Source organism: Musa acuminata, chromosome BXJ2-10 (assembly GCF_036884655.1).
Source record: "Musa acuminata AAA Group cultivar baxijiao chromosome BXJ2-10, Cavendish_Baxijiao_AAA, whole genome shotgun sequence".
NCBI classification, from domain to species: domain Eukaryota; kingdom Viridiplantae; phylum Streptophyta; class Magnoliopsida; order Zingiberales; family Musaceae; genus Musa; species Musa acuminata.
In genome coordinates, this window is record NC_088347.1 from 24011654 (window position 1) to 24072601 (window position 60948).

Genomic DNA, 60948 nt, shown 5'->3' on the forward strand with positions numbered 1-60948 from the left:
CCCTATCGCCTCAATCCATCCTTAGAGCAAATTTGAGTGTTTCTCTCATTGCCATATGCTTGGCTTGTCTCGTCAGCGGTGACGAATCCTCAACCATATGCTCTTGTACCCTCGACCTCTTCGCTCGATATTCACCAGATTGGTTCATATTCTAAGCACATCTTTATCATCTATATTTGACGCTCTAATTATTATTTTCTCAGGAAATAATAGTTCTTCTCAACATAGAAGACTTGTATTCATCAATTGTGCGACTCTAATCTCCTTCAAACTATTCAAGGGTGGCAATTGTACATCTTAGAGAGCACGATTCTCCTATCATCTTTTTGGATATGATATATTAGGTTACATCGATGACTTTCTCAGTTGTTCACCAGAAAAAATCTAAATGCCTAGAGAAACTAGCCCAATAATAAATTATGATCATAAGTTATGGTTACGATAGGATCGTCTTATTCTATAAGCAATTCAAGCCTCAATCACTAGCTTCATAGCACCACTAATATCTTTGTACAATACTATAGTAGAAGCATTATCAAAGTTACAAATCACCCTCTTCAATCGCTCTTGCACGCGCATGCTAACTCTCGTATCGATTGTGAGAAAAACAACACAAGAGAGAAGTATTATTATTGCTTATATACAAAATATAAAAATTATTATAGATGACTTAGCTTTTATAAGTCATCCTCTAAATGATGAAGTTACTATTTATATTCTCAATGGCCTAAGAGACGAATATAAGAAACTGACATCAATAATTCATGTATGAGACTCACCTATGTCATTTAAAGAACTGTATAACAAATTGATTGATCATTAATAATATTTAAAAAGAGGAAAGAGGATGACATGACCAACTATCATAGCTCAATTCAATCAAAAATCTAAAAAAAAAAACAATCAAAGCAATAATGACATTAACAAAGAATCGAACAAGATGTCTTCTGGATACATGATAATACGTAGAGCCATCATCTTCTATTACACTATCAATTCTTCAATCATGGTGATAACTTTAACCCAAATAGCTAAGTAAATAACTTGTACTAAAACTATTAGCGGCTTTGGCACCTTAACAATCACAATATCGTCAAATAAGAGCCGTGGATTCCATCACGAAAGGCACACCAAGTAATGATAAGATATCAAAGTGGATTCGAGAACATTTCATTATTTATTGAAAGCAACACCGAACAACAAGGATAACAACGATGATGACAATCATGGCAAGAACCATAATAGTAATCGTTGCTTATTTATTACATCATTCCATAGATAGGAACACGAGCCAGTGCATACACTTAGTTAGGCAATGAGCAGTGAATCCCAATAGCGTCAATGGCTGTACCAGCTCGCCCAAAGAAGCCCAGAATCCTACTCCCCTCCTCTAAAGTAAGGGCGAAAGAAGAGCCAGTCTTGTTACCGACACTTATGGATGCACCCTTGTTAGTATCAAGAGTAAGCAACATCACAATTGCATGTCGCTGATAATTGGATAATGCATGAAAGTATCCGGAGATAGAAGTGAAGTACTCGTCCTCCTCAAGGATGATCTGCAAAAAAGGATCAAGGATTTAACGAGAAACAAACAATGGGAAAAAGAAAACTAATATTGCAATGTATTTTCAAGAGAAATTGGTTTGACTACCAAACGTGTTGCTAGAAAACATTCATCTGGTCGAACCAGTTTATATGGTTGGACAAAGACACGAAGTTGATAAGTGTGTATTTATATACACATAGATGTATAGATGATATACCTCCTTGGAAGCGCCGGTGGTGGTTCCACGTTTGTAGGTGTGGGAATTACCGTTAAGAATGTAGGTAATCTCCAACCCCACAATGTTATCTCCGTAATAGATTCGAAGTTTGGTAATGTGGTCGGCTTGTCCCATATCCCACACATTCCCTCCGTTGCCACCCCATGGCCCCACCTTCACCATTCTCCCCTGCGTGCATCAGAATAAACACCACATGTCATCCATCCATCTATGTTGTAGTATACGAGCAAGAGTAGTTGAAGAAGTCAGAAAAGGGATGGAATTTTGAAGACTAACAACGCCACTCACCATATTAGCAGCAACTGAGAATAATGAATGGACGCGCACACTCCCTTGGCGGCAGAAGATGCTATTGCAGGACTTGGTGCTGGGAAGGGCATCGGATGAGGGTATTTATAGCCCACCATTCTAGTTTGGATAAGTATGAGCTGATGTATACATCAAGGAAGAATTGCACCCCCCACCACCACCGTCCTAAAATCTCACGGAAACGTGAAACATGCATATTCCGTGCTCTTCCTTTTTTTTATTGCTTGCATGCAGTGTAATTAATTGTTTGCTAGGAACGAGATGCGAGGACTTCCGACGGAGTCGGTGAGTAAATATGATAATCTTGAACACGGTGGCCGGATGGTTGAGCCCAACAGCACCACTATCTCCTTCCATTGCCTCAGACGACGAGCTCCATCTGCATCTTGTCCTTGTGGATAACCTCCAATTATAAGGAAACATGGGTTTGGTGGTCGGCCGCCTCGTCTCCTTCCTTCAGATGAGAAAGGACGGGCTCCATTGTCCACGGCCTGCCTGCTTAGTGCTTAGAGCCTCTAACTTCTTCGTCTCGTCTCGTACTTGTCATGACAGACGCATGCCCATTATTGTCACCAAGGTGAGGTGTGGTTAGGAAAATTATCTATCAAGAATAATCAAATAAATTTGATTATTTCTTATTGACACCTCTAATATTGTTTTGAACATACAAATGCTAATCGATAAAGAATTGTTTTTAAATATAATTTTCAGTTACCTAAGGAATATGAATCATATTATTAAATGGCGAGGAGCCTGATCTCCTGACTTGATAATATGTTGGTTCACTCTAATGTGAACTTTATCATTTATTTCTATCATCATCACTAAAGTTTAAGATTTTTTCGAAGAAAAATAATTATAGACTCTAAAATAAAAATCAATCCTAGCAGAAGCAAGTATTGAAATAAAGAATTAGATATCATATCCAGGTAAAGAGAGTTACGCGCTCATGCATATAAAATCTAGTATATTTTGAAGATGTTAGATGACGAATCGAGTAAATATTTTGACTCTTTATAGCAAATATACCAAATCAAATCTCATCCTCGCCACTTACATTTGCAAAGAAAAAGAAAAAACATTGTGACAATGGCTGTATGAATGAGAAAGTATTGTTACAAGAGTTATGGGTTTTGTATTTGAATACAAGTTACATTAGCTTGTAGTGGCCCTAGAGAACTCAAAATGAGATCCTTTATGCTCACACGATTCGTTCCCCAACTTTTCTTTTCCATAAAATCATGACATGCATTTTGGCTAAGGACAGGGTTCGTAAACTTGAGAGATCTATTCAACATATAAGTTATATATAAATTGAATGGACAAAATCTTGTCAAGGATGGTTCAAACTAAATTGTGATGGTTCGTTTAATGGAATAGATGGCGGTTTAGGATATGTTTTGCATGATTTGCTCACCATATTATCTTTATTGGTGGTAGGTAAATATAATAAAAAGGCATTACGTCATATGAAGCGTAGTGGTGATCCAGGAGGGTAGGGTTTGAAAGCGGCTTCACGAAATGATGATATTTGGCGTATCGTCATAAAATCGAATTTTGAATTCATCGTACAAATTCAATGCAACTTCATCGTACCATGGATACTTCACAGTCCGGTCACTGACATTAAATATTTGTTACATAATTTCGAGGACTACAAGTTTATACATGTAATCAGGTGGCTATTCGGTTGGCCAATCACTCTGGAGTAATAAAATCTTCCTCATTTTAAAAGAAGGGAGTGACCCATGGAATATTTTGTGCTCGTTGATTGGATATCCGAGAATAAATAAGTATTAGACATTCTGAAAAATTATTATTATTTTTTATTTGGACAAAAAAAAGACTTACATTACCCAAATCAAATCATCAGGCATATCACAAGAACGGCTTCCACGATGATATATTGTTCATATTTACGCGAAATGACATAGGAATGCAACCACCGATTGGATTCAACTATCATCATGTCGTCAATTAGCGTACAATAACCTGTGGACCCGTAACATATTTCTTGTTTTATTCAAAGAAACACAACGACGACGACGACGACAATTTCTGCCACTTATTTATCGCCCCAACCAAGCAGATACATTGCAGCAGCCTAAGACACAGACACCATGGCGTGACGTGTGTTTAATTTGGTATAGTGCAGTAAACTCCGATTGCCTCGATGGCATCGATGGTAGAACCTTCACGTCCGAAGAAGCCTAGAATCTTACCCTCATCCTCTAGATTTAGGGAGAAATGACTGCCAATCGAATTGCCGGCGCTCACAGAATTGCCCTTGTTGGTCTCAAGGGTAAGTTGTGTTATGAAAACGTCTGTCGTCCACATCGTCTTGAAATGTCCAGAGATGAAAGTGAAGTATTCGTCCTCCTCTAGAGTAATCTATACAAGCAATCAAAGATGTAGTTAGACATAAACCACCAAAAAATAGTTAGGGAATTCGCTAGTATCCTAGGAATAATTAATTGTAACCTTTGATCAATAAATACTAAATGCATGTTTTCAGCTTTGACAGTACCTCTTTGTACTGGGGTGCATCACCTCCGACGTGGATGGTCTTCTTCTTGCCGTCGACGGTGAAGGTGAAGTCAAACGCGAATACGGCATCGTTGTAATGAATTTTGACGTTGCTAATGTGATCCGCCTGTCTCATATTCCAGGTTTTGCCGCCGTTGCCACCCCATGGTCCTTGCTGGAGCACGCCCGCCTGCAACCGCACCGGCCGCCAGCAACGAAACCACCACCAAATTAGTACCATATATAGCAACAAAAGATATATATACAGGCAGGCATGCAAGCATGGCCTGCCCCAAATTAACACACAAGAAAATCTATGAAGATTGCAAGAAATGGAATCAAGCATCGCACCATTATCCGACTTGTATGAACTACTTCTGCGGAAGATATTAGTATGTAATGCAGGTATGAATGCGCTTGAAGAAGAAGAGCAACGAGTGGGGGTACTTATAGCCCTGCAGCCCTGAGTTTGGATAAGTATGAGGAGGCAGTGGCCCTTTTGCTTCGATGCCTGCCAACAGATCTCGCGCGTAGGTAAGCAAACAAACGTGAGTTTGGTGCGCGAGAACTGATGGATACACACGTTAATGCGTCATCCCTCCCGCAGTACATCAAGACGTATAATCCAAAATGAGATCCTTCCTTCTCCCATGCATGAAACGTGAAACATGTTGTGTAGCAAAGATTACGTCTTCTCCTATATGAAACGTGAAACATGCGGAAACAAGTTACGAGGACTGCGAAGAGAGCCGGTGCATCGTACAGAAAACCTTATCTCTTTCCATTGCCTGAGAGGGCGACCTCGAACCTCCACATGCTGCGCATCTCGAGCCTCAAACCTCGACTTCTCCTTGCCGTTTTGCATATGGACATGGCACTTCCGAAAACAATTGAGACTCCGCGTCCCACAGATCGAGATGAGCAGATTATGTCATGCGAGGTAGGATTCGGTAACATGGTTGGATATACTAATTTTACATTAGATGAGATATGCATGCATATCCGACCAACTTACTTTCTCACAGTACAGTTTGGATGGGAATTCAACTGCGAAACTTAATCTTCCAAGCTGACCATGTGGCGTCCTTACAAAGCGGCGATTAAATATAGACCGAGCAATTTTCTATTTTTTCTGAGACTCGTGATATAATAATTTAATGGTTGATATTGAAGGTGTATCCTATCAAAACATAGATGAACCACTAAAGATATGTATAATTTATTAAAAAATAGATATTAATGTGTTATGTAACCAATAGCGAGCTGGGAAAAGCTTGTGAACGCTACATGGGAGGAGCACAAATTCTTCATCTCATTAACGACTCTTTTCCAACATATTCATTTGAAACATCACATTATCATCATCCTATTCCTATCCCGAAGAATTATCATATATGATGGGGAAGAAGTAAACTTATATCTGATAGAAGATATGAGAGAGGTACACGTGGAATAACATCCTTGCTTCCTTATATCCTCAATCGATCTATGATTTGAGGATAAATCATGAATTTGCGTAACTGATCTGATTACGTGATTTGAGCATTTGATCGACGGAAATCTCTTCCTCAATCACCTCAATGAATAAAATTCATCCCTTTCACAATATATTACTCTATTCTACGTGGTATCAAAGTACCTGTTGTCTCGAGCAAAACATTGACCTTCCTCATCGTCCGACGACTGTAATCCCTCTTCTCTACTGTTTTGCCACTACCAATTTTTTCTTCTGCTCGGCGATCCATCTCCTAAGCCTGATCTCTCACAATCTGTCGATTTCACTATTCTGTTTGACAATTCTTCTCAGACCGCAAAACTTGCTCGGTGACTTATTATATTTACTGTCATTGCTGCGACTTCAGTCGCCGAAGGCCACGCTCCCCTTGAACGATCCAACGTCTCCCCTCTATCACTTCCATTCGACCCGTCGCCAGCGACCCTATACTCTTCCTCAGATCTATTGCTGCTCCTCATCATAACTCCTCACTACCGCTGTGTTGGAGATGGAGGAGCAAGGAGAAACAGAATACTACGAGTAAAAAGAATCCTTTCGACTCAAGAAAACTGATGTAGTATTAAAAACAGGAGAATTGATAAGACACTTACATTTCTCTGCTTGCTATCTCAATCTCTCAATCTATATCTCAATGCCTTGTTACATGAACTACGGTCCTATTTATAGGACCTAATGACAACCACCCTAACTACTAGATCACGAGGTGGTTAATGAAACCACCATATAACTACTAGATCATGATTCAAGTGGTTATTGAAATCATCATGTAACCACTAGATCATGATAATAATCTAGATAGATAACTAGAATCAAATCTCAACACTCCCCCTTGATTCATAGATGCATGGAAGTGATTTGGTGAGGATATCCGCAACTTGTTCATCCGTTCCACAATACTTCATTGTGATGGCTCCACTTGCTTGAAGTACTCTTTAAAGCTCCTGCACAATCACTATCAGTGAAACCAAATAATTTGCATTTAAATTTTGTTTTGAACATCCATTTTAACCCAATCACTTTCTTTCTCCCAAGTTTCATTCTTCTCAGTTGACTTGATTTCCTCCTTCATTGCTTTTCTCCATTCCTCTTTTTTAACTGCTTCCTCAAAAGTTGTCGGACCTGAAATAAACAAAGCAAATATTGAGTTATAAATTTCTGTCAGTGATCTGAAATTTCTTGGAGGGGTTTCATCTGAGGAATCTGAATTTGAACTGCTATTGGGTGGCTGACGATGAATTTGTTGGAGCAGGATCTGTCACTTGATTCTGCGAAGTGTCTAGTTCTGCTGGAATCTGCATTTGTGTTTCACCTTTATTGGTCTCCCAATTCCAACTTGCCCTTTCATCAAACATAATATTTCTGTTAATAATAACTTTGCCACTAACAGGGTTATATAATCGATATGCTTTAGATTGTAAAGAATAACCAATTAAAATGTATTTCTCTGATTTTTCATCAAGCTTGTGATGATTTTGTGAATTCACCAAAGCATAAGCAATACAACCAAGAATAACACTTGGTTTCATACCATACCAAGCCTCAAAAGGAGTTCGATTCATAACAGCCTTTGTTGGTGAAATATTCAACAAATAAACTGCTGTTGCAACTGCTTCTACCCAAAACTGATTTGGAAGATGTTTTCCTTTAAGCAAACTTCTTGCCATTTCAACGACAGTCCGATTCTTTCGCTCAGCTACACCATTTTGCTCCGGTGTATATGGTGCTGTCAATTCTCTGTGGATACCATTTTCTTCACAAAAAGAACTAAACTCATTAGATAAAAATTCACCACCTCTATCTGTCTGAAGTGTCTTTATATATCTACCACTTTGTCTTTCTACAAGTGCCTTATGTTAGGATCGAGAGCACTAAGAGGGGGGGGTGAATTAGTGCAGCAGAAATCTTACAGCAATTTAAAACCGAAAGGTGCGTTCGTTCGATAAAATCTATTATGATGCAAAAGCCGATTCACAGTTTGTATTTAATCGCAGTTTGCGACTAAGCGCAGATTGCGTCCAAGTTCAGTTTACGTCTAAACTCAGTTTTACGTCTAAACACAGTTTTACGTCTAAACGCAGTTTTACGTCTAAACGCAGTTTTGCGTCTGAACGCAGTTTTACGTCTGAACTCAGTTTTACGTCTAAACGTAGTTTTACGTCTAAACACAGTTTTACGTCTAAACGCAGTTTTGCGTCTGAACGCAGTATTACGTCTAAACGCAGTTTTACGTCTAAACGCAGTTTTTCGTCTAAACGCAGTTTTACGTCTGAACGCAGTTTTACGTCTAAACACAGTTTTGCGTCTGAACGTAGTTTTACGTCTGAACGCAGTTTTACGTCTGAACGCAGTTTTACGTCTAAACGCAGTTTTGCGTCTAAACGTAGTTTTACGTCTAAATGCAGATACTGAACTTTGAAAAGCGTTTTATGAATGCGCAGAAAGCAGTTTGCAGTTATAAATGGAATCAATACGTTAACGTAAACTGCAATGTAAAGATCGTACGAAAACATCGATTTACGTCTTAGTGCAGATTCGGAAAGATCTGAACTTAGAGAATCGTTCGTAAAAGCGCAGAGGGCAATAGCTATGTAGGAGGTTTGCAGTAATGGTAAAGTGCTCAAAATAAACGCAAACCAGAGATTTAGAGTGGTTCGGTCAGCCTTGACCTACTCCACTTTTGGCTTCCTCCACTGATAAGGTTGCCGACGTCAACTGGAGGCCTTCCTTCAATAGGCGAAGGCCAACTGCCCTTTTATAGTTTCTCTCCTTTTGACAGGCTCAGGAGACAACCCTTACAGATCTTTTCTCTCCTCTCTTTACAACTCAAGACTTGAAGAACAGAAGAGAAGAGAACTTTTGGACTTTACACAAGTTTGAGCTCTTAGAATCACTGAAATGATCAAGAATTCGGTGTGGATCTGTATCTTTTCTGTGCTGAATGGGTGGGGTATTTATAGGCCCCAACCCAGTTCAATTTTGGAGCTCAAAACGATCAAATCCCGGAATTCCGGGATCAGGCGGTTGCACCTCTTGACTGGAGAGGTGGCACCGCCTGGTAGAGCTCGAAGACTGAGCTCAGGCGATTGCACCTCTCTGCCAGAGCTCGAAGATTAAGCTCGGTGGTTGCACCGCCTGGCAGAGCTCGAAGTCTGAGCTCGGTGGTTGCACCACCTGGCAAAGCTCGAAACTGAGCTCAGGCTGATGCACCTCTTTGCCAGAGCTCGAAGACTGAGCTCGGTGGTTGCACCGCCTGGCAGAGCTCGGTGGTTGCACCGCTTGGCAGAGCTCGAAGTCTGAGCTCGGTGGTTGTTCCGCCTGGCAGAGCTCGAAACTTGAGCTCTGGCGGTGCTACCTCTTGACAGAGGAGGTTGCACCGCCCAATCTCGCTTGGAGACTGAGCCCTGGGCGGTTGCACCTCTTGGCTGGGGCGGTTACACCGCCCAGTCTCGCTGGGAGACTTAGCCTGGGCGGTGCTACCTCCAACCCTGGCGGTGGCACCTCTTTCACTATTCCAGCTCACTTGGTTTGGCTCCAAACTTGGTCCAAACCAGTCCGAACTTGGGCCTAATTGGCCCCTACTTGGGTTATAGGATTAACACCTAATCCTAACCCTAATTAACGTGCTAACTATGAATTTAAAGACATTTTCTAAGCTATTACAAAGTCCGCAAGTCAAGACTTCTTCTGGCGAGCTTCCGGCAAACTTCCGGCGGTCTTCCGATGAACTCTCGGAAACCATTCTGCGGACTCCCGGCAAGCTCCTAGACTTCACGATTTGATCTTAGCAAGTTCCAACGAGCTTCGTCGGCAAGCTCCGATCTTTCTCGGCGAGCTCCGTGAACTTCCAACGAACCTTCCGGTGAGCTTCCGAAAAACCCTTCAGCAAGCTCCCAACTCATTCTCGGCTATTTCCGGTAGCATTCCCGACGAACCTTCGGACTTCCGTCGAACTCTCGAACTCGCAACAAATCCTTCGCGCTTGACTCCGACACTTTGTTTCGCTTTATGTCTTCATTGTTATCATAGTTAATCCTGCACAACAAAACAAAACTTCGATCGAGACAATTAATCCTAAGCAATTAACCAAGTTGTCCGACATGTCATTGGTCCCTCGACGCTTCGTCCGATTCTTTGGCGCATCGTCCTCTTCTGCAGCCTATTGCCCAATCGGCCAGTCGACTCCGCAACTCCGATATCCTTGGCACAATACCCGCTCTTCTTGGCCCGATGCCCGAGTCCACGGCCCGAAGCCTTCTGTCGATACGTTGACCGATCCACCGGCCCGACGTCCAATCTTCTGACATGTTCCTTCGGCACAACATGATTTTCCTGCTTTAATTGTCTCATCCTGCGTCACTCAAAACGCAGATTAAATCATAAATATATATCAAGTAGTTTCATCATCAAAATACGAGATTCAACAATGTCCCCCTTTTTGATGATGACAACCACTTGATGACGGAGTTAAACTTAACTCCCGGAGTTTAAACAAACTCCCCCTATCAATATGCCATATTGATAGAACCTTGAATTCAAACTGAATTCAAGTCTTTGCAATATTCATCATGAATGCTTGCAACACGTCAACATGAACATATGCATAAACTTATGCATCACATGTCATGTCATCAACATACTTCTCCCCCTTTGTCATCAACAAAAAGGAGAAGTATCACAATTAATCGTTTGTGTGTGATATTGGTTCAACTCATTGCATGAAAATCATAATATCAAGTTTTATTATCATGCAATCTTGGAGCTAGAAGATTTAGCAAGTGTTACATCATGCTTAGAACATTCATGCTATTAAGTTTTAGATATGCAAGTTTTATAGCATATAAGATAGCACTTTTTGGTAATGTTCAAGATAGCAAGTTCTACATCATGCAAGCTAGCAAATTAGAGATGTTCAAGAAGGCAACTCTTGCTTCTTGAAAATTTTGTTCACTTTGCTAGATGCGCAAGTTAGCATTTTTGCCTCTTGAGATAGGCAAGATAGCACATTTGCTTCTTTTAAGATAGCAACTTTTTGCTTCTCTTTAGACCAACAAGCTAGCAATTTTTACGATATACAAGTTTCACAATATATAAGCTAGCAAAAATTTCGAAAGCAAATGCAAGATAGCTTTCTTGTGTAAGCTCATGATTCTTGCTTCCTATTGCAATGTGTAAATTGCAAGTTTTGCTTCTTGAGATATTCAAGATAGTGATGTTCAAGAAGACAATTTTTCTTCTTGAAATAAGCAAGTTAGCAATCTTTGCTACTTAAGATAGGCAAGCTAGCAATCAAGTTTTTGCATCTTCTTGACTTGTACAAGCTAGCTATCTCCCCCTTTGTCATTGTAAAAAAGAAAGAGAGAATACAGTTTTGTAGTTCTCTTTTCCTTTTAGAACGATTTCAAAATCATGACAAATGATGAATAATCAAGTTATGAATGTCAAGACAATTTTTCATCATGAATATTTTATCATTGCATGCATCATTATCATAAGTTGACGTATTACATGCATGATATCATATCACCATTCATAATTACATTAATGTTTCATATCATGATGGTATCAATTTTGTCAAATTATATCCTACCATGCATGATCAAAACTTCTCCCCATTTTATCATTGAAAACAAGAAGAAAGTAGGGGGAAGAGCATAAAAGTGTTAAATATTTCAATCATTTCAAGGCATTTACATCATAGATCAAGTCATGATTCGTGATTCATCATAAAGCAAGTTAGTTTTCAATCATCACATAAGGCATTCAAGGAATTTTTGAAACATAGTAGAATGATTAATTTAAGCATACAATGTTTCAATCCAATTGCAAGATCAAGATTATGATTTAGATAAAACTTATTCAAATTAAATCATTAACTTGAAGTTCATAATCAAGTCATTAAAATTAATTTCGAGATTCATAAAATATCATGAAATCATTAATCTCGATCAAATGGGAAAAGCATTTTTTAAGAGATTCTTTTTCATCTAAGCATGCCTTAGTCTTTATATGCCAAATTAAGATAAGCATAAGGCAAAGAAATCTTGTATTATGAGATATATGGTATCAAGGCTCATGATTCATTTGAAAAGATATAGTACAAAGAGCAACTTGAAACATTCTTATCAAAGATCACATTTTAAAATATTCCAAGTTTCAAGATATCAATATGACACTTCATTGAAATGCATTTCATTTGAAGAAACCCTTTTTGATAAATGTAGGGAGCATAATGAACGATCTTGATTTATAAAGAGCTTCATGTTATAATTATCAAGATCATTATTATGATTATTCTCTTTAGCAAAGAATCACAAAAGCACTTTATTTTTGCATAAGAAATCTCATTGTATTATGATTTATAAATTCTTTTTCTGCACATGAATCATAGGAGATATGAATGTGAAACAAATCTTTGCAAGCAAAAACACTATCATTCATATTTCAAGATGGAATTTATAAGCAGGAATCATTTCATCAAATCTATTTTAGAAAAATATTTTTTATAAGTGTATGAGAAAATCTGATTGTTAGGATATCAATTGTTAAGTGAATCCGAAAATGAAATTAACATTTTCATATATTCAGACATGATTTTTGCTATAGATCTTGAAATTAAATCAAGAAGATCAAACAAGCTCATGATCATGGATAACTTAAAATCTCATGCATAAAATTGTTAATAACCATTTAATATTACATCTTTATGCATTACTTTAAATCAAACGTGATTTCATTCAACAATGTTAATCAAACATGATACACATTATTACTTCTTAACCATGATCAAAATCATTTTATTTGTTTATCATGCAATATTATCATTTTTTAAATTATCAGCATGATCATAATTTTTGTATTTTTATTTTTAAACATGTAATTTTCAAGAAAATTAATTCTAAACTAAAAAAGAAAATATATCATGAAAGCATCAAGTAATTTCAAAATAAATTAGGGGGATTTCGATTACCTCATCATTGTAGGCTGTTAAGGCGTAGTTTGCCGCCTTGCTTTTGTTGACTTTCTCTTCTTCGGAGGAGCTCGATTCATCCCAATTTTTGTTCTTCTTCTTGCGTTTAAAGCAAGTAGTTCGATTATTTTTGCTTTTTAATTTTCGTTTCATTTGTAGTTTAAGTTCACCATCACTTGAGCTTATGCTCGAGTGGTCTTCAAATGTTCTATGTCCCAAATCCTTCCTGTTCTTTGGAAGGTTATTGTGTTCAACATGTTCATCATGTGCATTGTGCACCATTTCATATGTCATCAATGAACCAATTAGTTCTTCAAGTGGTAAGTTGTTTAGATTTTTAACTTCTTGTATTGCAGTTACTTTTGAATCCCACTTTTTAGAAAGAGAACGCAAAATTTTGTTTACGAGTTCAAAATCCGAAAAACATTTTCCAAGAGCTCTTAAACTATTGACGACATCCGTGAAACGGGTGTACATGTCGCCTATAGTCTCGCTTGGTTGCATTTGAAAAAGCTCGAAATCATGCAATAAAAAGTTAACTTTCGAGTCTTTGACTCTACTAGTTCCCTCGTGCGTGATTTCAAGTGTTCGCCAAATGTCAAAAGCCGTTTCGCACGTGGAAATCCGATTGAACTCATTTTTGTCCAAAGCGCAAAATAAGGCATTCATAGCCTTTGCGTTTAAAGAAAAATACTTCTTTTCCAAATCCGACCATTCGTTCATCGGTTTAGAGGGAAGTTGAAAACCGTTTTCAACGATATTCCATAAATCCAGATTTGGAGAAATCAAGAAAACTCTCATTCGAGTTTTCCAATAAGTGTAGTCCAATCCGTTAAAGAACGGTGGACGAAAGACCGACAAGCCCTCTTGAAGAGCCATTTCTCTCGGGTGTAAATCCGAAATGAGAAATAACCCGCTCTGATACCAATTGTTAGGATCGAGAGCACTAAGAGGGGGGGGTGAATTAGTGCAGCAGAAATCTTACAGCAATTTAAAACCGAAAGGTGCGTTCGTTCGATAAAATCTATTATGATGCAAAAGCCGATTCACAGTTTGTATTTAATCGCAGTTTGTGACTAAGCGCAGATTGCGTCCAAGTTCAGTTTACGTCTAAACTCAGTTTTACGTCTAAACACAGTTTTACGTCTAAACGCAGTTTTACGTCTAAACGCAGTTTTACGTCTAAACACAGTTTTGCGTCTGAACGCAGTTTTACGTCTAAACTCAGTTTTACGTCTAAACGCAGTTTTACGTCTAAACGCAGTTTTACGTCTAAACGCAGTTTTGCGTCTGAATGCAGTATTACGTCTAAACGCAGTTCTACGTCTAAACGCAGTTTTACGTCTAAACGCAGTTTTGCGTCTGAACGCAGTTTTACGTCTAAACGCAGTTTTACGTCTAAACGCAGTTTTGCGTCTAAACGTAGTTTTACGTCTAAACGCAGATACTGAACTTTGAAAAGCGTTTTATGAATGCGCAGAAAGCAGTTTGCAGTTATAAATGGAATCAATACGTTAACGTAAACTACAATGTAAAGATCGTACGAAAACACCGATTTACGTCTTAATGCAGATTCTGAAAGATCTGAACTTAGAGAATCGTTCGTAAAAGCGCAGAGGGCAGTAGCTATGTAGGAGGTTTGCAGTAATGGTAAAGTGCTCAAAATAAACGCAAACCAGAGATTTAGAGTGGTTCGGTCAGCCTTGACCTACTCCACTTTTGGCTTCCTCCACTAATGAGGTTGCCGACGTCAACTAGAGGCCTTCCTTCAATAGGCGAAGGCCAACTGCCCTTTTACAGTTTCTCTCCTTTTGACAGGCTCAGGAGACAACCCTTACAGATCCTTTCTCTCCTCTCTTTACAACTCAAGACTTGAAGAACAGAAGAGAAGAGAACTTTTGGACTTTACACAAGTTTGAGCTCTTAGAATCACTGAAAAGATCAAGAATTCGGTGTGGATCTGTATCTTTTCTGTGCTGAATGGGTGGGGTATTTATAGGCCCCAACCCAGTTCAATTTTGGAGCTCAAAACGATCAAATCCCGGAATTCCGGGATCAGGCAGTTGCACCTCTTGACTGGAGAGGTGGCACCGCTTGGCAGAGCTCGAAGACTAAGCTCAGGCGATTGCACCTCTCTGCCAGAGCTCGAAGACTGAGCTCGGTGGTTGCACCGCTTGGCAGAGCTCGAAGACTGAGCTCGGTGGTTGCACCGCCTGGCAGAGCTCGAAGTCTGAGCTCGGTGGTTGCATCACCTGGCAGAGCTCGAAACTGAGCTCAGGCTGATGCACCTCTCTGCCAGAACTCGAAGATTGAGCTCGGTGGTTGCACCGCCTGGCAGAGCTCGAAGACTGAGCTCGGTGGTTGCACCGCCTGGCAGAGCTCGAAGTCTGAGCTCGGTGGTTGCTCCGCCTGGCAGAGCTCGAAACTTGAGCTCTGGCGGTGCTACCTCTTGACAGAGGAGGTTGCACCGCCCAGTCTCGCTTGGAGACTGAGCCCTGGGCGGTTGCACCTCTTGGCTGGGGCGGTTGCACCGCCCAGTCTCGCTGGGAGACTTAGCCTGGGCGGTGCTACCTCCAACCCTGGCGTTGGCACCTCTTTCACTATTCCAGCTCACTTGGTTTGGCTCCAAACTTGGTCCAAACCAGTCCGAACTTGGGCCTAATTGGCCCCTACTTGGGTTATAGGATTAACACCTAATCCTAACCCTAATTAACGTGCTACCTATGAATTTAAAGACATTTTCTAAGCTATTACAAAGTCCGCAAGTCAAGACTTCTTCTGGCGAGCTTCCGGCAAACTTCCGGCGGTCTTCTGATGAACTCTCGGAAACCATTCTGCGGACTCCCGGCAAGCTCCTAGACTTCACGATTTGATCTTAGCGAGTTCCAACGAGCTTCGTCGGCAAGCTCCGATCTTTTTCGGCGAGCTCCGTGAACTTCCAACGAACCTTCCGGTGAGCTTCCGAAAAACCCTTCGGCAAGCTCCCAACTCATTCTCGGCTAGTTCCGGTAGCATTCCCGACGAACCTTCGGACTTCCGTCGAACTCTCGAACTCGCAACAAATCCTTCGCGCTTGACTCCGACACTTTGTTTCGCTTTATGTCTTCATTGTTATCATAGTTAATCCTGCACAACAAAACAAAACTTTGATCGAGACAATTAATCCTAAGCAATTAACCAAGTTGTCCGACATGTCATTGGTCCCTCGACGCTTCGTCCGATTCTTTGGCGCATCGTCCTCTTCTGCAGCCTATTGCCCAATCGGCCAGTCGACTCCGCAACTCCGATATCCTTGGCACAATACCCGCTCTTCTTGGCCCGATGCCCGAGTCCACGGCCCGAAGCCTTCTGTCGATACGTTGACCGATCCACCGGCCCGACGTCCAATCTTCTGACATGTTCCTTCGGCACAACATGATTTTCCTGCTTTGATTGTCTCATCCTGATCGAAGCATCCTGCGTCACTCAAAACGCAGATTAAATCATAAACATATATCAAGTAGTTTCATCATCAAAATACGAGATTCAACACCTTGAATTTTCGAAAATTATCAAATGTTTCAGATTTCAATTTCAAAAAATATACCCAACTCATGCGACTATAATCATCCGTCAACAATAAAAAATATTGACTTCCACCAAATGATTTTGTATTCATAGGTCCACATAAGTCAGCATGAACTAATTCAAGACAATTAGATGCTCTCCATGCTTTTCCAATAGGAAATGATTTTCTACTTTGTTTGCCATAAATACAACCTTCACATACATCAAGTGTATTAATCTTAGGCAATCCAAAAACCATTCCTTTTTGACTTAACAACCTTAAACCTTTAATGTTAAGGTGTCCATATCTTAAATGCCATAAACTAGACTCATTCTTTTGAGTTGTGATAAGCACATGTCTTTCAATATTTGACACATCAAGTGGAAACATCTTGTTTTGTGTCATGCAAACATTTACTATAATCAAACCAGATTTCTTATCTCTAATAGTGCATGAACCATCATCAAATATTACTGAATACCCATCATTTACTAATTGTCCAACACTCAACAAATTATGTGATAAAGTAGGAACAAAGAAAACATTATCAAGGTATTTTACCTTCCTTTGATTTGTCTTCACCTCAATTGTTCCTTTCCCTTCCACTTGGATTTGCTTATTATCTCCAAGTCTAACATTCAACTTGTGAGTCTCATCAATATCTCTAAATATTGATTTTATGCCTGACATATGATTAGAACATCCACTATCCAAAAACCAAATATCATTTGAGATGTTATGAATTTGTGAATGAGTCATAAACAACTTACTATTTTCTTCATTTTTCTCCACATAGCTTGCTTGCTTTTCTCTTTTCCAGCAATCTGCCTTCATGTGACCAAACTTTTTACAATAGTGACATTGAATTCCACTTTTGTAATTTTGATCATAATTTGATTGCCCTTGTTCATCAAAGTGTCCTCTTCCTCTTCCATTTCCTCTACCACGAAATCCTCCTCTGCCACGTCCTCTTCCTGTTGATTTTTTGTCTTCTTTTGAGGTAGAAGACTCCCCCTTAACCAGAAATGCTTTTTCTTCACTTTTTTCAAGTGACCTGTTCAACCTTACTTCATGTGCTTCCAAGGAACCCATTAGTTCATCAAATGAATAAGTAGATAAATCTTTTGATTCCTCAATTGCGGCAACAACATGATCAAATTTCGGAGTTAAACTTCTCAAAACTTTTGCAACAATTATATGATCAGGAAGATGTTCACCATAAGATTTCATTTGACTAACAATTTCAGTCACTCGAGAAAGAAAATCTTGCACCGATTCATTGCTTTTCATGAACAAAATTTCAAACTCACGACGGAAGGTTTGAAGTTTTACTGTAATCACCCTTGATGAGCCTTGAAATTCATTTTGAAGTATCAACCAGGCTTGCTTTGAGGTTGTCGCTGTTGCAATTCTTGAGAAGATCGTCTCATGTACAGCTTGTTGAATGAAGAACAATGCCTTTGAGTCCTTCTTTCTATTCTCCCTCAGCCTGATTTCGTCATCTGGATATGCATATCCATTCTCTATTAAGTCCCAAAGGTCTTGAGACTTGAATAGAGTCTTCATCTTGATACTCCAAAATTCATAACTTTTGCCCGAGAAGATTGGGATAAGGGGTTGAGACACGGAATTGCCGTTAAAAGCCATAATGCCCAGTTCAGATTGAAACTAGGCTCTGATACTACAAATGTTGGAGATGGAGGAGCAAGGAGAAACAGAATACTACGATACGAGTAAGAAGAATCATTTCGACTCAAGAAAACTGATGTAGTATTAAAAACAGGAGAATTGATAAGACACTTACAAGATACCAAATACACACAGATTCTCTATCTTTCTCTGCTTGCTATCTCAATCTCTCAATCTATATCTCGATGCCTTGCTACATGAACTACGGTCCTATTTATAGGACCTAATGACAACCACCCTAACTACTAGATCACGAGGTGGTTAATGAAACCACCTTATAACTACTAGATTATGATTCAAGTGGTTATTGAAATCATCATGTAACCACTAGATCATGATAATAATCTAGATAGATAACTAGAATCAAATCTCAACACGCTGCTCCTCCTCCTTCGGCAGCTACAATCCTCTGGTCATTACTAGACCTCCATTGAGTTCTTCAATAACGTCGAGAAGAAGCAGGTTGCACGGTAGGAGGCTGAGCGCTCCAAATTCCTTATTGCTCGTGCCAGTAGGAGAGACACGTCGCCATCATCCAACTCTCCTAGGACGTCATGTTCGCCAACGTTGTCGAGAAGAAGCAGGTTGCACAGTAGGAGGTCGAGCGCTCCAAATCCCCCGTCGCCTCGATTCATCCTTAGGGCAGATTTGAGTGTTTCCATCATCGTCATATGCTTGGCTTGTCACATCAGCAGCGACGAATCCGCAACCATATGCTCCTGTGCCCGCGACCTCCTCGCTCGATATTCGCTAAATTAGTTCATATTCTAAGCATGTCTTTTTCATCTACATATGACGCTCCAATTATTCTTTCCTCGAGAAACAATAGTTCTCCTCAACATACAATACTTATATTCATCAATGCTGCAACTCTAATCCACTTCAAACTATTCAAAAGCGGCAATTATACATCTCGGCAAGCACAATTCTCTGATCTTCTTTTTTGATATGAACTATTAGGTTACATCGACGGCTCTCTCAAATATTCATCAGAAAAAATCTAAATACCTAGAGAACCCATCCCAATAACAGATCCTGATTAGTGGCTACGAAAAGAACGTCTTATTCTATAAGCAATTCAAGCCTCAATCACTAGCTTCAAAGTACCATTAATATCTTTGTATAATACTACGTTAGAAGCATTGTCAAAGTTACACATTCTCAATGGCATAGGAGACGAATATAAGAAACCGACATCAATAATTCATGTATGAGACTCACCGATGTCATTTAAAGAACTGTATGATAAGTCGATTGATCATTAATAATATTTGAAAAGAGAAAAGAGGATGACATGACCAACTATCATAGCTCAATTCAATCAAAAATCTAAAAGAAAAAGCAATCAAAGCAATAATGACATCAACAAAGGATCGAACAAGATGTCTTCTGGATACATGGTAATACGTAGAGCCATCATCTTCTATTACACTATCAATCCTTCAATCATGGTGATAACTTTAATCCCAATAGCTTTGTAAATAACTTGTACTAAAACTCTTAGCAGCTTTGGCACCTTAACGATCACAATCAATAGAAGGTCACCTGCTAGCTCTTTGACAAAATTGGGCATACATAGGAAGTGATTATCGTCAAATAAGAGCCGTGGATTCCATCACGAAAGGCACACCAAGTAATGATAAGATATCAAAGTGGATTCGAGAACATTTCATTATTTATTGAAAGCAACACCGAATGACAAGGATAACAACGATGATGACAATCATGGCAAGAACCATAATAGTAATCGTTGCTTATTTATTACATCATTCCATAGATAGGAACACGAGCCAGTGAATACACTTAGTTAGGCAATGAGCAGTGAATCCCAATAGCGTCAATGGCTGTACCAGCTCGCCCAAAGAAGCCCAGAATCCTACTCCCCTCCTCTAAAGTAAGGGCGAAGGAAGAGCCAGTCTTGTTACCAACACTTATGGATGCACCCTTGTTGGTATCAAGAGTAAGCAACATCACAATTGCATGTCGCTGATAATTGGATAATGCATGAAAGTATCCGGAGATAGAAGTGAAGTACTCGTCCTCCTCAAGGATGATCTGCAAAAAAGGATCAAGGATTTAACGAGAAACAAACAATGGGAAAAAGAAAACTAATATTGCAATGTATTTTCAAGAGAAATTGGTTTGACTACCAAACGTGTTGCTAGAAAACATTCATCTGGTCGAACCAGTTTATATGGTTGGACAAAGACACGAAGTTGATAAGTGTGTATTTATATACACATAGATGTATAGATGATATACCTCCTTGGAAGCGCCGGTGGTGGTTCCACGTTTGTAGGTGTGGGAATTACCGTTAAGAATGTAGGTAATCTCCAACCCCACAATGTTATCTCCGTAATAGATTCGAAGTTTGGTAATGTGGTCGGCTTGTCCCATATCCCACACATTCCCTCCGTTGCCACCCCATGGCCCCACCTTCACCATTCTCCCCTGCGTGCATCAGAATAAACACCACATGTCATCCATCCATCTATGTTGTAGTATACGAGCAAGTGTAGTTGAAGAAGTCAGAAAAGGGATGGAATTTTGAAGACTAACAACGCCACTCACCATATTAGCAGCAACCGAGAATAATGAATGGACGCGCACACTCCCTTGGCGGCAGAAGATGCTATTGCAGGACTTGGTGCTGGGAAGGGCATCGGATGAGGGTATTTATAGCCCACCATTCTAGTTTGGATAAGTATGAGCTGATGTATACATCAAGGAAGAATTGCACCCCTCACCACCACCGTCCAAAAATCTCACGGAAACGTGAAACATGCATATTCCGTGCTCTTCCTTTTTTTTATTGCTTGCATGCAGTGTAATTAATTGTTTGCTAGGAACGAGATGCGAGGACTTCCGACGGAGTCGGTGAGTAAATATGATAATCTTGAACACGGTGGCCGGATGGTTGAGCCCAACAGCACCACTATCTCCTTCCATTGCCTCAGACGACGAGCTCCATCTGCATCTTGTCCTTGTGGATAACCTCCAATTATAAGGAAACATGGATTTGGTGGTCGGCCGCCTCGTCTCCTTCCTTCAGATGAGAAAGGACGGGCTCCATTGTCCACGGCCTGCCTGCTTAGTGCTTAGAGCCTCTAACTTCTTCGTCTCGACTCGTACTTGTCATGACAGAAGCATGCCCATTATTGTCACCAAGGTGAGGTGTGGTTAGGAAAATTATCTATCAAGAATAATCAAATAAATTTGATTATTTCTTATTGACACCTCTAATATTGTTTTGAACATACAAATGCTAATCGATAAAGAATTGTTTTTAAATATAATTTTCAGTTACCTAAGGAATATGAATCCTATTATTAAATGGCGAGGAGCCTGATCTCCTGACTTGATAATATGTTGGTTCACTCTAATGTGAACTTTATCATTTATTTCTATCATCATCACTAAAGTTTAAGATTTTTTCGAAGAAAAATAATTATAGACTCTAAAATAAAAATCAATCCTAGCAGAAGCAAGTATTGAAATAAAGTATTAGATGTCATATCCAGGTAAAGAGAGTTACGCGCTCATGCGTATAAAATCTAGTATATTTTGAAGATGTTAGATGACGAACCGAGTAAATATTTTGACTCTTTATAGCAAATATACCAAATCAAATCTCATCCTCACCACTTACATTTGCAAAGAAAAAGAAAAAACATTGTGACAATGGCTGTATGGATGAGAAAGTATTGTTACAAGAGTTATGGGTTTTGTATTTGAATACAGGTTACATTAGCTTGTAGTGGCCCTAGAGAACTCAAAATGAGATCCTTTATGCTCACACCACTCGTTCCCCAACTTTTCTTTTCCATAAAATCATGACATGCATTTTGGCTAATGACAGGGTTCATAAACTTGAGAGATCTATTCAACATATAAGTTACATATAAATTGAATGGACAAAATCTTGTCGAGGATGGTTCAAACTAAATTGTGAATTGTGATGGTTCGTTTAATGAAATAGATGGCGATATGTTTTGCATGATTTGCTCGCCATATTATCTTTATTGGTGGTAGGTAAATATAATAAAAAGGCATTACGTCATATGAAGCGTCGTGGTGATCTAGGAGGGTTTGAATGCGATTTCACGAAATCATGATTTTTGGCGTATCATCATAAAATCAAATTTTGAATTCATCGGACAAATTCAATGCAACTTTATTGTACCATGGACACTTCACGGTCACTGACATTAAATATTTGTTACATAATTTCGAAGACTACGAGTTTATACATGTACATAAGAAGCAATCCAGGTGGCTATTCGGTTGGCCAATCACTCTGGAGTAATAAAATCTTCCTCATTTTAAAAGAAGGGAGTGACCCATGGAATATTTTGTGCTCGTTGATTGGATATCCGAGAATAAATAAGTATTAGACATTCTGAAAAATTATTATTATTTTTTATTTGGACAAAAAAAAGACTTACATTACCCAAATCAAATCATCAGGCATATCACAAGAACGGCTTCCACGATGATATATTGTTCATATTTACTCGAAGAAATGACATAGGAATGCAACCACCGATTGGATTCAACTATCATCATGTCGTCAATTAGCGTACAATAACCAGTGGACCCGTAACATATTTCTTGTTTTATTCAAAGAAACACAACGACGACGACGACGACAATTTCTGCCACTTATTTATCGCCCCAACCAAGCATATACATTGCAGCAGCCTAAGACACAGACACCATTGCGTGACGTGTGTTTAATTTGGTATAGTGCAGTAAACTCCGATTGCCTCGATGGCATCGATGGTAGAACCTTCACGTCCGAAGAAGCCTAGAATCTTACCCTCATCCTCTAGATTTAGGGAGAAATGACTGCCAATCGAATTGCCGGCGCTCACAGAATTGCCCTTGTTGGTCTCAAGGGTAAGTTGTGTTATGAAAACGTCTGTCGTCCACATCGTCTTGAAATATCCAGAGATGAAAGTGAAGTATTCGTCCTCCTCTAGAGTAATCTATACAAGCAATCAAAGATGTAGTTAGACATAAACCACCAAAAAATAGTTAGGGAATTCGCTAGTATCCTAGGAATAATTAATTGTAACCTTTGATCAATAAATACTAAATGCATGTTTTCAGCTTTGACAGTACCTCTTTGTACTGGGGTGCATCACCTCCGACGTGGATGGTCTTCTTCTTGCCGTCGACGGTGAAGGTGAAGTCAAACGCGAATACGGCATCGTTGTAATGAATTTTGACGTTGCTAATGTGATCCGCCTGTCTCATATTCCAGGTTTTGCCGCCGTTGCCACCCCATGGTCCTTGCTGGAGCACGCCCGCCTGCAACCGCACCGGCCGCCAGCAACGAAACCACCACCAAATTAGTACCATATATAGCAACAAAAGATATATATACAGGCAGGCATGCAAGCATGGCCTACCCCAAATTAACACACAAGAAAATCTATGAAGATTGCAAGAAATGGAATCAAGCATCGCACCATTATCCGACTTGTATGAACTACTTCTGCGGAAGATATTAGTATGTAATGCAGGTATGAATGCGCTTGAAGAAGAAGAGCAACGAGTGGGGGTACTTATAGCCCTGCAGCCCTGAGTTTGGATAAGTATGAGGAGGCAGTGGCCCATTTGCTTCGATGCCTGCCAACAGATCTCGCGCGTAGGTAAGCAAACAAACGTGAGTTTGGTGCGCGAGAACTGATGGATACACACGTTAATGCGTCATCCCTCCCGCAGTACATCAAGACATATAATCCAAAATGAGATCCTTCCTTCTCCCATGCATGAAACGTGAAACATGTTGTGTAGCAAAGATTACGTCTTCTCCTATATGAAACGTGAAACATGCGGAAACAAGTTACGAGGACTGCGAAGAGAGCCGGTGCATCGTACAGACAACCTTATCTCTTTCCATTGCCTGAGAGGGCGACCTCGAACCTCCACATGCTGCGCATCTCGAGCCTCAAACCTCGACTTCTCCTTGCCGTTTTGCATATGGACATGGCACTTCCGAAAACAATTGAGACTCCGCGTCCCACAGATCGAGATGAGCAGATTATGTCATGCGAGGTAGGATTCGGTAACATGGTTGGATATACTAATTTTACATTACATGAGATATGCATGCATATCCGACCAACTTACTTTCTCACAGTACAGTTTGGATGGGAATTCAACTTCGAAACTTAATCTTCCAAGCTGATCATGTGGCGTCCTTACAATGCGGCGATTAAATATAGACCGAGCAATTTTCTATTTTCTATTTTTTCTGAGACTTATGATATAATATTTTAATGGTTGATATTGAAGGTGTATCCTATCAAAACATAGATGAACCCCTACACATATGTATAATTTATTAAAAAATAGATATTAATGTGTTATGTAACCAATAGCGAGCCGGGAAAAGCTTGTGTACGTACACGGGAGGAGCACAAATTCTTCATCTCATTAACGACTCTTTTCCAACATATTCATTTGAAACATCACATTATCATCATCCTATTCCTATCCCGAAGAATTATCATATATGATGGGGAAGAAGTAAACTTATATCTGATAGAAGATATGAGAGAGGTACACGTGGAATAACATCCTTGCTTCCTTATATCCTCAATCGATCTATGATTTGAGGATAAATCATGAATTTGCGTAACTGATCTGATTACGTGATTTGAGCATTTGATCGACGGAAATCTCTTCCTCAATCACCTCAATGAATAAAATTCATCCCTTTCACAATATATTACTCTATTCTACGTGGTATCAGAGTACCTATTGTCTCGAGCAAAACATTGACCTTCCTCATCGTCTGGCGACTGGAATCCCTCTTCTCTACTGTTTTGCCACTACCGATTTTCTCTTCTGCTCGGCGATCCATCTCCTAAGCCCGATCTCTCACAATCTGTCGATTTCACTATTCTATTTTGATGGGGATATAAACAGGAATAACCTTTGTATAGGAACAAATACTAGAAGACCAAAATACGCAGCAAAATAAAATGGAAACACAATCAAACAGAACACCAAGATATTTGTGGAAAACCCCTTCAATGTGAAGGGTAAAAACCACGGGGCAAACTAGAGATAATCCACTATGAGAATAATGAATATACAAATCTCAATCTCTTGCCTAAAACCCTAGCAACAACCACAAGAGAATAACTGGGATACAAGGATCACGTCACTGCCCACAATATCTAAAACCTCCCCAAGTAATCACAGCAAGAGTCTACTGTAGATTTGATCTAACCTGAGATGAGAACACTGCTAGATGATTGTGAACAATCTCTCTGCATTGTCCTTGTCTTCTTCCCTTTCTTTCTCTTCCTTTTCTGCCTTGTTCTCCTTCTTCTCTTTGGAATCTCATGGCTATAAAGATCTACCTCGTTGCTGTCTTTTTTATAGCTTTAATCTGTCTCTAAAACGCAGCCACCACACCCCCCTAATCTTAATTAGGGTTAGGTTAAGAGGGGGTGTGGGCTGTAGGCTGATAAAGCCCACATGGGCTGAATATGGGCCATCAGCCCAACAACCTCCCCCTTCAGCCCATAAGAGAGGCTGTCCCATGACTCCTCAATGTGAAGCCATTCCGACCAACTGTCGGCATATCTCCTGTCTTTCTTTTGGTAAGGTCTTCGTCAACATGTCTGCTCCGTTGTCATCCGTATGAATTTTCTGAAGCTGCAACTGCTTCTCTTCAAATACATTTCGAATCCAGTGGTATCTGACATCTATATGCTTTGACTTGGAATGAAACATTGGGTTCTTACACAAATGGATGGCACTCTAGCTGTCACAATGCACCACATAATTTTCCTGTTTCAGCCCCAATTCTTGTAAGAATTCTTTCATCCATAACATTTCTTTGCATGCCTCTGTAGCAGCAATATATTCTGCTTCTGTGGTGGAGAGAGCAATACACCTTTGTAACCTGGATTGCCATGACACAGCTCCCCCTGCAAAAGTAAGTACATAACCTGAAGTAGACTTCCTCGTATCTATATCTCTTGCCATATCTGTATTTGTGTAACCTGTTAACACAGGTGGTCCACCTCCAAAGCTTAAACAAACCTTAGAGCTCCCTCTGAGATATCTAAAAATCCACTTCACTGTTGCCAAGTGCTCTTTGCCTGGATTTGCAAGAAATCTGCTAGTAACACCCACTGCATATGCGATGTCCGGCCTCGTATATACCATTGCATACATTAAACTTCCAACTGCTGAAGCATAAGGAACCTTTTGCATTTTCTCCTTCTCCTCATCACTTGACGGACTCTGTTCTGAGCACAATTTGAAGTGACCTGCAAGAGGAGAACCAACTGGCTTAGCATTGCTCATACTGAATCTTTCCAATACCTTCTCGATGTATTTCTCCTGTGACAACCAAATCTTCTTGTTTTTCCTGTCACGAGAAATCTGCATCCCTAGTATTTGCTTTGCTGGCCCCATGTCCTTCATTGCAAAAGACTCACTCAGTTCCTTCTTCAACCTATCAATTTTAGACATATCTTTCCCAAGAATAAGCATGTCATCAACATAAAGTAAGAGAATAATAAAATCCTCACCAAACCATTTGATGTACACACAATGATCTGAAGCCGTTCTTTTGTATCCATTTTCTGTCATAAATAAATCAAACTTTCTGTACCATTGTCTTGGAGCTTGCTTTAGCCCATACAAGCTCTTCTTCAACTTGCAGACAAAATTATCTTTACCTTTGACTTTGAAGCCTTCTGGTTGCTCCATATAAATTTCCTCCTCCAAATCACCATGAAGGAAAGCTGTCTTCACATCTAACTGCTCAACCTCCAAGTCTTGGCTAGCAGCAATACCAAGAGCAACACGAATAGAAGACATTTTAACAACAGGAGAAAATATCTCTTCAAAGTCAATACCTTTCTTTTGACCAAAGCCTTTCACAACCAATCTAGCTTTGTACTTTGGTTGAGAACAATATTCTTGAGTCTTCAACCTAAAAACCCACTTGTTCTTCAAGGTCTTCATTCCATTTGGTAGCAGCACCAAATCATAAGTGTGGTTCTTTTGAAGAGCATCCATCTCTTCCTGCATAGCAATTAACCACTTCTCTTTCTGCTCACTCTCAACTGCTTCCTAGTAACTCTCTGGTTCACCTGCATCAGTAAGCATCACATACTCATCTGTAGAGTATCTTCTGGAAGGTTGACGTTGTCTAGAAGATCTTCTCAATTGAGGTTCTGCGGGAACTTGCTCTCCTACTTCTTCTTGCTCAACATGTCCTGCAGGTAAATCAACATCAGGCTCTACACTATTTTCCTGCACATCTCCCCCATCACCCTGATATACTGGAGGAATAACTGGGTCACAATATGCTAATCCTTCTGCAGAAGTCTTGGCTGGTGCCTTCTTCTTCAAGTCCTCAAAGGTTTGATCCTCAAAGAAGACCACATCTCTGCTCCTGAAAACCTTCTGCTTTTCTGGATCCCAAAGCCTGTAACTAAACTGATCATGTGAGTAACCAAGAAAAATACATTCTTTAGACTTACCATCCAGCTTGGACCTCTCATTATCTGGAACATGTGCAAATGCACGACAACCAAATACTCTTAAATGCCTATAGGAAACATCTTTCTCTGACCATACATGCTCTGCAACATCACCATCTAGGGTTGTACATTGTGATAAGTTGATCACATCAACTGCAGTCCTTAAAGCCTCATCCCAAAACCTTTTGGGTAGCTTAGCCTATGAAAGCATACATCTGATCTTTTCCATGATGGTGCGGTTCATCCTCTCTGCAATTGCATTATGCTGAGGTATACCAGGAACTGTCATCTCATGTTGGATCCCATGTGACCTGCAATAGTCATTAAACAATCCCGTATACTCACCACCATTATCTGATCTTATGCATTTCAATTTCCTTTCTGTCTCCCTTTCAACCCTGGCATGAAACTCTTTGAAGACATTAATAACCTGATCTTTGGTCTTCAAAGCATAAGCCCAAACTTTCCTGGAAAAATCATCTATAAAAGTGACAAAATAAAGTGCACCACTTATACCAAGAACATCAACAGATCCACCAGGAGTTTTTGTCCTCAAAGGACCACATACATCTGTATAAACACGGTCTAAGGCATGCATTTTTCTAGACAAAGCAGCACTAGCAAATGAAACTCTATGTTGTTTACCAGCCAAACAATTAATACAAGGGTTCAGATGTATACCTCTAAGATCTGGTAATACCTCTCTCTTGGAAAGAGCTTGCAGCCCCTTCTCGCTCATGTGTCCCAATCGCCTATGCCACAACTCCATACTGAAGTCTTTCTCTGTAGCATTTAACTGCTCACCGTAAGCTTTAGCCTGCAACCTGTACAAAGTATGACATTTCTTTCCACTAGCTATAACAAGAGAACCCTTACTAAGCTTCCATTGCCCTCTGTGAAATCTGCTTTCATACTCTTCATCATCTAGTCTTCCAACTGAAATTAAATTCAGCCTCAAGTCAACCACATGCCTCACATCCTTAAGTACCAACTTGCAGCCAAGGTTGGTCTTTAAATGGATATCACCCATGCCAATGATGTCTGCTGTGCCATAGTTGCCCATCTTGAGAGCACCAAAGTTTCCAAACCTATATGTAGCAAAAAACTCCCTCCGAGGTGTAGCATGATAAGAAGCACCTGTGTCAATCACCCACTCAAGATCCTGACACACACAAGAAAAAATATCATCAGAAGGAGACAAAATCAAATAATCACCACCCTGCACTGTAGCTGTAGTATTATCCTTTGACTCTGTAAACTCCACTTTTTTTCCCTTTTTCTTGTTCTTCTTAGGTTGCTTACATCGGTTCTTGTAATGTCCTTTCTCACCACAGTTATAGCAAACAATATCTTTTCTTGATCTTGACTTGCTCTTACCCATACGTGAACTGCTTCTAGACTTTGACCTTCCTTTGTTCTCTGAGATAAGTGCCCGTGAATCATTCTGAGATGTTGCCGAACTCTTTCTTCTCAACTCCTCATTCAACAAACTGCTTGTTACTTGACTCATAGTGACAATACCATCTGGCGCAGAATTACTAAGGGAAACCACCAGTGTCTCCCAACTTTCTGGTAATGAACTGAGAAGTAACAATGCCCGTAACTCATCATCAAGAGACATTTTCATAGAGGATAACTGGTTAGTAATACTCTGCATTTCATTCAAATGCTCAGCAATAGAAGCACCCTCTCTATATTTTAGGTTCACAAGTTTTCTGATAAAAAAAGCTTTGTTGCCAGCTGTTTTTCTTTCATAGAGACTTTCCAATTTTTTCCAAAGAGAATATGCAGAAATTTCAGTAGAAACATGGTGAAAGACACTATCATCAAGCCACTGTCTAATAAACCCAATTGTTTTTCGATCTAACCTCTTCCACTCATCATCTGTCATAGTTGTAGGTTTTGCACTATCCCCCTGCAAAGGTCCATACAAATCTTTGCAATACAAGAGATCTTCCATTCTTGGTTTCCATATCATCCAATTATTTCCATTCAAACTAATCATGTGAAAATCATTACTGGCCTCCATGTTCAAATACAAAAATTAAATCACTAAAACCCTGCTCTGATACCAGTTGATGGGGATATAAACAGGAATAACCTTTGTATATGAACAAATACTAGAAGACCAAAATACGCAGCGGAATAAAATGGAAACACAATCAAACAGAACACCAAGATATACGTGGAAAACCCCTTCAATGTGAAGGGTAAAAACTGCTAGTCATAGGTGCCCAGCAAGCCAATCACGTGAGTGATGGCACGTGTGACTTGATACAGAATCTTTTTGCTTATTATATTTTGGCATATATCACTTTATAACTATTGCATAAATGCATATATATTGTGATGTCCTTGGATTTGTGCAATGGGAATCGGATCGTGATGAGATCACGATAATGAGATCGATTCACCTTTAAACACATATCCTAAATAATCCCGGTCATAGGTTACTCGAGAGGGACATCGTGATAACCGGATAGACTGGTGTGCTGTATACCCGTCCATATGATGGATGCAGCTGGTCTCATAGCTGCTCGTGTAGGGACACTAGGGATACAGTACAGGTGCTCATTGGAGAATGAGTTCACTGATTGATCCGCTTACGGAATGCTGGATGGTTGATGATGCCTTATTGTCAGACAGCGATTCCATAGTCCTAGTGGTGTATCTGGTCCTTAGACTTGAGACACCAAGGATGTCCTGTATGAGTGCTCCACTCTTTGATACCAGACTTATAGGTTTGACTGTTCTCAGATCTAGTACAGCTGGTCATTGGGAGTGGTAGTCGACCTTACGAGGGCTATTGAGTGTCGACAGAGGATCATCCACTCTCGGCGTCATGAGAGGAATATCCTATGTGTTCTTGCTCAGACAAATCCCTGGCCAGGGTCATTCGGGTTGAGAGAGAAAGAGTTCTCCGGGAGAATCCGATTAGAGCGAGACTCGAGTAGAAACCGTATGGGTCTGACAGCACCATGCTCGATATACGGTCTCTGGGATATTAGATGGATGAGGGACTATAGGTACATGGTAACTGAGGACAGACAGGTCCAATGGATTGGATTCCCCTGTATCGTCTGGGGACTACGGCGTAGTGGCCTAGTACTTCCGTAGTCGATGAGTCGAGTGAATTATTACAGAGATAATAATTCACTAAGTTAGAAGGAGTTCTGACAGGTATGACTCACGGCCAGCTCGATATTGGGCCTAGAGGGTCACACACATATGGTAGGCATTGCGATGAGTAGAGGTTCGGATATGAGATATCCGACGGAGCCCTTGTCTTATTGGATGCAGATCCAATACCCACTAGGGAAAGGACCCATTAGGGTTTTGACACGGGATCTCTATAAATAGGAGGGATTCACAGCCTCATAGGCTAGAGTCTTTGCTTGCCCTTCCTATTCTCCTCTCCCTCTCCACCTCAGAGTAGGCCTGGAGTTTTGAGGAGCGTCGTCGCAACCCTGCTGTGTGGATCACCGCTAGAGAGGAGGACGCTTGACCTCCTTCACCCTCTCCTAAGGATCTGCAAGGAAACAGGGATATACGATCTCCCTAGGTAACACAATCTCTATACGCAGTTTTGTGTTTTGCGGATTTTGCGCACCAATCTTCGCACGACGACGAACATCTTTTTGGGAATCTGGGATTTTGTTTTTCTTGTTCTTCCGCTGCGCATATGATGTCGCCCCCAATGATTTCCCGACAGTGGTATCAGAGCCAGGTTGTTCGTGCGAATGATTGGTTTTGAACTGCGTGTATTGTGTTTAGGAAGAATATTGACGTCAAAATCGTTGACGCAAAAGCGAGGAAGGGCAGCAACAGTTGCTGCCCTCGATCTGCATGCCTGCAGCCACCTGCAGCGGCAGCCGCAGTCGCAGCCAGGCAGCACAGCGCCGGCGCATGCGCAAGCGCTGTGCCTGCAGCAGCCGGCCGGCGGCCTGCTTGCAGCAGGCTTGCGGCCGGCGGGGCTGGCAGCGAGGGCTGAGGCACCGCAGGGCAGCGGCGCCTATGGCCGCTGCTCCCACGGGCAAAAACCCCGTAAGGGGCGGCCGCCAGCGAGGCAGCACCGCCTGCGGGCGCTGCCTCGCCGGCAGAACTGCCCGCGGAGGCGGCGACGCCCGCAGGCGAGGGCAGCGCCCCGCCCCTCGCCGCACAGGCCGCCGCCGGCAGGGTGGCGGCGGCGGCAGCAGCAAAAAGGGGAAAGGGCATTAGGGTTTTCTGGGAAAAAGACAGTTTTGCCCCTCGGAATTTGAGAAATTCCAGTTTCTGTCTTTTGTCCAAATTACGAAAATACCCTTAGGAATTGAGAAATTCCCTACATGTCCCTGATTTCAGAAAAATATTAATTAATTAAAAGGTTTAGTTGATTATTATTTTTATTATCTAGTAGTCCTACATGATGATGATTATTTATACATGTGATGTATGATGTGTGGACGGATGATCATGGACCGTGTGATGTGTGTACTTGTGATTATTATTATTGAGGTCTGCGAACCTCCATTATATTTCTCGTTTATTGTCGGGCCTGCGTGCCCATGATTAAGTTGTAATCACATGAGGAGGCGCAGCGGGAGCGTGGATGCGACAGCAGGACCCACGAGACGGACGATCGTGATGCATGGAGATGCATCAAGATGTCGACGAAACCGACGAGGACGAGATGGACGATCACAGGGCATGGAGATGCACCGTTGCACACATATATCTTGATGTGAGTGATTAGGCCTACTGGCTCGGGCCTAATCATATTAGGTTGTGGTCCATGATCATCTGATGTGATTGATTATACACATACTAGATATGTATATATATTTGCATGCGATGTAGATATATATTAAATATGTATATGTGTGACATGTCATATTAGGAGACCAAATTATAGAAACATCTCTCGATAATATTAAGTCGGTAAACGTGAGGCAATTAGATTGACCCACGTGGCCTTCCATCGTTATGAGTAGGAACCGAATCCCGGTGTAGGTTGAGTTGGTCGAGTCCCTCGAGACTCACCTATATCGCGATTCGCTATCTTGCTTACGACATAGAGATGTCACCGGTGACCTGAGGGCATGATATGCTTGGTCGAGTCCCTCGAGGGTATATCATCAAATCAGACTCATCTTGTAACGAAGATGTTGACTTAACCGAGCATCATGGTTGGTCGAGTCCCTCGAGGCCATGGTGATTCGGAGGCCGAACAGGACGGGAATCACAAGGAGTTGTGATCGGCAAGAGTTGTCTACCTTTTAGGCTTAGTGTGATTGGTCGAGTCCCTCGAGGTTACACTAAGACGCTGATTGGATCCTGATCCCCACTAGAAGTCTGCCGGAGACTTCCGTTTCACGTGCTGAGGGTGTCGCGTGACTCGTTAGTAAAATAGTGGGAGCATATTAAGATAGAAGTCCATATCTTGATAGTTTATTTCTTGCAAAATCTGCATGTTATTCATTTTGCTACATCTTTATTTTCAGAAAATGTCGCTTTCAAATCCCTTACGTGGCATACTTGATGTCAACCGCCTCACTGGTCCAAATTATACGGATTGGCTCCGTAACTTGAGAATTGTTCTCACAGCGGAGAAAATCGTGTACGTCCTTGATACAATGATGCCTACGCCCGAAGAAGGGGCAAGCGAGGATGAGATCGCTCGCTACGTGAAGTACATTGATGACTCCACTCTTGCTCAGTGCTATATGTTGGGCTCTATGACTCCAGAGTTACAAAGACAACATGAAAAGATGGATGCCAGATCCATTCTCCTACATGTCCGTAAATTGTTTGAGGAACAGGGAAGGACTCAACGATATGAGATATCCAAGAGCCTTTTCCGCGCTAGGATGACTGAGGGGACACCGGTTCAGAACCATGTCCTAAAGATGATTGAGTGGATAGAGAAACTCACAGGTCTAGGAATGGTCCTAGAGGATAACTTGTGTGTGGACATTGTGCTTCAGTCCCTACCAGATTCCTTTTCACAGTTCATAATGAATTTTAATATGAACAAGCTTGAGGTGACTCTCCCAGAGCTCCTCAATATGTTGAGGGAGGCAGAGAGTACTATTAAGAAAGAGAAGCCAGTTCTCTACACTGGTGAGATCAGAAAGAAAAGGAAAGCAGAAAGGTCCCTTAAGAAGGGAAAGGGCAAGGGCAAACAAGGTAAAGCAAAGGTTGCTAAGAAAGACCCAACAAAGGACAAAGGCCAGTGCTTCCACTGTGGTAAAGATGGGCACTGGAAGAGGAACTACAAAGAGTACCTTGTAGAAAGGGCGAAATAGAAGCTTGGAGAAGCTTCAGGTATATTCATGATCAATCTCCAATTGGCAGATTTTTGTGATAATGCATTGGTATTGGATACCAATATTGCTTGTCACATCTACAATTTATTGTAAATTCTAGCAAAGCCGAGGGGAGATTGACGAGAGGAATATTGCATAAAGGTTTGTTTATGCAAGACACCACTCCACATATCATGAATGTAAATGTGTCCAAAAGGAAACGAGATGAGTTGAACAGTGCATACCTGTGGCATTGTGACTAGGTCACATCCATGAAAGAAGGATTCAAAAGTTGCTAAATGATGGATATCTAGATCCATTCGGCTATGTGTCATATGCAACTTGTGAGGCTTGCATTCGTGGAAAACTGACCAAATCTCCATTTAGTAGAACTGGAGAGAGAGCCACTGAGTTGTTGGAACTCATACATAGTGATGTATGTGGATCCATGTCAACTCATGCCATTGGAGGTTACTCCTACTTCATTACATTTACTGATGATTTCTCAAGGTATGGATATGTGTACTTAATGAAGTACAAGTCCGAGGCCTTTGAGAAATTCAGAGAGTATAAGAATGAGGTGGAGAACCAGACTGGAAAGAGTATCAAAACTCTTCGATCAGATCGAGGAGGTGAATACTTAAGTACAGAGTTTACTCAGTTCCTCAAGGACCATGGGATATTATCCCAATGGACACCTCCTTACACACCTCAGCTCAATGGTGTCTCTGAAAGGAGAAATCGTACTTTATTAGATATGGTACGGTCCATGATGAGTTTCGCTGACCTACCCATCTCATTCTGGGGATATGCCCTAGAAACCGCAGCTTACCTTCTGAACAGAGTTCCAACTAAGTCGGTAGTGTCTACACCATATGAGATATGGAAAGGGAAGAAGCCTGATCTTAAGGTTGTTAAGATTTGGGGCTGTTCTGCCCATGTTAAAAGACACAACCCCGATAAGTTAGAATCAAGGACACAGCGATGCAAATTTGTGGGATACCCCAAGGAAACTTGTGGGTATTATTTCTATCATCTCGAGGACCAAAAGGTCTTTGTAGCTAAGAGAGCAGTGTTCCTTGAGAAGGAACACATTCTTGGCGGAGACAGTGGGAGAATGATAGAGTTGAGCGAAGTTAGGGAACCAAGCTCAAGCACCACTCTACAGCCCGAGTCTGTTCAGGTACCTAATACACAAGTATCAACTTTACGCAGGTCTGATAGAGTATCCCATCCTCCTGAGAGATATGTGGGACATATTAGAGCAGAGGATGTAGAGGATATTGATCCTCAGACCTACGAGGAGGCTATTATGAGTATAGACTCCGGGAAGTGGCAAGAAGCCATGAATTCTGAGATGGATTCTATGTACTCCAATAAGGTTTGGAACCTAGTTGATGCGCCCGAAGGTATTGTACCCATCGGTTGCAAGTGGATCTTTAAGAAAAAGATCGGAGTAGATGGAAAGGTAGAGACCTATAAAGCAAGGCTAGTGGCTAAGGGGTATCGTCAAAGGCAAGGTGTTGACTACGACGAAACTTTCTCACCCGTAGCAATGCTAAAATCCATCAGAATTCTATTGGCTATTGCAGCACACTATGATTATGAGATCTGGCAGATGGATGTGAAAACCGCATTCCTCAACGGGAACCTGGAGGAGGAGGTGTATATGATGCAACCTGAGGGATTCGTGTCCAAGAACTGCCCAGATAAGGTGTGTAGGTTGCTTAGATCCATTTATGGACTAAAGCAAGCTTCCCGAAGTTGGAACATAAGATTTGATGAGGCAATCAGATCTTATGACTTCGTTAAGAACGAAGATGAGCCTTGTGTATACAGAAAGGTAAGTGGGAGCGCTATCACCTTTTTGGTGTTATATGTGGATGACATCCTCATCATTGGGAATGATGTAGGAATGCTATCCACAGTAAAGACTTGGTTATCTAGACACTTCTCCATAAAGGACTTAGGGGAAGCATCCTATATCTTGGGGATTAGAATCTATAGAGATAGATCCAAGAGGATGCTTGGCTTGTCCCAGTCCAGGTACATAGAAACCATTGTCAAAATGTTTGGCATGGAAAATTCCAAAGGGCAAACATGAATATGATACCTTATACCTCAGCAATAGGGTCTATCATGTATGCCATGCTATGTACTAGGCCTGATATAGCGCATGCTCTGAGTGTCACGAGCAGGTATCAGGCGGATCTAGGCTTGGAGCACTGGAAAGCAGTAAAGTGTATCCTTAAGTACTTGAGAAGGACTAAGGATCTTTTACTAGTATATGGAGGTAATAGCCTTAAGGTTGAAGGCTTCACTGACTCAAGTTTTCAGTCTGATGTCGATGATAGCAAGTCGAATTCAGGGTGTGTGTACACCTTGAATGGAGGAGCAGTGTGCTGGAAGAGTTCCAAGCAAGATACTACTGCTGACTCGACCATAGAGGCGGAGTATATTGCTGCATCGGATGCAGTAAAGGAGGGAGTCTGGATGAAGAAGTTCATCATAGATTTGGGAGTCGTGCCGAGTAACGAGGAGCCGACTTCCTTATATTGCGACAACTACGGGGCGATTACTCAAATAAGGGAACCCGGGTCTCATCAGAAGTGTTCTGAGGAGGTTCCACCTTATCAGAGAGATCGTGACCCGAGGAGATGTAGCAGTGGAAAGAGTTCCATCCGAAGATAACATTGCAGATCCACTGACAAAGCCGTTGTCTCAGATTGTCTGTGAGCGTCACAGGGGTCTGATGGGGATCAGACACATAGGTGATTGGCTTTAGGTCAAGTGGGAGATTGCTAGTCATAGGTGCCCAGCAAGCCAATCACGTGAGTGATGGCACGTGTGACTTGATACAGAATCTTTTTGCTTATTATATTTTGGCATATATCACTTTATAACTATTGCATAAATGCATATATATTGTGATGTCCTTGGATTTGTGCAATGGGAATCGGATCGTGATGAGATCACGATAATGAGATCGATTCACCTTTAAACACATATCCTAAATAATCCCGGTCATAGGTTACTCGAGAGGGACATCGTGATAACCGGATAGACTGGTGTGCTGTATACCCGTCCATATGATGGATGCAGCTGGTCTCATAGCTGCTCGTGTAGGGACACTAGGGATACAATACAGGTGCTCATTGGAGAATGAGTTCACTGATTGATCCGCTTACGGAATGCTGGATGGTTGATGATGCCTTATTGTCAGACAGCGATTCCATAGTCCTAGTGGTGTATCTGGTCCTTAGACTTGAGACACCAAGGATGTCCTGTATGAGTGCTCCACTCTTTGATACCAGACTTATAGGTTTGACTGTTCTCAGATCTAGTACAGCTGGTCATTGGGAGTGGTAGTCGACCTTACGAGGGCTATTGAGTGTCGACAGAGGATCATCCACTCTCGGCGTCATGAGAGGAATATCCTATGTGTTCTTGCTCAGACAAATCCCTGGCCAGGGTCATTCGGGTTGAGAGAGAAAGAGTTCTCCGGGAGAATCCGATTAGAGCGAGACTCGAGTAGAAACCGTATGGGTCTGACAGCACCATGCTCGATATACGGTCTCTGGGATATTAGATGGATGAGGGACTATAGGTACATGGTAACTGAGGACAGACAGGTCCAATGGATTGGATTCCCCTGTATCGTCTGGGGACTACGGCGTAGTGGCCTAGTACTTCCGTAGTCGATGAGTCGAGTGAATTATTACAGAGATAATAATTCACTAAGTTAGAAGGAGTTCTGACAGGTATGACTCACGGCCAGCTCGATATTGGGCCTAGAGGGTCACACACATATGGTAGGCATTGCGATGAGTAGAGGTTCGGATATGAGATATCCGACGGAGCCCTTGTCTTATTGGATGCAGATCCAATACCCACTAGGGAAAGGACCCATTAGGGTTTTGACACGGGATCTCTATAAATAGGAGGGATTCACAGCCTCATAGGCTAGAGTCTTTGCTTGCCCTTCCTATTCTCCTCTCCCTCTCCACCTCAGAGTAGGCCTGGAGTTTTGAGGAGCGTCGTCGCAACCCTGCTGTGTGGATCACCGCTAGAGAGGAGGACGCTTGACCTCCTTCACCCTCTCCTAAGGATCTGCAAGGAAACAGGGATATACGATCTCCCTAGGTAACACAATCTCTATACGCAGTTTTGTGTTTTGCGGATTTTGCGCACCAATCTTCGCACGACGACGAACATCTTTTTGGGAATCTGGGATTTTGTTTTTCTTGTTCTTCCGCTGCGCATATGATGTCGCCCCCAATGATTTCCCGACAAAAACCACGGGGCAAACTAGAGATAATCCACTATGAGAATAATGAATATACAAATCTCAATCTCTTGCCTAAAACCCTAGCAACAATCACAAGAGAATAACTGGGATACAAGGATCACGTCACTGCCCACAATATCTAAAACCTCCCCAAGTAATCACAGCAAAAGTCTACTATAGATTTGATCTAACCTGAGATGAGAACATTGCTAGATGATTGTGAACAGTCTCTCTGCGTTGTCCTTGTCTTCTTCCCTTTCTTTCTCTTCCTTTTCTGCCTTGTTCTCCTTCTTCTCTTTGGAATCTCGTGGCTATAAAGATCTGCCTCGTTGCTGCCTTTTTATAGCTTTAATCTGCCTCTAAAACGCAGCCACCACACCCCCCTAATCTTAATTAGGGTTAGGTTAAGAGGGGGTGTGGGCTGTGGGCTGATAAAGCCCACATAGGCTGAATATGGGCCATCAGCCCAACATGTTTGACAATTATTCTCAGACCACAAAATCTTGCTCGGTGACTTATTATATTTACTGTCATTGCTGCGACTTAAGTCGCCGAAGGCCACGCTCCCCTTGAACGATCCAACGTCTCCCCTCTATCACTTCCATTCGACCCGTCGCCAGCGACCCTATACTCTTCCTCAGATCTATTGTTGCTCCTCATCATAACTCCTCACTACCACTGCTCCTCCTCCTTCGGCGGCTACAATCCTCTGGTCATGACTAGACCTCCATTGAGTTCTTCAATAACGTCGAGAAGAAGCAGGTTGCACGGTAGGAGGCTGAGCGCTCCAAATTCCTTATTGCTCGTGCCAGTAGGAGAGACACGTCGCCATCATCCAACTCTCCTAGGACGTCATGTTCGCCAACGCTGTCGAGAAGAAGCAGGTTGCACAGTAGGAGGTCGAGCGCTCCAAATCCCCCCTCGCCTCGATTCATCCTTAGGGCAGATTTGAGTGTTTCCATCATCATCATATGCTTGGCTTGTCACATCAGCGGCGACGAATCCGCAACCATATGCTCCTGTGCCCGCGACCTCCTCGCTCGATATTCGCTAAATTAGTTCATATTCTAAGCATGTCTTTTTCATCTACATATGACGCTCCAATTATTCTTTCCTCGAGAAACAATAGTTCTCCTCAACATACAATACTTATATTCATCAATGCTGCAACTCTAAGCCACTTCAAACTATTCAAAAGCGGCAATTATACATCTCGGCAAGCACAATTCTCTGATCTTCTTTTTTGATATGAACTATTAGGTTACATCGACGGCTCTCTCAAATATTCATCAGAAAAAATCTAAATACCTAGAGAACCCATCCCAATAACAGATCCTGATTAGTTGCTACGAAAAGAACGTCTTATTCTATAAGCAATTCAAGCCTCAATCACTAGCTTCAAAGTACCATTAATATCTTTGTATAATACTACGTTAGAAGCATTGTCAAAGTTACACATTCTCAATGGCATAGGAGACGAATATAAGAAACCGACATCAATAATTCATGTATGAGACTCACCGATGTCATTTAAAGAACCGTATGATAAGTCGATTGATCATTAATAATATTTGAAAAGAGAAAAGAGGATGACATGACCAACTATCATAGCTCAATTCAATCAAAAATCTAAAAGAAAAAGCAATCAAAGCAATAATGACATCAACAAAGGATCGAACAAGATGTCTTCTGGATACATGGTAATACGTAGAGCCATCATCTTCTATTACACTATCAATCCTTCAATCATGGTGATAACTTTAATCCCAATAGCTTTGTAAATAACTTGTACTAAAACTCTTAGCAGCTTTGGCACCTTAACGATCACAATCAATAGAAGGTCACCTGCTAGCTCTTTGACAAAATTGGGCATACATAGGAAGTGATTATCGTCAAATAAGAGCCGTGGATTCCATCACGAAAGGCACACCAAGTAATGATAAGATATCAAAGTGGATTCGAGAACATTTCATTATTTATTGAAAGCAACACCGAATGACAAGGATAACAACGATGATGGCAAGAACCATAATAGTAATCGTTGCTTATTTATTACATCATTCCATAGATAGGAACACGAGCCAGTGCATACACTTAGTTAGGCAATGAGCAGTGAATCCCAATAGCGTCAATGGCTGTACCAGCTCGCCCAAAGAAGCCCAGAATCCTACTCCCCTCCTCTAAAGTAAGGGCGAAGGAAGAGCCAGTCTTGTTACCAACACTTATGGATGCACCCTTGTTGGTATCAAGAGTAAGCAACATCACAATTGCATGTCGCTGATAATTGGATAATGCATGAAAGTATCCGGAGATAGAAGTGAAGTACTCGTCCTCCTCAAGGATGATCTGCAAAAAAGGATCAAGGATTTAACGAGAAACAAACAATGGGAAAAAGAAAACTAATATTGCAATGTATTTTCAAGAGAAATTGGTTTGACTACCAAACGTGTTGCTAGAAAACATTCATCTGGTCGAACCAGTTTATATGGTTGGACAAAGACACGAAGTTGATAAGTGTGTATTTATATACACATAGATGTATAGATGATATACCTCCTTGGAAGCGCCGGTGGTGGTTCCACGTTTGTAGGTGTGGGAATTACCGTTAAGAATGTAGGTAATCTCCAACCCCACAATGTTATCTCCGTAATAGATTCGAAGTTTGGTAATGTGGTCGGCTTGTCCCATATCCCACACATTCCCTCCGTTGCCACCCCATGGCCCCACCTTCACCATTCTCCCCTGCGTGCATCAGAATAAACACCACATGTCATCCATCCATCTATGTTGTAGTATACGAGCAAGTGTAGTTGAAGAAGTCAGAAAAGGGATGGAATTTTGAAGACTAACAACGCCACTCACCATATTAGCAGCAACCGAGAATAATGAATGGACGCGCACACTCCCTTGGCGGCAGAAGATGCTATTGCAGGACTTGGTGCTGGGAAGGGCATCGGATGAGGGTATTTATAGCCCACCATTCTAGTTTGGATAAGTATGAGCTGATGTATACATCAAGGAAGAATTGCACCCCCCACCACCACCGTCCTAAAATCTCACGGAAACGTGAAACATGCATATTCCGTGCTCTTCCTTTTTTTTATTGCTTGCATGCAGTGTAATTAATTGTTTGCTAGGAACGAGATGCGAGGACTTCCGACGGAGTCGGTGAGTAAATATGATAATCTTGAACACGGTGGCCGGATGGTTGAGCCCAACAGCACCACTATCTCCTTCCATTGCCTCAGACGACGAGCTCCATCTACATCTTGTCCTTGTGGATAACCTCCAATTAAAAGGAAACATGGATTTGGTGGTCGCCCGCCTCGTCTCCTTCCTTCAGATGAGAAAGGACGGGCTCCATTGTCCACGGCCTGCCTGCTTAGTGCTTAGAGCCTCTAACTTCTTCGTCTCGTACTTGTCATGACAGAAGCATGCCCATTATTGTCACCAAGGTGAGGTGTGGTTAGGAAAATTATCTATCAAGAATAATCAAATAAATTTGATTATTTCTTATTGACACCTCTAATATTGTTTTGAACATACAAATGCTAATCGATAAAGAATTGTTTTTAAATATAATTTTCAGTTATCTAAGGAATATGAATCCTATTATTAAATGGCGAGGAGCCTGATCTCCTGACTTGATAATATTTTGGTTCACTCTAATGTGAACTATATCATTTATTTCTATCATCATCACTAAAGTTTAAGATTTTTTCGAAGAAAAATAATATATAGACTCTAAAATAAAAATCAATCCTAGCATAAACAAGTATTGAAATAAAGTGTTAGATGTCATATCGAGAGTTACGCGCTCATGCGTATAAAATCTAGTATATTTTGAAGATGTTTATTAGATGACGAACCGAGTAAATATTTTGACTCTTTATAGCAAGTATACCAAATCAAATCTCATCCTCGCCACTTACATTTGCAAAGAAAAAGAAAAAACATTGTGACAATGGCTGTTTGAATGAGAAAGTATTGGTACAAGAGTTATGGGTTTGTATTTGAATACAAGTTACATTAGGCCCTAGAGAACTCAAAATGAGATCCTTTATGCTCACACTACTCGTTCCCCAACTCTTCTTTTCCATAAAATCATGACATGCATTTTGGCTAATGACAGGGTTCATAAACTTGAGAGATCTATTCAACATATAAGTTATATATAAATTGAATGGACAAAATCTTGTCGAGGATGGTTCAAACTAAATTGTGAATTGTGATGGTTCGTTTAATGAAATAGATGGCGATATGTTTTGCATGATTTGCTCGCCATATTATCTTTATTGGTGGTAGGTAAATATAATAAAAAGGCATTACGTCATATGAAGCGTCGTGGTGATCTAGGAGGGTTTGAATGCGATTTCACGAAATGATGATTTTTGGCGTATCGCCATAAAATCAAATTTTGAATTCATCGGACAAATTCATTGCAACTTTATTGTACCATGGACACTTCACGGTCACTGACATTAAATATTTGTTACATAATTTCGAAGACTACGAGTTTATACATGTACATAAGAAGCAATCCAGGTGGCTATTCGGTTGGCCAATCACTCTGGAGTAATAAAATCTTCCTCATTTTAAAAGAAGGGAGTGACCCATTGAATATTTTGTGCTCGTTGATTGGATATCCGAGAATAAATAAGTATTAGACATTCTGAAAAATTATTATTATTTTTTATTTGGACAAAAAAAAGACTTACATTACCCAAATCAAATCATCAGGCATATCACAAGAACGGCTTCCACGATGATATATTGTTCATATTTACTCGAAGAAATGACATAGGAATGCAACCACCGATTGGATTCAACTATCATCATGTCGTCAATTAGCGTACAATAACCAGTGGACCCGTAACATACTTCTTGTTTTATTCAAAGAAACACAACGACGACGACGATTAGTATGTAATGCAGGTATGAATGCGCTTGAAGAAGAAGAGCAACGAGTGGGGGTACTTATAGCCCTGCAGCCCTGAGTTTGGATAAGTATGAGGAGGCAGTGGCCCTTTTGCTTCGATGCCTGCCAACAGATCTCGCGCGTAGGTAAGCAAACAAACGTGAGTTTGGTGCGCGAGAACTGATGGATACACACGTTAATGCGTCATCCCTCCCGCAGTACATCAAGACGTATAATCCAAAATGAGATCCTTCCTTCTCCCATGCATGAAACGTGAAACATGTTGTGTAGCAAAGATTACGTCTTCTCCTATATGAAACGTGAAACATGCGGAAACAAGTTACGAGGACTGCGAAGAGAGCCGGTGCATCGTACAGACAACCTTATCTCTTTCCATTGCCTGAGAGGGCGACCTCGAACCTCCACATGCTGCGCATCTCGAGCCTCAAACCTCGACTTCTCCTTGCCGTTTTGCATATGGACATGGCACTTCCGAAAACAATTGAGACTCCGCGTCCCACAGATCGAGATGAGCAGATTATGTCATGCGAGGTAGGATTTGGTAACATGGTTGGATATACTAATTTTACATTAGATGAGATATGCATGCATATCCGACCAACTTACTTTCTCACAGTACAGTTTGGATGGGAATTCAACTTCGAAACTTAATCTTCCAAGCTGATCATGTGGCATCCTTACAATGCGGCGATTAAATATAGACCGAGCAATTTTCTATTTTCTATTTTTTCTGAGACTTATGATATAATATTTTAATGGTTGATATTGAAGGTGTATCCTATCAAAACATAGATGAACCCCTACACATATGTATAATTTATTAAAAAATAGATATTAATGTGTTATGTAACCAATAGCGAGCTGGGAAAAGCCTGTGTACGTACACGGGAGGAGCACAAATTCTTCATCTCATTAACGACTCTTTTTCAACATATTCATTTGAAACATCATCATCTGTGTACACACATTATGATCATCCTATTCCTACCCCGAAGAATTATCATATATGATTTGGGAAGAAGTAAACTAATATATGATAGAAGATCATGATCGAGGCACACATGGAATAATATCCCTGCTTTCTTATATTCCCAATCAATTGATGATTTGAGGATCAATCATTGATTTGGGCAACTGATCTGATTAGTGATTTGAGCATTTGATTGAAGGAAATCTCTTTCTCAAAACCTATATAAATACTCAGCACCTCAGTGAAAAAAAATCATCCCTGTCATAATATATTACTCAATTCTACATGGTATCAGAGTTCCTGTTGTCTCGAGTAAGACTTTTTTGCTTTCTTACTGTCTAGCGACAGCAAGCCCTCTTCTTTGTTGATCTATCGTTGTCGGTTTCCTCCTCTGCTCGGTGATCCATCTCCCAAGTAAAATCTCCAATGGATCTGTTGATTTCACTATTCTAATTGGTAATTTTTCTATGACTATGACATCTTGCTTGGTGACCTGTTATCTTTGTTGTCATTTCTACGACTTCAGGCATCGAAAACCATGTTGCTTTTAACGAATCCAACGTCTTCGCTCCCTCTCTTCCTTTCTATTGGGAAATCTTAATATAGCATCACATGCATAGTGAAAAACAAAACCAAAAACCTAGATATTCTAAAAAAAAGAAAATCTAGTCATTATGCGAAGATTGATGCTTGAGAAATTGCAAAACCGAAAAATCTACACGTCATGTGTTAGATATAATATATGGGGAGATCGTATATCCTTGTAAAATTTCAGATTCATAGGATAGGATAAATGAGATCAGTTGTCCTCTTCTCTAGTAATGATTTGCATAGCAGAAGGGGCGACGATGCTAGTCATAGTTATCCTGCAAGCCAATCAAATGATGACACGTGTGACATGACATGCACCCTTTTTGCTTATTGTTATTATGGTATTTTTTCATTTTATATTGCTTAATGCATAAATATATTTTGATGTTCATGGATCTATGCAATGGGAGTCGGATCGTGATGAGATCATAATAATGAGACCGATTCACCTTTAAACACAAACCCTAAATAATCTTGGTTATATGTTACTCGAGAAGGACATCGAGATAATTGGACATACTGGTGTGCTGTATACCCATCCATATGAAGGAGGTGACTAGTCTCATAGCTGCTCGTGTGAGAACACTAGGGCTACAGAGCAAGTGCTTATATTTTTACTACTTGATCCATAAATATATTGTGATTTCCATCGATCTATGTAATGGGAATCAGATCATGATTAGATCACGATAATGAGATCGATTCACCTTTAAACACAGATCCTAAATAATCATGATCATATGTTACTCAGGAAGGATATCGAGATAACCGAATAGATTCGTATGCTATATACCCATCTATATGATGGAGGCGGCTAATGTCATAGCCGCTCATGTGGGGACACTAGGGCTACATTGTACGTGCTCATTGGAGAATGAGTTTACTGATTGATCCGTTCACAGAATGTTGGATGGTTGATGATACCTTATTATCAAACAGTGATTCTGTCATCCAAATAGTGTACTTGGTCCTTAGACTTGAGAAACCAAAGATGTCCTATATGAGTACTCCACTCTTTGATACCAGACTTGTATGTTTTGAAGCTCTAAATCTAGCATAATTGGTCATCTGGAGTGGTAGACAATCTTACCAGGGCTATTGATTGTCGATAGAGGATCGTCCACTCTTGGTATCATGAGAGGAATATACCATATGTTCTTGTTTAGAAAAATCCTTGGCCAATGTCATTAGGATTGAGAGAGAAAGAGTTCTCCGGAAGAATATGATTAGAGCGAGACTCGAAATGAAATCGTATGGGCCTGATAGCACCATGCCCGGTATACGGTCTCAAGGATATTAGATAAATAAGAGACTATATGTACACTATAACTAAGGATAGATTGGTCCAAATATTGGATTACCTTATATCATCTATGGACTATGGCATAGTGGCCTAGTACGTCCACAGTCGATGAGTCGATTGAATTATTATAGAGATAATAATTCACTGAGCCAAAAGGAGTTCTAATAGGTATGACTCACGGCCAACTCGATATTGGGCCTATAGGGTCACACACATATGACAATTGTTGCAATGAGTAGAGATTCGGATATGAGATATCCGCTAGAGCCCCTATCTTATTGGATATCCTTTAAGCCCTAAAATTATTGGATCCTATATGTGAGATCCAATTGTTGGGATTGAAATCAGCACGAAGACGAGGGGTGAATTAGTGCTTACGATAAAAACATCGATGATTTAGAAAAACTATTTCGATAAAGCCCATATAAAAACTGATATCGAAAGTGTGCTTCACTTAAAATAAATATATTAAGCAATTAAAATAGAGAACAATAGTAATGAAGAGAAGAAAGAGAGTGCACACCAAATTTATAGTGGTTCGGTTGTCATGACCTACGTCCACTCTCGATTCCTCTTCCGTCGATGCCATTGGCGTATACTAATGATCTTCCTTCAATGGGTAAAGCATAACTACCCTCTTACAACTCTTTCTCCATTTCACAAGTTTAGGAGACAACCTTTACAATTCACTTACCCTTCTCTTAAACTAAAATCGAAACTTAGAGCTAGTAGGGAATTCTCAAGTAATTACAATAGAGTTTTCATACCTTTTGGTCTTAGTTTTGTGTGAACTGAGCAGGGATGAGTGGAGTATTTATAGGCCCCAAATGTATTTAAATTTAGAGCCAAAATGGTCTCATCCCGAGTTTCTTGGGTCCTGGTGGTACCACCACATGTGTTGGACAGTACCACCGCCTACAGCACTAACACCGGGTGGTACCATCGCTCTGTCTAGCGATACCACCACCTGATAGTCTGGGTGACTTTGTCGGGGCGATACCATTGCCCAGTCTAGTGGTAACACTGCCTGACACACTGACACTAGGTGGTACCCTACTAGTCTAGTGGTACCACTACCTGATAGCTTGGAAAAGTGTGTCTTGACTTTTTCAACTCATATGCGGTTCAACCTATCCTTGGGTCACTGAATGAGCCTTCCACTTGGTCCAAAATAGTCAAACTCAGGCCCAATGAGCCCCTAATTGAGTTAGCATGATTCAACTTGAAACTAAATCAATTAGACATAAACTTCTTAGATCTAGATAAATTATTACAATCATGAATCCTATGTTGTCTAGCATGTCATTGGTTCCTTCGGTGCTTCGTTCGTTGTTTTGGCGCATCGTCCTCTGCTTTGGTGTATTGTCCAATCGGTTTATTGATCCCCAAAACATCCGATCTCCTTGGTGTAATATCCGATCCTTCGGCTCGATGCCCGAACTCATAGCACGAAGTCCTTTTGTCAGTACGTCGATCGATCCTTTGACTCGACGTCCAATCTCCTGACTTGTTTCACTCTGGCCCAACGTCTAATTCCTCATGCTTTAATCGATTTGCCTTTTCTGATCGAAGTTAGTCCTGCATCACTCAAAATACAGATTAGATTATAAACTTATCAATTGATTTCATTATCAAAATTTGAGATTTAAAAAAATTTGAGATATCCACTAGAGCCCATATCTTAATGGATATCCATTATGCCCTTGAATGATTAGATCCTATAGATAAGATCCAATAAGATATTATTGGGTAGAGACCCACTAATCTAAGAGACTTGGGTAATTGGATAGAGATCCAATACCTAATAAAGTAGGATCCATTAGGGTTAAGTTGACAAAAGACCTCTATAAATAGGAAGAGAATCAAAGGGCCATAGGTTGAGCCTTCTTGGCTATCACCTCCTATTCTCCTCTCCCCTTCTTCTCAGCCAACAAGTGTTAAGATTTGGGTAGTGATTCGAGGATTGTCTTAATAGCCCCTACCATGTGGATCACCACTATGGAGGAGGGCGCTTGAACTCCTTCATCCTCTCCTCGAGATATGCAAGATTTTAGGGATATACGATCTCCTTAGGTAACACAACTATCTAATATGTGGTTTTCGGTTAATGAGTTTTTGTGCATCAATACAATGAACACATTTTGAGAAATCTGGGATTTTTGTTTTCTATTCTTCTGCTATGTATGTGATGTCACATATAGATTTTCCTACAAACGATGCTCCTTAAATCATAACATGATCTTTCTCTCCACGCTCACCATAAGGCTACACCGTGATCAAGAAGGGGTTGGCCCTTCTTGTTGTCCACATGCCCCAAACAGAGGTTGTCGACTAAGGGGGAGAGGAGAGGGAGGAAGAAGTAAACTTATTTATGACAGATAGAGGCACACATGAAATAACATCTTTTACCTTATATCCTCAATCAATCTATTATTTGAGAATTAATCACGGTTTTGGGTAACTGATCTGATTGCATGATTTGAGCATTTGATCGAAGGAAATCTCTTCCTCAAAACTTGTATAAATACTCATTACCTCATTGAATAAATTTCACCCCATTCACAACATATTACTTGATTCTACTTGTATCAGAGTTCTTGTTGTCTCTAGCAAGACTTTTCCTTTCCTGCTGTCTAGCGACAACAATCCATCTTCTCTGTTGATCTGCCGTTGTCGGTTTCCTTCTATGCTCGGCGATCCATCTCATAAGCCAGATCTCTCGTAATATGTCAATTTCACTCTTCTGCTTGGTAATTTTTCCTAGACCACGACATCTTGCTCGGTGACCTGTTGTCTTCATTGTCATTGCTGTGACTTCAGTCGCCGAAGGCTGCACTCCCCTTGATTAATCCAATGTCTCCCCTTCCTCTCTTCCTTTCTACCTGTCGCCAATGCCCCTGTACTCTGCCTTATTCCAATCATCTTCCTCCCTTCCTCGTTGCACCGACAGCCTCCTTCTCTTTCCTACGTTGATGTCTTTCCTTCTCCTCCCTGTGCCGATAGCTTTATCTATAGCATCCATTAACCCTCGCGGCTAGTGTCGTCTCCCCCTTCAATTCGATGTGATCGCCCGCCAACTTCTAGATAGCCTCCTCCACCCTCTTCCCCACCAGTTTGTCTAAACCCCAACTTCTTCCTCTATATATAAAAGCCCGTCTTCCCCATCACATCTCTCCATCTCTTCTTTATCGAGCTCTGCTTTGGATGAACCGATTGTCGTTGTTGCAGATAGCCACCCCAACTATCAGCAACTTCTCTAAGTTGCTACTTCTCTGCGGGTTTGTTCATCGCCTCCTCAGATCTACTGCTACTCCATATCGCAACTCCTCACTACTGTTGCTCCTCCTTCAGTGGCTACAATCCTCTAGTCATGAGTAGACCTCCATTGAGTTCTACAATAACATCGAGAAGAAGCAAGTTGCATGGTAGGAGGTCGAGCGCTCCAAATTCCTTATTGCTCACGCAATTGGGAGAGACACATCACCATCGCCCACCTCTCCTATGACGTCAAGTTCTCTAATGCTGTCGAGAAGAAGCAGGTTGACCAGTAGGAGGTCGAGCTCTCCAAATCCCCTATCGCCTCAATCCATCCTTAGAGCAAATTTGAGTGTTTCTCTCATTGCCATACGCTTGGCTTGTCTCGTCAGCGGTGACGAATCCTCAACCATATGCTCTTGTGCCCTCGACCTCTTCGCTCGATATTCGCCAGATTGGTTCATATTCTAAGCACATCTTTATCGTCTATATTTGACGCTCTAATTATTATTTTCTCAGGAAATAATAGTTCTTCTCAACATACAAGACTTGTATTCATCAATGGTGCGACTCTAATCCCCTTCAAACTATTCAAGGGTGGCAATTGTACATCTTAGAGAGCACGATTCTTCTATCATCTTTTTGGATATGATATATTAGGCTACATCGATGACTTTCTCAGTTGTTCACCAGAAAAAATCTAAATGCCTAGAGAAACTAGCCCAATAATAAATTATGATCATAAGTTATGGTTACGATAGGATCGTCTTATTCTATAAGCAATTCAAGCCTCAATCACTAGCTTCATAGCACCACTAATATCTTTGTATAATACTATAGTAGAAGCATTATCAAAGTTACAAATCACCCTCTTCAATCGCTCTTGCACGCGCATGCTAACTCTCGTATCGATTGTGAGAAAAACAACACAAGAGAGAAGTATTATTATTGATTATATACAAAATATAAAAATTATTATAGATGACTTAGCTTTTATAAGTCATCCTCTAAATGATGAAGTTACTATTTATATTCTCAATGGCCTAAGAGACGAATATAAGAAACTGACATCAATAATTCATGTATGAGACTCACCTATGTCATTTAAAGAACTGTATAACAAATTGATTGATCATTAATAATATTTAAAAAGAGGAAAGAGGATGACATGACCAACTATCATAGCTCAATTCAATCAAAAATCTAAAAAAAAAAACAATCAAAGTAATAATGACATTAACAAAGAATCGAACAAGATGTCTTCTGGATACATGGTAATACGTAGAGCTATCATCTTCTATTACACTATCAATTCTTCAATCATGGTGATAACTTTAACCCAAATAGCTAAGTAAATAACTTGTACTAAAACTATTAGCGGCTTTGGCACCTTAACAATCACAATATCGTCAAATAAGAGCCGTGGATTCCATCACCAAAGGCACACCAAGTAATGATAAGATATCAAAGTGGATTCGAGAACATTTCATTATTTATTGAAAGCAACACCGAATGACAAGGATAACAACGATGGCAAGAACCATAATAGTAATCGTTGCTTATTTATTACATCATTCCATAGATAGGAACACGAGCCAGTGCATACACTTAGTTAGGCAATGAGCAGTGAATCCCAATAGCGTCAATGGCTGTACCAGCTCGCCCAAAGAAGCCCAGAATCCTACTCCCCTCCTCTAAAGTAAGGGCGAAAGAAGAGCCAGTCTTGTTACCGACACTTATGGATGCACCCTTGTTAGTATCAAGAGTAAGCAACATCACAATTGCATGTCGCTGATAATTGGATAATGCATGAAAGTATCCGGAGATAGAAGTGAAGTACTCGTCCTCCTCAAGGATGATCTGCAAAAAAGGATCAAGGATTTAACGAGAAACAAACAATGGGAAAAAGAAAACTAATATTGCAATGTATTTTCAAGAGAAATTGGTTTGACTACCAAACGTGTTGCTAGAAAACATTCATCTGGTTGAACCAGTTTATATGGTTGGACAAAGACACGAAGTTGATAAGTGTGTATTTATATACACATAGATGTATAAGATGATATACCTCCTTGGAAGCGCCGGTGGTGGTTCCACGTTTGTAGGTGTGGGAATTACCGTTAAGAATGTAGGTAATCTCCAACCCCACAATGTTATCTCCGTAATAGATTCGAAGTTTGGTAATGTGGTCGGCTTGTCCCATATCCCACACATTCCCTCCGTTGCCACCCCATGGCCCCACCTTCACCATTCTCCCCTGCGTGCATCAGAATAAATACCACATGTCATCCATCCATCTATGTTGTAGTATACGAGCAAGTGTAGTTGAAGAAGTCAGAAAAGGGATGGAATTTTGAAGACTAACAACGCCACTCACCATATTAGCAGCAACTGAGAATAATGAATGGACGCGCACACTCCCTTGGCGGCAGAAGATGCTATTGCAGGACTTGGTGCTGGGAAGGGCATCGGATGAGGGTATTTATAGCCCACCATTCTAGTTTGGATAAGTATGAGCTGATGTATACATCAAGGAAGAATTGCACCCCCCACCATCACCGTCCTAAAATCTCACGGAAACGTGAAACATGCATATTCCGTGCTCTTCCTTTTTTTTATTGCTTGCATGCAGTGTAATTAATTGTTTGCTAGGAACGAGATGCGAGGACTTCCGACGGAGTCGGTGAGTAAATATGATAATCTTGAACACGGTGGCCGGATGGTTGAGCCCAACAGCACCACTATCTCCTTCCATTGCCTCAGACGACGAGCTCCATCTGCATCTTGTCCTTGTGGATAACCTCCAATTATAAGGAAACATGGATTTGGTGGTCGGCCGCCTCGTCTCCTTCCTTCAGATGAGAAAGGACGGGCTCCATTGTCCACGGCCTGCCTGCTTAGTGCTTAGAGCCTCTAACTTCTTCGTCTCGTCTCGTACTTGCCATGACAGAAGCATGCCCATTATTGTCACCAAGGTGAGAGTTATCTAAGGAATATGAATCCTATTATTAAATGGCGAGGAGCCTGATCTCCTGACTTGATAATATTTTGGTTCACTCTAATGTGAACTATATCATTTATTTCTATCATCATCACTAAAGTTTAAGTTTTTTTCGAAGAAATATAATATATAGACTCTAAAATAAAAATCGATCCTAGCAGAAGCAAGTATTGAAATAAATTATTAGATGTCATATCTAGGTAAAGAGAGTTACGCGGTCATGCGTTTAAAATCTGGTATATTTTGAAGATGTTAGATGACGAACCGAGTAAATATTTTGACTCTTTATAGCAACTATACCAAATCAAATCTCATCGTCGCCACTTACATTTGCAAAGAAAAAGAAAAAACATTGTGACAATGACTGTATGAACGAGAAAGTATTGGTACAAGAGTTATGGGTTTGTATTTGAATACAAGTTACATTAGCTTGTAGTGGCCCTAGAGAACTCAAAATGAGATCCTTTATGCTCACACTACTCGTTCCCCAACTTTTCTTTTCCATAAAATCATGACATGAATTTTGGCTAATGACAGGGTTCATAAACTTGAGAGGTCTATTCAATAGATAAGTTATCTTTAAATTGAATGGACAAAATCTTGTCAATGATGGTTCAAACTAAATTGTGATGGTTCCTTTATTGGAATATATGGTGGTTTAGGATATGTTTTGCATGATTTAGTCACCATGTTACATTTATTGGTGGTTGATAAATACATGATGAATATGTTTGAAATGTTATATCAAAGTCTATGCACTATTTTCTTGGGTTAAAGGTGAAGGATGAGATGAAATTTTTATTTCATAAACAAAGTATATATACTCAAAATATCCAACATGATTAATTGCAAAGCTATAGCTACTACATGTTTGGCAAATGCAATATATTACAGAAGTTTAGTTGGAGGTTTGATCTATCTAACTCATACTGGACCATATATTACCTTCTATATTGGTATATATTTATGTTTATGCATAGCTCAAGCAAATATCATCTCAGAATTGTTAAAAGAATTTTGTGTTATATTGTTGGAACTATAAATTATGACATTTGGTATTATCATAATTTTAAATATAAATTATTTGGTTTCATAGTGATTGGACAAGAGCTTTGGATGATAAAAAGAGTACTTCAAGCAATATTTTTAGTCTCGGATCAAGAGTTATATTTTGGAGTTTAAAAAGGTAAACAACAACTATATTATCAATATCAGAAGTAGAATATGTAGCTGCAACATTAGCAGCTTGTTAAGCAATATGATTTAAAAGACTTCTTAAATATCTTCATCAAAAATAAAAGAAGCAACTAAAGTATTTTATAATAATAAAGTCACAATTATAATGATAAAGAATCTAACATTTCATGAAAGAAAGTATATAGAGATATGCTATCATTTCATATGAGATCTTATAGCAAGTGGAGACATAACAATGATTAAATACTGGATTAAATACTGGATTTGTCAATATATCTTGTAAACTCAAATCATTAATAATGTTTTATATTTTGTTGTGATACTTCCTTCCATACATTCTCATGCTTTCAATGTCCCTATACTCTCTAGTTTAATTATTTAGAATGCTTAGAGCTTATGTAATTCACACTAGGTATATTAGATTTTGATTTAACATTGCTTGTTTAAAGATATGCAAACTTGACCGATAAAAATATCATGGAACGGATTAATAAAATAAATGCTTAGAAAAGATCTAATAGTTTTAGTTTAATACTAATAATAATGACGATTGTAAATAACATAAAGAGTTTATTACCAACTACAACTAGCATACAGAAATATTTAAGAGCTATTGAAGATATATTTAAATTTACTGAAAAGTCATTGACCAACACATTAATGAAGGAACTGACTACGGCTTAGTATGATGGCACTCGAGAGATTCAGGATCACATCCTAAATATGACTCATAAGGTAGTGAAACTTAAAGTATTAGGCACGAATGTTGATGAATCTTTCCTCATGTAATTCATTCTTAATTCTCTTCTTCCTTAGTTTGGCCTATTCAAGATTTACTATAATACAAATATGAACAAGTAGGACTTGAATGAGTTAATTCTCTTTCCTCATGTAATTCATTCTTAATTCTCTTCTTCCTTAGTTTGGCCTATTCAAGATTTACTATAATACAAATATGAACAAGTAGGACTTGAATGAGTTGATTAGTATGTATGGTTAGGAAGAATTAAGATTGAGATAGGAAAGATCTCATAAAGTTCTAGCTACTACTCATGGAGCTAGTAACAAAAAAAGAATGTTGAAGCATCATCCATCAACGAAATTTGTCGGGTTTGAAAATGTTAAGCTGACTAGTGAAAATAAAGTTATTATAGTAAAGTGCTTCTTTTGTAGTAAGAAAGGACTTGTGAAACGGAACAACATTAAAACCAAGACTTAGTTCGAAAAGAAAGGTATAAACTCGACCTTTATATGTTTTGAATCAAATATTACAAAAGTTTCTTCTGATACTTGGTGGAATAATTTTAGTCCATCAACTCATATTACCAATAATATACAGGGATTTCTTTCAACCTGGAAACCAAATGAATATAAAAGATTCATTATTATAGGAAATCGTCTCGAAGTGAAAGTGATATAAGTGGGAACTGATCACCTACACCTAAAGTCGGATCACCTAATAGATTTTTCTGACAAATATTATGTTACTACTATTTCTAGAAATGTAGTTTCTCTATCTAGAATTGATGAGTTAGGGTATTATCTTTCTTTTAGTAATGGTAAACTTAGTATATTTAATGATTTAATAAGAGTTGGTTCTGGAATTCTATGTGATAGTTTGTACAGAATTAATTTGAATCATGAGTTTGCAAAGATATTAGTGACCCTACAATCAAATGTTAGATTGAAATATAGCTTCAATAATTAAAGATATTCTATATTGTGGCATAGACAATTGAGACATATCTCCAAGGAAGAAATTGAAAGATTAATGAAGGATAATATTTTAAAAATTTTAGATTTCACTGATTTTAATGTTTGTATAGATTGTATTAAGGGAAAGTAGACTAAGCATATAAAGTAAAATACCACATGAAGTAAAAAACTCCTTGAGATTATTTATACTAATATTTGCGGATCACTCCATATTCCCTATTTTAATGGAGAAATGTATTTCATTATATTTATAGATAACCTATTCATATATAGCTATTTGTATCTAATACATAAAAAGCCTCAAGATGTTGACACTCTTGAAGTGTATATAAATGAGATCAAGAGATAATTAGATAGAAAAGTTAGAATTATCAAATCTGATAGGGATGGTGAATTTTGTGGTAGATATGATAAATCAAGTCAGAATGTTAGTCCTTTTGTTAGATTTTTAGAAGAATGAGATATTTATGCTCAGTATACCTTACTAGGTGTACCACAATAAATAACATTGCTGAAAAGCGAAATCATACTCTTATAGATATTATTAGATGCATGATGAGCTATTCCTCTATACTTGAGTTAACATAGAGTGAACATTTTAGGACAGCTATGTATATCTTAAATAAGATTCCTAGTAAGTTGATTCGATCAACTTCATTTGAGTTATAGATTGGTACGAAATCCAATATGAGACATCTACATATATAGAGATGTCATGTAGAAATAAAGTCTTCAATCTATATAAAAACAAATTAGATATAAGAACTATTTCTAGATATTTTATTGGTTATCTAAAAAAATCTAAGAGATATGAATTTTATTACCCTAATCATAGCACGGGAATAGTAGAATATAGTAATATAAGATTCCTAGAAAATGACAAAATCAGTAGGAGTGAAAAATCTTGAATGATAGGAGATATAAGTTAATTCTCCTTTATCATCTCCTATTCGAGATATTATTGTTCTTCAAATCACTAACAGAATTGATTAGGTTGAATAACAAGATAACATAAATGAACTCACATATGATGTTGATGAGTTCCATTCTTTCTATTCTAAAGCAAGTATCAAGTGTTGTAGAAAGACTTTATGCACGGATCAAGTAGAGTATCTCGTCTGGTTGTTCAACCTAGCAGGCCCATCAAAAAGGTTAGGAGAAGACACTTTGAGTGAGATCGTATAGACAGCAACGACGCTACTCCTCCTTGATACTCTATTTGATAATGTAGTGGGCCCGATGCTTCTATCTCCAATGACTGTAGAGCTTATAGATATGAGATATTAAGTCATAACGCCCCTTAGCATGAGAACTTGAGATGAGGCTTCTGACTTCAAAGGAGATGTTCCTGCTAATGATCTTGTAGAATAATCACAATCGGTAGTTTTGATATCTCAAAAGAAAAATGAACATATCATTTTTTATGATTATATGGTATACCTACAAGAACTAGATTATAACATAGGGATAAAAATGGACCCCTTTCATGATACTGTAAATTTCTTTGGATTTAAAAAAAATATTATTAATCAGTACATATATCTAACGGTTAGTGGGAATAAGTTTATTATATTGATCTTATACGTGAATGATATTTTTCTTGCCAACAGTGATATTAGTTTCTTACAAGAAATCAAGATATTTCTTATAAATAATTTTAAGATGATTGAAATGCATGGGGCAACTTGTTTTATTAGCATTGAGATGTTTAATGATGGATTTAAAGAATTGCTATGATTATCTCAGAAAAAAAATATATTGATCGAATCTTTTAAAAAAATTATATATAATTTTATTCAGGTACAATGCCAATCACCATATTAGCAGCAACTGATGGATACAACAAGGAAGAATTGCACTCCCAACCACCACCGTCCTAAAATCTCACGTAAACGAGAAACATGCATATTCCGTGCTCTTCCTTCTTTGTTATTGCATGCATGCATGCAGCGCAATTAACGGTTTGCTAGGAACGAGAAGTGAGGACCACTATCTCCTTCCATTAGCTAGTAAATATAATGAACATGAATACATTGACCGGGTGGTTCAGCCCCACTATCTCCTTCCCTTGGCCGAGACGTCGAGCTTCATCTTCATCGTGTCCTTGTGGATAACGTCCAATTATAAGGAAACGTGGATTTGGTGGTCGGGCGCCTCGTCTCCATCCTTGGGATCAAAAGGACGAGCTCCAGTTTCCCCCAAGTCCTGCCTGCTTACTGCTTACTGCTTACTGCTTACGGCCACTAACTTTACTTCTTCATCACGTCGTACCTGTCATGACAAAGGCATGCCCATTATTATCACGAATGTGAGGTGTCATTACGAAAATTACCTTTCAAGAATAATCAATTAACTTCTATTATTTATTACTGACACCTGCGGTGTTATTTTGAACAGACAAACACTAATCGATAAAGAATTGTTTTTATACTCGAATTTTCAGGAATATGAATCTATTATTAAATGGCGAGGAGCCCGACCTCCTCACTTAATGTTTTGGTTCGCTCAATTGTGAACCATATCATTTTATTTCTACCATCATTACTAAAGTTTATTTTTAAAAATATATATATATTGTGGACCCTAAAATAAAAAATCGAACCAAGCAGAAGCAAGTATTGAAATGGAGTATTAGATTACATATCTAGGTTACACGCTTATGTATATCAAATCTGACTTATTTTGAAGATGTTAGATGATGAAGCTAGTAAATATTTTGACTCTTTATAGCAAGATACTGAATAAAATTCCATCATCGCTACTTCCATTTGCTAAGAAAGAGAAGAAAAAAAAAAGAAACCATTGTGACAATGACCCTATCAGTGAGAAAGTGTTCGGGCAAGAGTTATGGGTTCAAATATGAACACGAGTCACATTAGCTTGTAGTGGCTCTAGAGAACTCAAAATGAGATCGTGTACGCTCACACTGCTCTGCTCCCCTACTTTTCTTTCCCATAAAAATATGGCATGCATTTTGGCTAATGACAATGTTCATAAACAGATAAGTTATATATAAATTCAACGGACAAAACCTCACTAAAAATTGTGATGGTTCCTTTAATGGAATAGATGGTGGTTTAGGATATGTTTTGCATGATTTGCTCTTCATGTTATCTTTATTCGGAAAATACAATAAAAAGACATGTTCTATGAAGCGCGACCGCGATGCAGGAGGGTTTCAAAGCGGCTTCACGATATGACATTCAACATAGCATCATAAAATCGAACTTTGAATTCATCAAACCACTTCACTGCAACTTGATTGTACCATGGACACTTCACAGTCCCGTCACTGGCATTAAATAATTGTTACACAGTTTTGGGGACTAAAAGTTTATACATGTATGTGAGGAGAACAACGATGGTGGCCATTCGGTTGGCCAATCACTCTAGAATAACGAAACCTTCCTCGTTTTGAAAGAAGGGAGTGACCGATGAAATATTTTACGCTCGTTGATTGGATCTCTGAGAATAAATAAGTATTAGACTTCCTTGGAAATTTTTCTTTTTTTTTTTTTACTTTGGACAAAAAAAAAAAGTTACATTACCCCAATCAAATCATCAATCACATCACAACAACGGCTACCACGACGATCTATTGTTCGTGAAGTGACATGCGAATGCAAGGGATGCAATCACCGATTGGATTCAACTATCATTATATCGTCAATTAGCATCCAAGAACTAGTGGACCCATAACATATTTCTTGTTTTATTCAAAGAAACACAACAAGGATGACAACAACGATTGCTGCCACTTATTTGTCACCACAACCAAGCAGATACATTGCAGCATCCTGAGAGGACTAAGAGACAGACCCCAGGGCATGACGTGTCTTTATTTAGGGATAGTGCAGTGAACTCCGATCGCCTCAATGGCATCGATGGGAGAACCTTCACGTCCAAAAAAGCGTAGAATCTTACCCTTATCCCCCAGATTTAGGGAGAATTGACTACCAATCGCATTGCCGGCGCTCACAGAATTATCCTTGTTGGTCTTAAGAGTAAGTTGTGTTACATAAATGCCTGTATTCCACATCGTCTTGAAATATCCAGAGATGGAAGTGAAGTATTCGTCCCCAGCTAGAGTAATCTATAAAAGCAATTATTGATGTAGTTAGAAATAAAGCACCAAACATAGTTAGGGAATTTGCTAGTATCCTAGGAATAATTAATTGTGACCGTTGATCGATAAATAAAACCTAAACGGATGTTTTCAGCTTTGACAGTACCTCATTGAACTGGGGTGCATCGGGTTTGCCTCCGACGTTGATGGTCTTCTTCACGCCGTCGACAGTGAAGGTGAAGTCAAACGCGAATACGGCATCGTTGTAATGAATTTTGACGTTGCTAATGTGATCCGCCTGTCCCATATCCCAGGTTTTGCCACCGTTGCCACCCCATGGTCCTTGCTCGAGCAAGCCCGCCTGCAACCGCACCGGGCGCCGGCGACAACACCACCACCATATTAATACCATATATAGCAACAAAAGATATATATTCAGGCAGGCATGCAAGCATGGCCTCCCCCAAATTAACACACAAGAAAATCTACGAAGATAATAAGAAATGGAATGAAGCATCGCACCATTATCAGACTCGTAAGAACTACTTCCGCGGAAGATATTAGTATGTATTGCCGGAATGGATGCGCTTGAAGAAGAAGAGCAACGAGCGGGGGTACTTATAGCCCTGCAGCCTTGAGTTTGGATTAAGTATGAGAAGGTCGTGGCCCTTTTGCTTCAATGCCTGCCAACAGATCTCCTATGCATGGAACGTGAAACATGTTGTGTAGCAAAGATAACGTCTTGTCCTATGAAACGTGAAACTTGCAGAAACAAGTCATGAGGACTGCGAAGAGAGCCGGTGCATCGTACACACAACCTTATGTCTTTCCATTGGCTGAGAGGGCGACCTGGAACCTCCACATGCTGCGCATCTCGGGCCTCAAACCTCGACTTTTCCGCGTCCCATAGATGGAGATGAGCAAATTATGTTATGCGAGGTAGAATACAGTAGTGACATGGTTGGATATACCAATTTTACATTACATGAGAAATGCATGCATATGCCACCAACTTACTTTTTCCCAGTACAGCTTGAAGAGGAATTCAACTTCCAAACTTAATCTTCCAAGCTGACCATGTTGACACGGACTTAGCTGGTTTTGCCTAAGTCGTGCGGCACCCTTGCGCATCCGTCCGCAAAGGTCAGCCTCCCCGAAGCCTCCCATTGTCCCTTAGGACCAACAAAAGAGAGAACGGGTTAAAGAGAACGCCTCAATCGGGATCCATAAGCAAACATGTCCGAAAAACACTTCATAGACAATGCAAATTACAAACAGACTTTACAAGCTCTGAACAGTGGCACAATAAAGGGTAAAATGGTCCATTACAGACCGAATAGCTCTCGCACGTGTCCACATGACACAACCTTTATTTACAAGCCTAAAGAGGCCACCAACCCAACTAAATGGGACTTTGAAGCCTTCGGCCGCCCCTTTACATTCTGTACAAGGCATGAACATGCCAAAAGACACGGACAC

General features: G+C 40.0%; 4 protein-coding genes and 1 long non-coding RNA gene across 5 annotated transcripts; all 5 read right to left on the bottom strand.

Moving 5' to 3' along the window:
• Positions 1 to 1304: 1304 nt before the first annotated feature.
• LOC135625697 (agglutinin-like) lies at positions 1305 to 19003 on the bottom strand. The gene is made up of 5 exons (XM_065130785.1): positions 18764 to 19003; positions 4621 to 4809; positions 4263 to 4484; positions 1764 to 1952; positions 1305 to 1556 (listed from the first exon to the last, which is right to left on the bottom strand). Exons 1-5 carry the CDS (start codon positions 19001 to 19003, stop codon positions 1305 to 1307), a joined length of 1092 nt encoding a protein of 363 aa, XP_064986857.1.
• A 1138-nt stretch (positions 19004 to 20141) lies between these two features.
• LOC135625698 (agglutinin-like) lies at positions 20142 to 23702 on the bottom strand. Its single transcript, XM_065130786.1, has 4 exons — positions 23463 to 23702; positions 23105 to 23326; positions 20601 to 20789; positions 20142 to 20393 (listed from the first exon to the last, which is right to left on the bottom strand). Exons 1-4 carry the CDS (start codon positions 23700 to 23702, stop codon positions 20142 to 20144), a joined length of 903 nt encoding a protein of 300 aa, XP_064986858.1.
• Positions 23703 to 40525: 16823 nt separating this feature from the next.
• On the bottom strand, positions 40526 to 41167 carry LOC135625699 (jacalin-related lectin 19-like). Its single transcript, XM_065130787.1, has 2 exons — positions 40985 to 41167; positions 40526 to 40777 (listed from the first exon to the last, which is right to left on the bottom strand). Exons 1-2 carry the CDS (start codon positions 41165 to 41167, stop codon positions 40526 to 40528), a joined length of 435 nt encoding a protein of 144 aa, XP_064986859.1.
• Positions 41168 to 50997: 9830 nt separating this feature from the next.
• Positions 50998 to 51892, bottom strand: LOC135625982 (jacalin-related lectin 19-like). Its single transcript, XM_065131160.1, has 3 exons — positions 51867 to 51892; positions 51558 to 51746; positions 50998 to 51349 (listed from the first exon to the last, which is right to left on the bottom strand). The coding sequence occupies exons 1-3, from the start codon at positions 51867 to 51869 to the stop codon at positions 51098 to 51100; spliced, it is 444 nt and encodes a 147-aa protein (XP_064987232.1). The 5' UTR covers positions 51870 to 51892; the 3' UTR covers positions 50998 to 51097.
• A 7199-nt stretch (positions 51893 to 59091) lies between these two features.
• LOC135625075 (uncharacterized) lies at positions 59092 to 60147 on the bottom strand. The gene is made up of 3 exons (XR_010491884.1): positions 59992 to 60147; positions 59636 to 59830; positions 59092 to 59496 (listed from the first exon to the last, which is right to left on the bottom strand). It is a non-coding gene; the product is annotated as an uncharacterized LOC135625075 (long non-coding RNA).
• Between the last annotated feature and the right edge of the window lie 801 nt (positions 60148 to 60948).

Coding starts and splice junctions, on each gene's coding strand:
- LOC135625698 (XM_065130786.1), bottom strand. CDS start 23,702: ATGGTACTAATTTGGTGGTGGTTTCGTTGCTGGCGGCCGGTGCGGTTG. Junction 23,327..23,462: donor ATGCACCCCAGTACAAAGAG/GTACTGTCAAAG, acceptor TTGCTTGTATAG/ATTACTCTAGAGGAGGACGA. Junction 20,790..23,104: donor CTACCATCGATGCCATCGAG/GCAATCGGAGTT, acceptor TGATGCACGCAG/GGGAGAATGGTGAAGGTGGG.
- LOC135625697 (XM_065130785.1), bottom strand. CDS start 19,003: ATGATGGAAACACTCAAATCTGCCCTAAGGATGAATCGAGGCGACGGG. Junction 4,810..18,763: donor TATTGAAGAACTCAATGGAG/GTCTAGTAATGA, acceptor GTGCGGTTGCAG/GCGGGCGTGCTCCAGCAAGG. Junction 1,953..4,262: donor CTACCATCGATGCCATCGAG/GCAATCGGAGTT, acceptor TGATGCACGCAG/GGGAGAATGGTGAAGGTGGG.
- LOC135625699 (XM_065130787.1), bottom strand. CDS start 41,167: ATGGTGAAGGTGGGGCCATGGGGTGGCAACGGAGGGAATGTGTGGGAT. Junction 40,778..40,984: donor CCACCGGCGCTTCCAAGGAG/GTATATCATCTA, acceptor CCTTTTTTGCAG/ATCATCCTTGAGGAGGACGA.
- LOC135625982 (XM_065131160.1), bottom strand. Junction 51,350..51,557: donor CCACCGGCGCTTCCAAGGAG/GTATATCATCTT, acceptor CCTTTTTTGCAG/ATCATCCTTGAGGAGGACGA.